We start from the raw sequence: 72089 nt of genomic DNA, 5'->3' as shown, positions 1-72089 counted from the left end.
GCGAGGAACTCGGATGGGCATAAGTCGTTCGCGCTGATGCATTGCTATACCAAGCTCAAAGGGAACGAGAAATGGCGGTTGACGCGCCTGTCGATGTCCAAGGGGAAGGACGGCATTGACCTGGACGCGTCGCTGGCAACGTCGGCAGGGCATCCTACTGGCAACAAGGCTGCCAAGGTCGCCTTGGCCGACGCCGCGTCGTGTGAGAAGACGCAGGCGTCGATCACGAAATGCCTCGCGGACGTCTCCTCGACCTTTCTCTCCCGCGACAAAAAGACCGACGAAAGGTGGGCAGAGCTGCTCAAGAGGCAAGAGGAGAAGTTGGAGCTCAAGAAACGCAGGGACGACATGTCCCTGCTGAGAACGTCGACAGAGGGAATGTCTCCCCGGACGCGGGCGGCGCACAACTTCTTCAAAGGCCAGATCCTCGACGACATCGAAGCCAAAATGGCGGCGGCCGACGCTGCGGCCGACGCGACGGCCCAGGAAGCGGCAGCGGCAGTGGCAGCAACCGCGGCGCAAGAGCCGGCTGCCGCGTCTTCGACTGCTACACCATCGTCGGCCTACGCGACGGCGGCGGAGCAGACGGAGCATGCACAGCACCAGGCAGATCGCGACGAGGTCATCGTGATCGACGGGCCTGCGTCGACTCAGGATACATCGCCGTCGACCAACCCCTTCTTCTAATTTAGCATGCACTATGGTCTGTAATATGATCGCGCGCCTAGTACTTTGATCGCCGCTACTCTGATCGCGACGATTCGGCGGGAACGATCTCTTTTGAATGCAAAATTTGAATTCTTGATTGGGGGCGGCGTTTGGGGGACGCGACTGGGGAGCGACGTCCCCCAAAGGCGGCACGAACAAAACACGTCCCCCAAACGCTCAATCCGGCACGGTTTGGGGGACGCTTTGGGGGACGCGGCTGGAGATGCTCTTAGGGCATGTTTTGCAGAGAACCACAACCATGTCTTATTTTTGCACAGAACACTATATTTTGTTGTAATTGTTGCACAAAACACTAAATATGGATATTAGCTCGAGATTTGACATGCAATTAGGCCCATGGGTTGGTTATGTGCTGCCCGCGGACGGCAACGTGTATGCGCGTGTCCTCTCGGAAAATTCTCGAGCCCGCCTATTAGTGGCCGAGGAAGGTGAGGAGACGCGGGCCCATGCGCACGTAAAATGCCGGCTGGTCTTAATAAATGAAGATCGCGGTCGCGCTTCAATCACTTGTCGTCCCCACGCACACGCACTAGCTGATCTTAATAACCAGGCGCGGGTGCCGGTGTCGGCCATCTTGTTGCGCGGCTCCGGGTGCCACCCGGATATCCTCCACGCTGGATCTGCAGCGGGATCCGGTGTACAACTTCGACTCCCCGATGTGGAGCCGGTGGTTTGAGGCCGAGCACGACGCTCGGCGGTAGATGATCGAGGCGCACCAAGAGGGCCTCGACGACGATGATGTCGGCAACGAGGCCTATGAGGCGTATTAACCGCTGCCACCTCTGGCCGTGAAGGAGGAGGACTATGTGCCAATGAAAGACGGGTGTTCAGGGTACACCTTCCCTACGCCGCGCCACGGACACCCCGAGGAGCGTGCCCGATGGATTGGCCTCGAGGTGTCCATCCAGGCGTCGCAGCAGGCGTTGCCACCATCGTCGTCGCTTGCGCCGGAGAACCTACCTCCCCCTCGACCATTTTTCCCCTGGACCAGGGCCGGGCGCTAGTATTGAGAATGAAAAGGTGGATTCATTCCAGAGGAGGGAGGCGACGACGATGGTCGGAGACCGAGATGGTGGCGGCGGGGTCGAACAGTAGGAAGAGTTATGCGGCAGGTGCTGGTCGGGGTCCACGCCGGAGTCCACACATGTATTCTCAGTGGGCTTTATGGGATTAATTATGTATCAAACGAGGTAACGACCCTACTTAGTGTTCTGTGCAATAGTTACAACAAAATATGGTGTTCTGTGCAATAACAAGTCATGGTTGTGGTTCCTTGCAAAACAAAACATAACATATGGTGTTATGTGCAATTTCCTCTGTCCGCAGACACTAAAGAGTCTCGTGTTCTCTTCTGGTTTATTTGGGACCGGTGCGCTGGGCGACACATTTTATATTCTCCCTTCCTTCCATGAACGATGCAGCGAAGGTAATATTGGTGTGTCGTGTACACAACCGCCCCGTCATCATTTTGTGCGTGGCCGGACGGTTTCCGCCTGCGGCCACTTGTTTCCCACCATGGTTGTGAGCTATAAGTAGGATGGCTCCACGGGATGGACGAAAACACCCTAGCTAGCAGCCATGTCTCGCCGAAAGATCACCACTTGGACCAAGATCACCCACCTGGCGGGCGAGCGCTTTCCGCTTCACGCCACGTACTCGGAAGATAAGGACCGCGAGGCGGCGCCGGTGGTGGATGTGGAGGCTGCAGCCGAGGCAACATGGGGCCTCGCTATGTACGCGGATGCCGAGGCATTGGTGCCGGAGGAGCCTGCTGCCGACGTAAAGCATCATTCTTAGATGCAACACCATTAAACTATGTCACCACACTTGAAACAAATGGACGAGGACGATGGCATCTAAGACTTCGACGAGAAGGCAGACAACCCGGGGGGACGAGCCATGAGCAGGCGCCTCTGCTCGCGTCCTTCGAGATCGCCCACTGCAACAAGTCTGCCTGTCGGCTCATGGTTGCCGATCAAAATTCCATGTTGGACATCCTCGATTTGCCGGACGCCCACCGACAAGTGCACGAGGTGGACGCGAAGAGCAGGGAGGTGGAGTTGGAGGCTCAGCCGACAAGGGACCATTGAGACTCGAACATGGAGTCAGCTAGGCGGCCCCCGAGGGATGCGGAGGAGGATATACCCACTGGACGGCGGATAGGCCGGGTGACCTCTCCATGTCATGCTCCATCATCGTTGTAGCTAGGCGGAGCGGCACTGGCACGCGCTCCAGCAACGGTGAGGCGAAGGATGGCAATGACTAGATGTAGTCCTCTTAGTTTAGTTTTCTTAATTTCGTGTATTTTTTTCGATAAAAGAGCATAGCCCCAGCCTCTTAATTTCGTGTGTGATGAAAACCATCTAATCTACCTAGCTATATATATTTTTTATGAAGCAAAACCCTAATAGAGAGTCCTTTAATAATTTGTCTATGGGTTACATGCATGATGCATCCCATCCTTGTCATCTCATCTCATAGGCTCGACAACGCCAATAAGGGCATGAGCAATGGAGGTAGCTGCCCAACTAGGTTTGGATAAAACTTTTGACATATGCATGCCATGTTATGGTTCATTAATATGTCTTTCTCTCAAAAGCTGATTTGGTTTTTCTCTTTCTCTCTCACATTTTCACTCAGTTTTCACTTTATGGCTGAAGAGGCTGCCTCCTGATGAAGAGGCTACCTTCCTATCCAAACCTAATTTGGACCACCCGAACCAAGATAAAGCTGCGAGGCAACACCCCTAGGGCTATGCATTGGCCATGCCCTAATCGCGGCTTCATGCATCAACCATGTTCGTTCTCGCCTGTAAATGTGATGCACAAGATATGTGCTCTGCTGGGCAGCGCATGCCTGAACGGTGACGCGTGTGTTTTCCATGGTTGTATGTTGTGATACACGTTCTGTCAAGATTGTATGGTTTTTCTTTTTTCTTTCTTTCTGCTATGCCTAGTATGCCTGTCAGTTGTATCTGGACTACTCTGTGGGGTTTGTTTAAGTCTAACTCCTTAATACTCTATACAGGATATATGGAGTATGTATTATAAAAAGAAGGGATATTCTAAAAAACGAAGTGGGCACTCGTGGCTATTTAAGGTTGTTTTAGTTGTGTTTGGCATGGTTGATGTTGAGTTAAATATTATAGGAAAAAATAAGGTCCACATTGAATTGTTCCATGGCCATCCATTTTGCCACTTGGTTTGTTGCATCAAGGTTGCTGCAGGACATGGGCAGTGGGCAGCTACAACATAAGAAAATACCATTGTGAATTACTCAACGAATGTCGGGAGATGGAGCTGATGGCGCACATGCACGAGCTGTTGTCCACGTCCACGTTCCCTTCTCCGAGCGTCGTGGACATTTTCAGTGTTTTTGAGAATACGCTCTGGAAGATGTATCAATTTTGTAGAAAAAAGACCAAGATGTTGAGTACAACGCTAACCGATTTGTCTTAGAAGCCGAGCTCGCAGTTGAAGGCAACAACATCGGTGTGACGGGGGCAAACGGTGACGCGGGGTTGCCAAAGAGTGCGGGAGCATGAACGACACAATTTTTTTATGAAGTTCCCTTTGACTCCCCGGTGTTGGAGTGGAGCATGATGACCGGCGGTTGAGCTTCGTCGGTGTAACGGCGGCGGAGCTCTGCCATATACTCATTATCATTGTGTTCCGCCTTGAGGCGCTCGCGGGCCTTCGTATCCTCCCACAGCTCGTGTTTGGAGTCCACTCGGTGGTCGACTGGAGCCAAATCACGTCACTAATGGCTGCCCAAGGGGGAGTTCATCCGCTTTTCTGAGCCGACGCGGCGTCGTACCCATGTGCCTCCTGCACCGCCGAGTAGAATGTCCCGATCCAAATCCTCTTGTGGATGACATGGTCGGTGGTCTTTGCCACCCACGTCCCAGGCCCGTTGACGCTAGCCAAGGTACTTCCCCTGCGGTGGTGGAAGGTCGGGGAACCAGGAGGAGCTGCCTCCTCCTCACGCTTGGGACAACTATACACTACGTCGATCCGCGCTCTATATCGGTGGAGGGGACCTATGACGGGAGTATTCGGCCATCTGGGAGCGCCAGAGTGGGTCTGCGGTGGGGATGTGGTTCGAGGGTGGATTTGGGTAGGGCGGGGGAAAAGTTTTACTCATCGACTCGGTTGACGAGTAAATATAAGGGCTTGAACGATGGAGGGATTAAAAAAAATACTTCTCTAAATAATTCGAGGGTTAGATGCGGTTTAGACACCTAAAACGAAAAAATATACTACTCATCTACTAACAAATTTTAATTTTGAAGGGGTAGAGATACCCTCAAGACGCGGACTTTTCTCTGATCAAACTAGGCGAAACCTGGGCGGCAGCGGTGCCCTGCTCCAACCGCTTCCGGCGGCGGCGCCGCCTCGTGACGCTACAATAACCCTGTCATCGGCACGTCAAGTATAGGCGCACACGGGTATCCATATTATGCACGCTGTATTGTTGCGCGAGTCTGAAACCATGGGCTTCGACAGTTCGACTTCGATAATACAGTACTAGTAAACTGGTTTATTGGAGTGAAATGCGCACCATCCATCCGATTTTGACATGACATGCTAACAAGCTGCACTTCGTACGTCTGTGGTTGGGAGCCTGGCAATCTTCTAGAAAAGCAGTGGCTCTTGTGTGTGTGACGATGACGCGCACCGTGGTGATAAGATTCTCAACTAGGAACAAAGATCAGGCAGCCAATCGCCGATCTGGACGCATGTCCCGTCCTTGGCGATGGCATCGTCGTCCAGGATGTCTGGATCATGGGCTTCGATCGCGCAGCCTGTCTTGCGATTTCGCTGCAGATTATATTCTCAAACTTGCTTGTTACTCGATTCAGTAACTGGTAGCCACTGCTAGCGCTAGACATAACCCGGCGGCGTTGATCTTCTTATCACCGGCGGCGAGTGGAGTCTTTTAATTTTGACCTTTCCGTTGGCGAGGCGTCAGCCAAAGCTCGCAAAGCTCAGCAGCAGCAGCATCAGATCTGAATAATATCTTGCAGGCCCCTGACGAACGCTGATTGCTTTTCTTTGCGTTGTTCCGATCAGGTTTGGCGGCAAAAGATAAGTCTTTACGTCCCTGTCGTTCCAGTTTTCAAAGTGCGCAAGTCAGTACTACACGTTTATCTTCAGTGGCTGCCCACTGCTCAGTGCTCGGCCGGTCGTCCCTTCTCAACCACTCTGCCTCCGGGCGGCTATTTAGCTCGCCGCCTCTAGCTGCACAGCCCAAATTCGAGATCTTTTAGCGGCAGAGTGTCTAGCTACAGTTTGTTGTGGGCTAGCAGCATCGGAATCTGGGAAATGGGCGTGGGCATCCAGGCGCAGGAGCCGAAGCATCGGCGGCAGGGGCAAGAGGAGCGCGAGGCCGACGGCGCCGCGGACTCGTCGGCGCTCGCCGCGCTGTACCTGTACGGGGACGTGCTGGAGTCGGTGGTGGACCGCGTGCCGGCGGCCGACCTGGCCGCCACGGCGGGGGTCTCGCGGGAGTGGCTCCGCGCGGTGCGGTCCGCGCTGCGGCGGCGGCCGCGGCGGCTGCCCTGGCTCGTGGTCCACCTCCACGGCCGCAGCCGCCGCCGCACCGCGGCGTACGACCCGCACTCGGGCGCGTGGCTCACGGTGCACGCCCCGCGCCACGCCACGCCGTCGCACGTCCGCCTCGTGCGCGGCGCGCGCGGGGACCGCGTCTGCGCGCTCTCCCTCTCCGGCCTCGACGTCGCGGGAGACCCGCTCGGGACGTCCGCGTGCGTCGCCATGAGGGCTCCCCGCGTGTGGCGCGTCGACCCGGTGCTCGCCGCGGTGGGCGACCGCGTGGTGGCCCTGGGCGGCGCGTGCCAGCTCGCGCTGGCCGAGGGGGAGGACGCCGCCGCGGTGGAGGTCCACGAGGGCGGCAGCTGGACCACCTGCGACCCGATGCCGGCCGCGCTCCGGGAGTCCGCGGCCGCCACGTGGCTCTCGGCGGCCGCGACGGAACAGAGAGTGTACCTCGTCGACCGGACCACCGGGTGGGCGAGCTGGTTCGATCCGGCGAAGCGGCGGTGGGGTCCCACCCGTCGCCTCGAACCAAACTCCGGCGTGTCCTCGTGGGGCGTCGCGCCTGGCCGCGCCGGCGCCGAGCGGCTGGTCCTCTTCGGGGCGAAGCGCGAAGGCGAGGGGGCGGAGAACAGGGTGGTGATCCAGGCGTGGGAGGTGGACGGCGACGACCTGGATCTGTCGACACACGACGACACGATGCCTAGCGAGATGTCGGGGAGGCTGTTCCCCCGCGACGAGGACGAGGAGGACGAGGAGGAGTTGGCGCCGTCGATCGGGGTGTGCGGCAACGCCACGGGAGGGTACGTGTACAATGCGGCCGAGCTGGGCAACGGCGCCGTGCTCTACGAGCTGCGGAGCGGGGAGAAGGGGAGCGCTGTGGAGCGGTGGGAGTGGGTGCCATGCGCGCCGGCGGTGCGCGCCGAGCCGATGGGCCGCGCCATCCTTGCGTGCTCGCCGGTGGGGCTGGACGAGCTGGCGCGGGGACTGCGACCTGTGTCCTCGCGACGGGCATGCGCGGACAAGCACTGAATCAATCAACCTCAACCACTGCGGTTGGAACAACAACCAACTGTTGCTGTACTCAAAGTTTGCACCTTGGCGAACTCTGGGGCTGGAGCTGGCGTGACCAGTCACGCAATGGATGCACTACATTTCAGCCAAGCTATGGACTTCGATGAACCAATACGTGGGGCATATACCATGTTCAGGTTGAGATGATTTGCATTGCAGATGCTTCGCCTGGCGATCAAGGCGTTCACGGTTTCTCAGCCAATGCCAACTTGTATCGCGTGATTAAGCTCTTCGCTGGTTACAACTTGTTTCTCACGGACCTGTAATAGTGTTGCAAACGCTTCGGAGATGTTCGGAGCGAAGTTAGGTCAGGTGTCCCAAACCGTATGCCTGTTTTCGTTGCCGGTTAAGTGAAGTGTGAGATTGCTGGGCTCACCGGTTAATGGATTATGTTTTCCATCTAAGAATCCTGCTCTAGTTCATCCTTTTGATGAACTAAACCATGTGCTCCTATATACAGTCCCTATGTGCTGTTTGTATCAAGTGTTAACTGAAGTGCTCTTCTCCAGTCTCAACTGTATGTTCTACCTTTAGCTTATTCTGCTAGCTACTGCATTTACTTACCTGTGTATTGACTCCATTTACTCTGGCTGAACTTGTCTGCATCCTTGCTTATGCTCGGTGTTGATTCAGTTATCCCTACATCTCTGCAGTGATGAAGCTGGGCCTTGGATAATTTACCTAGGCTTTCCTTTGCCTGTACCATTACAAATCATTGCCTCTGAATGGCATCGTCTTGGGAAATCCTTATATTTACCCAACTGTGCTATTTATCCTGTGCTGAGCATGGTTTATCCTTGCCTAGCTATTTTGTGTGAGCTACCCGTATATTATTACATAGTTAAATCTTGCATAGCTTTATTATTGAATGTTGAAATGGTCTTGATTGTTTAGTGCCAAGATGATTTTCCATTGTTTTATTTGCCCATTCCTCTTTTATTATTAAGCTTGACATTATTTCATTGACCTTAATTATTACCTAGTTTGTTATTGTCTCAATGTTACACTTATCTGTCCCTTTGGCTAGTGTGCTCTGGTTCCAATGGTTGTGAGGATTTGCTATTAATGATCATCTATAGGCTTGCCTCTTTACTTGCTTACTCTGGTTCACTGTTGGTTGCCTACCATGTGTCATTTGTCCAGTTATGGACTCCATGAATCTTCCTGGAACCTATCTGTCAAACTCAAACATAAATATGACTTACCTTTGGGTGTGGATACATTATAGCCCTAGCCCATCTTCTAGTTTTTTGTGTTTTTGCAGGTAACAAGGATAGATAAAGGACTTAGATTAGGTTTTAGTCTTAGTTCTTTATTTATTTGTTTTTTATTATTATTCTAAATTTGTAAGGACAATGTAATGTTTATATTATCAATAAAGTGTGTGCTTGCTTTATTGTGAATGATCTTTTTTTGTAATGTAGTTCAACTTTGAATGTAAGATTTAAATCCATTTTCGAATTCAAAAGTACTATTGTAATTCCATTTTTTCCATTTTCTGGTAAACTAACAACGAAGATTATTTCAAGATCAAAACAAAATTCTTAATGATACTCCTAAATAATCAAGAAATGCGTAGTGATCTTAATCACTTTGATTTTAAGAAAACCGAAAATTTCCCCCTCAATTTTTGATGTATGCACAATTCCTAAATCTACCCTTTCGTTCCCTATAAACCCGGGGTGTTACACTTATACAAAATAGACTTGTCGATCACATGGATAGCTGGGCACGCATGAGAGAGGAGTGAATGGCTAGATCGTTGGATGTGGTGCCATGTTGTTGAAGTCTTAGGGCATCAACGTCGGCCGGTCTATTTGGGTCGGGCAATGGACACAAAATCAGCCGCACCGTCCTTTTTGTCTATTTGGGTCGAGGGCAGCCTAGCGGCTCGACACAAATGTTTTTTATACTTTTTTATTGATAGAATAATTAATTTGCATAGTTAATTTACCCTAGCCTACTCTACTGCTCGTCGTTGTCCTAGGTGAGGTCCACGATCACGAACACCTCTCACAACGAGTTAGGTGCCAGCGCCGCCAGAGGGTATACCGGCGGTGGAGGAGGAGGGGTTGTGGAAGGCGCGGGATACTGCTCCCATTGCCACTTGGACACCAATGACGACATAGGGTATGTCGTCGGAGGAGGAGTGACCCGGGAAGGCATGTGTCACTGATTCCACTATGACCATGGTGGGGGTGGAGGCGGTGCGCATGAGGCCTCCATGGCGATCCTGAAGGACTCTTCCTCATATAGCTCTTCCGACATGTGGGCGCAGTAGCGAAACAGGGATGCTCGCAGTGAGACGGTTGCCCCAGCGCCTCCTAGGCCTTGATGGCAAGCATTACCTCTTTCTCATCTCCACCATGTACGGCATGACGGGGAGATGGTCCACGGTGTCCTCTTCCTTGTCCTTCTCCGCCAAGTAGGGGAAGTAGCCAATGAAGTTGACGGTGTCGTCCCGTTCCTCCTCACCCGGGACCTCGTTGTCGCCATACATCGTTGATTGCGGCTCCTCCTCGTCCTCCACCTTCATGTCCGGTGCCAGGGGAGGGCCGTAGTCGAACATGTCGTTGCCGAGGAACCCGGATCGGTGTTGAGGACCCCCCCCCCCCCTCGATTTTACTGAATGTGTCCCAAATCGGGGAGTTCATGTCGTAGGCTTGGTCCGCGATGAGATGCAGATGCAGAAGGGCCATCCAGCGAGAAATCTCCCGGCACCTCTTGCGGCCCTGCCGTGGGACCTACATCATAGGCACCCTCTGAAGTTGGGGAACCCGCCGTCGGCAAGGTGGACGTCGTCCCACCCCTCACAGCTGGTGATGTTTTTTCTAGAGTGTCAGCGCCACTTCCAGGCCAACGTGGATGCGGTTACGCGGCTTCTTAGGCTTCCCAACCGACTAGTTAATCTCGTGGTCGTGCTTAGGCTTCCTCCATGGCCATGATCCCTTGCCATGGCCGTCCTAAAGGGGTGTATGCTGTGCTCTAGGAACCACAAGTGGCAATTGTGGGCGTGTTGTGGGAAATGGTAGGGCGATGCCGCTGCCCTTAAAAGGGAGGGGGCGATCACTTGCAATGATGATGCTGGACTCCCGGCCTACGCCATTGTTGGCGGTGCAGAAGACCAGCCGCCTCCCGCCAATCCTGGGGTGGCTGCTGAAGTCGGAACGTGTCATTGATGATGTTGCAGTGACCAGCGTGTGCATGAGCAGAAGCGAAGCGGCTGCCGACCGGCAAACAAGCGGGCACTAGGCGACAAGAGGTGGACACACACACGCATACTGTTGTGTCCACGACGACACGTTAGCTACACAAATTTGGGCGACAAATAAATCGATGTGGACACATTGGTCCGTTTACATCGACCGTTGGGCTAGGATTTTGCTCTTCGTGTGTCCGCTCAAACCAAAACAGACCGCCTCAACCCATTTGCATCGGACCGCTGGAGATTCCCTTATGTTCATGTTCGACACATGTTGATGTACCTCAAGGTTGAAGCAGAGTGGCGGACAAGGGGGGCTCCCATATGCATACCAATGCGGCGCTCGTTGGACACCACACACACACACACACACGGTCGAGGTGGGTTACTGGGCTGCGACCCAACATCATCAGGTACATGATTTTTTTCGTTCCTTTTTTCTTTTATGTTGTTCTTTGAGGAATTTTGAAAATGGAAAAAAAGTGACTATTTTTAAAATTTGAACAATTTTTAAATTTCAACAATTTTCAAAATGTTATTTTATTTGAACAATTTTCAAAATTGAAAATTTTCAAATCTGAGCATTATTTAAGTATGAACATTTTAAAATTAATTTTTTTAAACTTAAACATTACTTTTGTATTTTAATATTTTTGCAAAACTGAAAAATAAAAAGTGAGAAAAAGAAACAAAAACAAAAAAAGATAGGAAAGAGAAAACAAAAACAAAAAAGGGGGAAAATCCTACCTGGGCCACGCGCACACCCGAGGGCGGTGTGCGGTGCCTACCAGGCACCGCCCTGATCGGTGTATAGGTTTAGTCGCAGATAGAGGGCGCTAAACATATTTTTCTTACCTGTTTGCGGGCATGCCTACTTATCGCTCGTTAGTGTGCCGGAGTGGTACACCACCTGAAGCCAATCCTGGATAGGCCGGCCCATTAGTTCGTTCGGTCAACAAAAATAGGTACTATAAAATTTTCTTTAGTTTTGGTACAATAAATGAGGTATATTGTAGTGGTGCCAGCTCCTCCTGATAAGGGGTGGTCCGATCTTCTCAGTAAGCGACGGTGTGAAGATGATCACGGGGTGATAGCAGCGGAGGAATACGACGATGAAGTGGAAGATAACTTGTATGACGCAACGAGATCTCTCGATTGGTCCCTGTCGCCAATGCAACAGCTCTCATCCCTGCAAGATATTCGCAACTCCACACACTTGCGCGCGTAGCCGCCGAACATGAAACGGTAAGTTGCAATCTACTAATTCTCAATAGAACAACATATCACACAAGACTTTCAGGGATTCCACACCAAATCAATGCAATTGGATGTAGAAATTCAATAGAGTTGCAAAGCAAACAACTATGAACTAGGGTTTATCTTAAACGTGGTCTAAAGAAACTTTGGGGGCGTCCTATGGACTTATATAGGCGTCCAGGACGACCTCAGGCCAAAAAAGTACGAAAATAACCGACCCAGAATAGATCTGGTCGAGACAGACTCGGAGTCGGCCGGTCTGGCGGCCGGTCGACCTGGTCTGGGACCGGCCGGTCCGGTTCAAACCGGGCCTGGCGCCGGGTGGTTACCGGACGAGGCTCCCGGTCTTACTGGATAGTGCCCGGATGGCACAAGCGCCGCGGCCGGTTGAAACCGGACGGACCCGGCGCTGGATCCGGTCGGACCGGGCCTGGGACCGGATGGTCCGGCGGCACGGCCGGTCGGACCGGATCTAGCACCGGCCTGAACTTCAGCTTCCCCTCTCGCACATGCCTCCCACTCCTCCCTCGCGCGTCCATGGAATGTCTTCATGTCCAGCTCCATGTCCAGCTTCACGTCCATCTCCTGGTCCAGCTGCTCCTCTCCTCCTCGTGCGATGCTCGCTCCCTCCTCATACCTGATCATACATAAATAATAGCACTTAGGCAGTATAAAGTTCTCATCAATCAAAGTATCGTTTAGGAATAAGTTCACCTGTTGTTTAAATAGCTTCGCACGAGCTCGTGTCATTGGTCCAATCCTGACTTCATTGGACTTGAGCTTCACAGCAGGATCATCTTCCTGTAATGACGGAGGTAGTAGTGAGGTAGGGATGTCCTCATCATCTCCCCCCCCCTTCAAAAGGCGTCGACCCCGACGCTCCAAGGTCTTCTCCGTCATATGGTGTCAAATCAGCAACATTGAAAGAATTACTGGCACCAAACTCATCAACTGGAAGATCTATCGAGTATGCATTATCATTGATCTTGGCAAGCACTTTGTAAGGACCAGCACCACGAGGCTTCAACTTAGACTTCCGTAGCTTCGGGAACCTATCCTTGCAAAAATGTACCCAGACCATATCACCAGGCTTGAACAACATCTCTTTACGCTTCTTATTCATCCTTGCAGCATTGCTCTTGCCTTTCTTCTCGATCAACTCTTTAGTCTTCACATGTATCTTCCGTACAAAATCTGCCCTCTTGGATGCCTCCATATTAACTCTCTCATGTACGGGAAAAGGCAACAAATCAAGCGGAGTAATGGGTTTGAAATCATACACCACCTCAAAGGGACACAACTCTGTGGTAGAATGTACCGCCCTGTTGTAAGCAAACTCCACATGCGGCAAACACTCTTCCCACTTCTTCAGGTTCTTCTTGATCATGGATCTCAACAGTTGTGACAATGTTCTATTCACCACTTCAGTTTGACCATCAGTTTGGGGATGACAAGTAGTACTGAAAAGCAGCTTCGTCCCCAGCTTTCTCCACAGCGTCTTCCAGAAGTAGCTCATAAACTTCACGTCACAATCAGAAACAATAGTCTTCGGGACTCCATGTAGACGTACAATCTCCCTGAAAAACAGGTTAGCAATATGCGACGCATCGTCGCTTTTGTGGCAGGCAATAAAGTGTGACATCTTGGAAAATCTATCAACTACCACAAATATAGAATCATGGCCTCTCTTAGTACGCGGCAAACCCAACACAAAATCCATACTAATATCCTCCCAAGGTGTAGTAGGTGCCGGTAACGGAGTATACAAACCGTGAGGCTTCAGCTTGGACTTGGACTTGTTGCAAGTAATGCACCTCTTCACATACATGTCCACGTCCCGCCTCATCTTTGGCCAATAAAAGTGGTCAGCTATCATGAGTAGCGTCTTCTCACGCCCAAAGTGACCCATCAAACCTCCAGCATGAGATTCCTGCAATAAGAGCAAACGCACAGACGATTCTGGAACACATAGTTTGTTAGCTCTAAACAAGAACCCATCATGTATGTGATATTTTTCCCATGCTTTACCAATAGCACACAAGCGATATGGTTCAGCAAAATCATGATCAGTGGCATACAAATCACATAGTATCTCTAGTCCAGGAATTTTAACATCAAGTTGAGTTAATAGCATATTCTTCCTAGACAAAGCATCAGCAACAATATTATCTTTTCCCTTCTTATGCTTAATAATGTATGGAAAAGACTCAATGAACTCAACCCACTTAGCAAGACGCTTATGCAAAGTAGATTGGGCTTTCAGATATTTTAAGGCTTCATGATCAGAATGTATGATAAATTCTTTTGGCCACAAGTAATGTTGCCAAACCTCAAGAACTCTAATTAAAGCATACAATTCTTTATCATATATAGGATAGTTCAACTTAGCACCAGAAAGTTTCTCAGAAAAATATGCAATTGGGCGACCCTCTTGCATCAACACACCCCCAATTCGAATACCACTAGCATCACATTCAATCTCAAATTGCTTATTGAAATCAGGAAGTGCAAGCAACGGTGCAGAAGTTAACAATCGTTTCAGTTCATCAAATGCATGATCTTGGGATGCGCCCCACTCAAAGATAACACCCTTTTAGTCAATTCATTCAAAGGTGCAGCAATAGTACTAAAGTTGGGCACAAATCTTCTATAAAACCCAGCTAGACCATGAAAACTTCTTACTTGACTCACATTCATGGGAGTAGGCCAATTTTGAATAGCTTCAATTTTAGACACATCTACTTCTACTCCATTCTTAGAGACAACATAACCCAGAAATATGACCTTATCTTTGCAAAATGTGCACTTCTCAAGATTACCATAGAGTTTATTATCACGCAACACTTGCAAAACATGTCTAATATGTATAGTATGATCCGATTCATTGCGGCTGTAGATTAATATGTCATCAAAATACACAACCACAAACTTGCCAATAAATTCACGCAAAACATGGTTCATCAGTCTCATGAAAGTGCTAGGTGCATTAGTTAGTCCAAAAGGCATTACTAACCACTCATATAAACCAAATTTTGTTTTAAAGGCTGTTTTCCATTCATCCCCTTCTTTCATCCTAATTTGATGATAACCACTACGCAAATCAATTTTAGAGAACACAACAACACCACTCAATTCGTCTAGCATATCCTCTAAACGGGGAATAGGATGACGATATCGAATAGTAATGTTGTTTATAGCTCTACAATCTACGCACACACGCCATGTACCATCTTTCTTAGGAACTAAAATTACAGGAACAACACAAGGACTAAGGCTTATGCGGATATAACCTTTGTCGAGTAGCGCTTGTACTTGCTTCTGTATCTCCTTCGTCTCTTCGGGGTTCGTTCTATATGGCACCCTATTGGGCAGCAAAGCTCCGGGAATCAAGTCAATTTGATGCTCAATACCTCGCAATTGTGGTAGTCCCGCGGGTACCTCCTCTGGAAACACGTCGCCAAATTCCTGCAAAACATTAGAAACACCAAGAGGAAGAGGGGTCATGTCGTTAGAAACCAAAACCGTACCCCTGTACAAAAGCATAAGAGGCATGGTCATAGGATCCTCACTAAATTCTCTCATGTCTTCTTTGGTGGCTAATGAAACTAAGGATCCTCACTAAGTTCAAAGGAGAACTTCAGTTTTTGATCGTCTTTCTTACCAAAATAATTCCTCTGTGAATACCACTTCTGTTTTTGACCGTTTGATTTTCCCCACTGATGATTCTCCAAGAGTCAAAAATTCAGGATGGCAGTTTCGATCAGTTAAGGAAAATACAAATTGGCATTATGAGGAATTTAATAGAGAATCAAATGGTGGTCATAGCCGTGTCAATGCCAAAAACCCGCCACCTTTTTCAAATACCCTTCCTTTCCTGCCCCTGATTGTTCGGCTTGGCCTGATGACACTTTCCAATTTTGGTTCAGGGCCCATGGGCCTGCCCCCCAAATCCAGGTAGTTTCCTGTCTGAAGGACCTGGCGGTTTTTTCCGACGTTTCGCCACCTTTTCCTCTCGCCTCCTCGGCTTCGTCGTCTACAGTGCCACTCCAATCCTCCCCTCCCTCTGCTGCTGCGACAGAGGTGGTTCCTCCAGTAATGGCGAACATCCCGATTGATCCCCGCCCCTTTGTGCCGCGAGGATTCCAGATTCTTGAAGTTCCTGGCCGTGTTGGAGTCAAGCGGGTGGTGGTTCCTCGGCGGCAGCGACAGCATGAAGACATCGCCATTTCCACCATCAACCTTGTTCCGCCAGGTCAGATTCCCTTTGAGAATATCAGAGAAGTGATGGAAGACTTCTTGACCAATGATGCTAGGGTTGCTTTTCGAGACCTCCAGCCCTGCCCTTTTGGTTCAGCTTATGTGCAGTTTACTCATGTTAGAGATAGAGACAGATTGGTGCGGGCTAGTCCTATTCAATTCCTAGATGCAAATATTTCATTTGTTAGGCATGACAGAGGCACAAACTGGCGTAGGGCTTTGTTTAACCATGAATGCGGGCTAATGATTGTGTGGCCCCCGCTTGATTTAATTAACACTGATGATTTGGCGGCTGCTTTTGTGGAAATTGGCAAGCTACTGCTTTGGGAGAAAGATCCTGCACATAAAGAAAGAGTCCTAGTCAAGATTCGTGTTACTAATCTTGAAGATATCCCAAAAAGTCTCAGATACACTGTTGGTGATGCTCATGACACTGAGTCATGGACCTGCTCTGTGGAGATTCTTGCAGAAAACCTGTTGGGAGAGTTACCTGCTGATGAAGATCCTCTGCCTGGTGATGGTGTGGGCCCTCACCCATTACCTAATGAAGATGAGCAACTGCAACAGTTTTTGCCACCACCTATAGCAAATGATCAAGCCAATGAAGCAGCAGAGGATGCTATGATGGAGCAAAATGCAGAGAACCAAGGTTGGGGCCACTGGGCCCTACCACCTGCCAATAACAACATGGAAGTTGAGGAGGTACATCACAATGCTGCCATGTTGGAACTGATTGCTGCTGCTGTACCTGATGAGATGGATTTTCACCAAGATCTCCCACCCCACCTGTGGAAAATAGCACTATCTATGGTCTCTCTTCAGCTGCTGTGGAGAATGAAGTCACTAGTGGACTTGTTAGCAATGCTCCTGACTCCCTGGGTGCTGGTCTGCTAAGCATCTTAGAATCCTATGCCTCTGATGATAGTGAGATGGAGGAAGGGCAGTCAAGCAATTCTAGTAATTCTGATAATGATGGGGACTTGGGTATGTTTGAAGGTAATGCCCTTGTTCAGCCAAATGTTGCTCACCTACAGTTGGGGATGGTTCATACCTTTTTCTATCCTGTGGACCATGAGGTTGAGAAGAGCAAGTTCTCTGTTCAAGGAATGGAGCTTTGGGAAAAAAAATTTGCCCCTCACTTTGAGTCTGATCTTCAGAAGAAGGGGAGTCTCTGCAAGATTCCTGTAAGTTGGTTTAATTTTATTACTATGATGCTGCTCACCCCTGAAAAATTTGATTGGACTTCTGCTCTGCTGAGATCTCCTTTATGGGATATTGTTTCTACCACTGATTTAAATGAGCAAGTCTTCCTGTTTGACATACCTGATAAATGTGTCTCCTCTCTGGCTCCTACTTGTAAGATTGTGGAATTAGATAATGTGTCTGACATGGAACCTTTGGAACAGTTACTTCCTCATGCTGCTCCAAAAAGGAAAAGAAGAGGTGATAACCCTCTAGTTGAGTCTGAGGTAAGAAGGAGCCCAAGAATTGTTCAATTAAATAAGGGATTCAAGAAACATTCTTCTTGCAATGATAAAGATTGTTTGCCTTGTAATGCTGCACCTCCTGCGTGTCAAAAAAAAGTTATTAAAAACTTGGCAACTTCTTTCTGCAAGGTGGCAGAGAAAGAATATGATGGAAGAGTGGTCAACCTGGGAAACATGAAGGAAAAGGAGATTAAAGAGGCAGCAGCTGATGGTAGCAAGCTGCGGGACAAGAAGAAGAAGAAGAAATAGTTTATCCCATGTGTACAACCAATAGCTTTTGTGTGTGTGCTGAATGGAATTATTCAGCTGCTTTTGGAGTTCTTCTTCATCCTAGTTACCAAGTGGATGTTCTGTTTATGTTGAAAACAAAGTCTGTAATCCTGATGATCATGTCCAGCTATGTTATTGAACCTGGTTTTTATATTGTGTTGCCTTACTGCTGGGCTTTGATGAGCTGCGATTTTACTCCTTGGGCTTCTTTATCTGCTGGGCCAATTACACATGGGCCTCTTCTTGAAAAAAATAAATGTTTCCCCTGGGGGTTAGTGTACTACAAAAAAACACATAGTTTATCAATGAGTGACAAAAGACTATGGAAAATCCTGAACTGGAACATTAGAGGCATAAATGCAGAGGAAAAATGGTTGGCTTTGGCAAATAAAATTGAAGAAAGTGGTTGTGATATCATCTGTTTGCAGGAAACAAAAAGGCAAACCTTTGATATGAATTACATAAAAAAAATCTGTCCTAGGAAATTCAACATGTTTGAATATTTGCCCTCTGTGGGTGCCTCAGGAGGAATTATTACCATTTGGAATGGCAGCATTTTTGATGGAGAAATCAGTTTCTCCAATGAATTTTCCCTTTCTATAAAATTCACCTGTAAAATCTCCATGGATTCTTGGATACTCACAAACATTTATGGTCCTTGTCAAGCTGAAAGAAAAGCTAGGTTTCTTGATTGGTTTGCAAATATTTATATGCCAGATGATACTGACTGGCTAATTGTGGGTGACTTTAATTTCATCAGAGCCCCATCAGATAGAAACAAGCCAGGAGGGGACACAAACAGTATGTTGTTATTCAATGAAGCCATCAGTAACCTGGGTATTATCGAATTACCCTTGAAAGGAAGAAAATTCACTTGGAGCAATATGCAAAGCTCCCCTCTGTTGGAAAAACTGGACTGGTTCTTTACCTCTTCTCCTTGGACTCTTTCTTATCCCAATTCATTGGTGTATTCTCTTGTCAAACTAATCTCTGATCACATTCCCCGTGTTATTGCTATTGATACAAAAATTCCAAGATCGAATATCTTCAGGTTTGAGAACTACTGGTTACAGCACATCGATTTTATGCAAATTGTGAAAAATGCTTGGGACATTCCTGTTAACCATTCAAACAGTGCCAAAAGGATCAATGCAAAGTTAAGAAATTTGAGAAGGACTATTAAGCTGTGGTCAAAAAATCTTCCTTGTCTGAAGAATTTGATAAAAAAGTGTCAATGAAGTAATTGATTTTCTTGATGTGATGGAGGAGATGAGAAACTTATCAGTAGAGGAAATTTGTTTCAGAGATTTGCTAAAGTCTCATGTGCTCACTCTCTTAAAAAACCAGAAGATTTACTGGAAGCAAAGAGGAAAGATCAAATGGGTAAAATTAGGAGATGAAAACACAAAGTTTTTCCATACTAGGGCAACAATCAATTTTAGGCACAACAAGATTGTTGTTCTGCAAAATGATGACCTTGCTGATATAATTGATCATGATGGGAAAGCAGAAATCCTTTGGAAAGCCTTAAAAGAAAGGATGGGCACATCTGGCAATTCTTCTATGCAATTCAATTTAGAGGATCTTTGTGAACCAATCTCTAGTGATATGAGAAATTCCCTTGAAAGACCTTTTGAGAAGAAGGAAGTTGAGGACATTGTAAAAAAATTGCCAAATGACAAATCTCCAGGACCTGATGGTTTTAATAATGAGTTCATTAAGAGTTGTTGGCCTATCATTGGTGATGATATATTCTCCTTGATTACTGACTTCTACAACGGAGAGGTGGAGCTGGAAAGTATCAATACTTCTTTCATTACTCTTATTGCCAAGAATGATTCTCCTTTAACTGCTGGAGACAATAGACCAATCTCTCTGCTAAACTCAGTCCTCAAAATAATCACCAAGCTCTTGGCAAACAGATTACAAAAAATTATCCTAAAGATTGTGCACAAAAACCAATATGGGTTCCTAAAGAGTAGATCAATCCAGGATTGCCTAGGATGGGCTTTTGAATACTTATACCAATGTCATAAGTCCAAAGAGGAAATTCTCATTCTCAAATTGGATTTTGCCAAGGCTTTTGACACTATTGATCATTCAGCCATTATTGATATTCTAAAAGCAAAAGGTTTTGGAGAGAAATGGTTAAAATGGATACACCTCATCCTGAGCTCTGGTACTTCAGCTGTTTTGTTGAATGGAGTGCCTGGGAAAAAATTCTACTGCAAGAGAGGTGTCAGACAAGGAGACCCATTGTCACCTCTGCTGTTTGTCCTTGCAGCTGACCTTCTGCAATCAATCCTAAATAGAGCCCTGACTTGGTCTTGTCTCTATGCCAATTGCATGTCCTTCCTGCCCTGACTTCCATGTGATTCAATATGCTGATGACACACTGGTAATTTTTAAAGCTGATGCCACACAGTTGATTTTCTTAAAAGCTCTCCTGCAATCCTTTGCCACCTCTACTGGGCTAAAAGTCAATTATAGCAAATCCAATATCATACCCATCAATGTGAATGAACAGAGACTGCATCACTATGCACTCACTTTGAATTGCCATACTGGGAGTCTTCCTTTCACTTACCTTGGTTTGCCTCTGGGACTTACTAAACCTTCCATTGAACAATTCTTACCAATGGTTTAGAGAGTACAAAGAAGACTATGTGGTATTGTGGATTTTCTGAATTATGGTGGAAAACTTCTGATGGTTAAATCAGTTCTTGCTTCTCTACCAATTTTCTTTATGTGTTGCTTGGATGTCCCAGTTACAATTAAGGAGCAAGTACAAAAATACATGAGACATTGCTTCTGGAGGAAAAAGGCTAATGATGTACAAGCTGGAGGTTCTGCCTTGGTTGCTTGGAAAAAGATTTGCAGACCAAAACAGCAAGGAGGGCTTGGAGTTCTAAATCTAGACATACAAAATAAAGCTTTTCTCCTGAAGAATGTTCATAAACTGTTTAACAGAGAAGATACTCCATGGGTGAACTTAATTTGGAATTCATATTATGCATCTGGAGCAGTTCTGGGCAAAGATTAGTAGGCTCCTTTTGGTGGAGATCACACTTGAAATTACTGGACAGCTATAAAGCACTGGCTAGATGTAACATTGGAGATGGAAAGAGTGTATTCTTCTGGGGGGATTTGTGGAATGATCAATGTCTGCACCAAAAATTTCCACACCTAATCACTTTTGCAAAAAAAAACAAATATTTCGGTCAATGAGGCTGTCCTTACTGAATACACAGAAGATCTTTTCAATCTACCACTGTCTCAAGAAGCTTTTGAGGAATTTAATGACTTGGAGGTTATTTTTCAAGAAGCTATGGAAAAGGTGCTCTCAGAAGAAAAAGATTTCTGGTCATACATTTGGGGAAATTCTATTTTTTCTTCACAAAAAGCATACAAAGCTCTTATTGGATTCCAACCAACAGTTCCCCTTTTTTCATGGATATGGAAAACATCTTGCCAAGCAAAGCATAAGTTTTTCTTCTGGCTACTGCTCAATGATAGGCTTGATGACCCACAAGTATAGGGGATCGCAACAGTCTTCGCGGGAAGTAAAACCCAATTTATTGATTCGACACAAGGGGAGACAAAGAATACTTGAAAGCCTTAACAGCGGAGTTGTCAATTCAGCTGCACCTGAAAACAGACTTGCTCGCAAGAGTTTATCAGTAGTAACAGTTTTATAAGCGATGGCGATAGTGAAACAACAGCAGCAGAGTAACAAAGACAGCAGTAGTGATTATAGTAAACAGCAGGATTAAAATACTGTAGGCACAGGGATGGATGACGGGTGTTGCATGGATGAGAGAAACTCATGTAACAATCAAGGTAGGGCATTTGCAGATAATAATAAAACGGTATCCAAGTCACTACAAGAAAAGTTGCCATGGCCGACGAAGTTGAAGTCGCGCCGTGGTTGCTGGTGTACCATGGCCAACGATTTTTGGTCTCTCCGTTGTGCATGTCAAAACGTTTTTTTTCTCGTTTTTCAGGCCACCTAGCCCGACAAAAACGGCCAAAACGTCGCGTATGGTGGCCTGGGACGTGGTGCATCTCAAAATCTCGGGTTCGTCGGCCGAGTCAACGCAAATCCGCACCACCGAGGGATGTAGGGCCCAGATGGCAGCCTCTCTGGCATTGTTTTTTTTCTAGATCGCGCCATCTCGTTCAACGCTCTCCGATCGAGCCGTTTACGATGCAGGATCATGGGTCCCGCATGTCATCCTCTATGAACCAAAATTCTTTCTATTCTTGGATTTTTTTGACCCCCTGATTTCTGGCTACTTCCTTTTTCTTTTGATCCCTTGCCGCCTTGGAAACGTTGAGACCGCTGCTGCTAAATGGGACCCGCATGTCATCCTCTATGTGCAATCAACTTTCTTTTCTTGGATTTTTTTGGCACCTCAAATTTGGTCACTTGCCTTTTTCTTTTGATCCCCTGCCGCCTCTCAAACGGTGATACCGCTGCTGCTAAATGGGACCCGCATGTCATCCTCTATGTACTATAAAACTTTCTTTTCTTGAATTATTTTTGGCTCCTGATATTTGGTCACTTGCCTTTTTCTTTCGATCCCGTGCAGCCTCTCAAACGGTGATACCGCTGCTGCTAAATGGGACCCGCATGTCATCCTCTATGTACTATAAAACTTTCTTTTCTTGAATTATTTTTGGCTCCTCATATTTGGTCACTTGCCTTTTTCTTTCGATCCCGTGCAGCCTCTCAAACGGTGATACCGCTGCTGCTAAATGGGACCCGCATGTCATCCTCTATGTACAATCAAGTTTCTTTTCTTGAATTATTTTTGGATCCTGATATTTGGTCACTTGCCTTTTTCTTTCGATCTCATGCCACGTTTGAAACGTTGAGGAACCTGCAGGCTCATGGGACCCGCATGTCATCCTCTATGTACTATAAAAGTTCATTTTCTTGGTTTTTTTTCACCCTCTGATTTTTGGCAATTTCCTTTTTCTTTTGATCCCCTGCCGCCTTTGAAACGTTGAGGACTCTGCTGGCTCATAGGTCCCACATGTCAGCCTCTATGTACAATCAAGTTTCTTTTCTTAAATTATTTTTGGCTCCTAATATTTGGTCACTTGCCTTTTTCTTTCGATCTCATGCCACGTTTGAAACGCTGCTGGCTCATGGGACCCGCATGTCATCCTCTATGTGCTATAAAAGTTTATTTTCTTGGATTTTTTTTCACCCTCTGATTTTTGGCTATTTCCTTTTTCTTTTGATCCCGTGCCGCCTTGGAAACGTTGAGTAAGCTGCTGACTCATGGGTCCCGCATGTCATCCTCTACGAACAATAAAAGTTTGGTTTCTTGGAGTTATTTTTGACCCCTAATTTCTGGCTATTTGCCTTTTTCTTTTGATCTCCTGCCCCCTCTGAAACGATGAGGACGTTGTTGGCAGGTCGGTCCCACATGTCATCCTCTATGAACAATAAAAGTTTCCTTTGATGGATTTATTTTGAAGCCCTAATTAATTTCTGGATATTTCCCCTGCCGCCTTGGAATCGTTGAGGATGCTGCTGCCTCATGGGTCCCGCATGTCATCCTCTCAGAACGGTAAATGTTTCTTTTCTTGGATTTTGTTGACCAAACGATTTTTGGCTTATTTTTTCTTTCGATCACCTGCAGCCTTTAAAACGTTGAGGACGCTGCTGGCTCACGGGTCCCACATGTCAACCTCTATGAACAATAAACGCTGAGGATGCTGCTGCCTCATGGGTCCCGCATGTCATCCTCTCAGAACGAAAATTTTTTACCAACAGATTTTTGGTTTATTTTTTCTTTCCATCCCCTGCCGCCTTTAAAACGTTGACGACGCTGCTGGCTCATGGGTCCCCGATGTCAGCCTCCTCGTACAAGAAACATGTGATATCTTGATTATTTTGCAGACAATAAACAGCAGTATTTCGCTCACGAGCTATTGCAAACGGATAAATTAAATCTTTATTTTTACATAAACAAACTTATATGTTGAATCTCCTTGTTTTGTGTTTTTGCGAAGCATAGGACTTTCCTGTTTTTTTTAGAAAAATCCGAAGTTTCCTGTTTTGGAGTGGGCTGAAATTGTACGAGTCAAAAGGCCCAGTAGGATAGTTCGAAGGCCCAGATGTCCAGATGCAGCCCAATTGAAATCTTTCTTTCCTTGGATTTTTTTCACCCCCTGATTTCTGGCTACTTCATTTTTCTTTTGGTCCTGTGCCACCTTGAAAACGTTGAGATCGCTGCTGCAAAATGGGACCCGCATGTCATCCTCTATGTACAATAAAATTTCTTTTCTTGGATTATTTTTGGCTCCTGATATTTGGTCACTTTCCTTTTTCTTTCAATCTCATGCTGACTTTGAAACGTTGAGGAAGCTGCTGGCTCATGGGTCCCGCATGTCATCCTCTGTGAACAATAAAAGTTTCCTTTGTTGGATTTATTTTTTACCCCTAATTTCTGGCTATTTGCCTTTTTCTTTTGATCCCCTGCCCCCTTTGAAACGATGACGACGCAGCTGGCAGGTCGGTCCCACATGTCATCCTCTATGAACAATAAAGGTTTCCTTTGATAGATTTATTTTTGACCCTAATTAATTTCTGGCTATTTCCTTTTTTTTATTTTGATCCCCTGCCGCCTTGGAATAGTTGAGGATGCTGCTGCCTCATGGGTCCCGCATGTCATCCTCTCAGAAAGGTAAATGTTTCATTTCTTGGATTTTGTTTACCAACTGATTTTTGGCTTATTTTTTTTGTTTCGATCTCCTGCCGCCTTTAAAACGTTGACAACGCTGCTGCCTCATGGGTCCCCAATGTCAGCCTCCCCGTACTTGTTGCCTACCAAAACCCACCGGCGAGCAGCGACGAGCAACACGAAGAGCCGGGAGGCTCCCAGGACTGCTGGTGGGCCCTGGTCCCTCGGTCAACGGCCCGCAATGCTCTGGCACACGTCCTGACGGTCGTAAGGGCGTGCCACCTGACCTATACCTGGTCAGGAAGGTGTTTGATCGCTTCGATTAGTTTCCTGCATGGTAGACACGTAAACATTAAATGAGCCTCGATCGGCTCTCAGGTTACCCTGCTCATCGGCTCAAAGAGCCGATTGGCCCATGGTTCATATTAGATCTTGCAATAACATGGGTATCCTGCTTCATTAATATTAAGCTAAATCGATCTACGACAGTTTAGGGTTTTCACCGTATAACCGGAACATCCTACACGTAGTTGAGCCTAGCAGATACGAAAGATGATGGAAAACTAGCCCTAAAAGAGGCCTAAAAACCAACACGGAGTCGATTCCCGGAACATCCCTTCTAGGATCGGCAAACCATACCTTACGCACTACCGGATCGTTCAACCCGTTTGCAAGGCCTAACCATACGGATATCAAACTAATCCTTGAAGAACAAGGAGCAACTATAACAGATCAAATCTACTAAATAAAGATGAAGCAAGATGCCGCCCTTACACCTAAGATAGGTGTAAGGGCGGCTAGATATCGAGGGGCGGCATAGCTAAGCAAGCATATCAGAAGAACAACGATGCAAGCCCCAAAACATCTACGATAAGTAGTGTTACTCGCCATCAACAAGGCTTCGCATTTACGAGCAACACCAGATAACGAATAAACCTATACTGCCTAGATCGCAAGATGCGATCTAGGCAGCATGATGCTTACCCGGAAGAAACCCTCGAAACAAGGGGTGGCGATGCGCCTAGATTGTGTTTGTTGTGAACGTGGTCGTCCTCCTTTCTCAATAACCCTAGATACATATTTATAGTCCGTGGACTTTCTAATTCGGGAATAAACCTAACCGTGTACGGGCTAAACTCTATCTCTTGATTCTAAACTAAGATGCAATCTACTATAATATACAGATACACGGGCAATCTAGCCCAAATTCCCGTACAAGGCCGCTTCAGAGACACTTTACGTGTATATCCTCCAAGCCCATCTCAATTACGTCCCATATCCTGATTTGGCCAAAATCTGGTGATAACACATGCCCCCCTGGTTTTGGTAATGATAATTTCAAAACCACTCTGTCTTTTCTTCGTAGGGTCACGTCGTGGCAGAGCAGAACCATCACAGTATCCTTTCATCATGATGCCTTGCCTTCTCAACTTCTCCGCACTGCACGATTTGACAGTTTTGGCACCGCATCCTCGAAACTGCCACAGCATTGAATCGTCTTTCACTAGACCCCCTTTATTTAAACTCATCTGAGCAGTTCGCCTCTTCATCCCCCTTTTCCGCACTAGCCATCGGCAAAAAACCCCCCCTTACACCATGGATTCCTCCTCCTCCTCTGCCTCCTCAGGCCTATCCTTCCAATCCTCCTCCTCCAGCGAGCCAGAGCCGGATTTCGACCTGATGGCAGCATACGAAGCCCTCGCCCCAGAATGGTGGGACGAGAGGGATTGGGTCTTCACCGACGGGTCAGAGGACGACGCCTCCCTGACCGACAGGGAGGACAACCTCCAATTCCTCGTGAATGGGGGGTTGGAGGAGGAGACTGACGACGACCTCTTCTCCTGGGACGGCTTCTCCTCATCCGACGAGGAGGAGGAAGAGGAGGATGACACCTCCTCCGACGAGCCGCCGGCGAAGCACTTCCGCGCTGGGTCGGATGCCGACGACGACGACGACAACGACGACAACGACGAGGAGGAAGAGGCCCCTGCCGAGGGCTACGACAGCAGTGACGAGGAGGTCGCCGGCAGCAGCGCCGACAGCGGCGCAGACGGCGACGACGAGGGCAGCGACGGCCCGTAGATTAGGGACTAGTAGTAGTGCACTAGGCAGTAGCTCATCCTTTTGAGAGCAATCGGCTCTTTCTTGTAAAATCCCTCCTTTAATCAATGAAGAATACTTCTCCGATTTGACTTTCCAATTGTTCGATTCGATTCTTCCGATTGTCAAAGTAATTCTTCCGATTGTCAAAGTAGGTCAACGCTCCAAGGACCGATAGCAACGCATCGGTCTTTCATCGTCAAACGCCAATAAGGCCAAACTCAATGACCTAATTAGACAGGTTCAAGCAAACATTCCTCAAATTCAGACTGTAACTTGATACCTGATCATAATATTCTGTACCTCTAAAGTCGATGGCTGCGCATCGGCTGTTTTATTCTCAAGTCGATGTCTGTGCATCGGCTGTACCTAGCATCCTGTTGCTTTGCACATATATTTCTTTTTATCGGCCGATTTCATACATCGGCCCCCATATTCCATTGTTCATCATCCCCATACTTGGGAAGAGAATTGTTTTTTTTTACTGGCCGATTTCGTGCATCGGCCTCCATATCTTACTGCCCATCATCCCACATACTTGGGAAATACTTCTTGAGATGCTGGCCATTGACGGCCACTGGGAACTTCACCCCATCCAACTGCTCAAGCATGTATGCATTCCCCTTTAAAACTTGGTCGACTTTATACGGCCCGTGCCAATTTGGAGACCATTTACCATACGCTGCATCCTTAGTCCCTAATGGCAATACAGCTTCCCATACCAGATCACCAACTTGGAACTCCTTTGGTCTCACCTTCTTATTATATGCGCGAGCCACCTTGGCTTTATTCTCCTTGATTTTCTCAAGCGACCATAGTCTGAGTTCCGTTACATCCTCAATGCTGTCACTCATCAGGGCTGCATATTCTTCCCTAGTTAAATCATTCTGAAACGCAACCAGTCTCGAGCCAGCCGTGATTTCCCAGGGTAGCACGGCTTCTTGTCCATAGACCAAATGGTATGGCGAGGTTTTTATCGCTCCATGACATGACATGCGATACGCCCACAAAGCTTCTGACAATACCTCGTGCCAACGTCTAGGATACTCGTCGATTTTCCTCTTAATCAGCTTGATAAGACTCTTGTTGGATGCTTCAGCCTGCCCATTTGCTTGAGCATAGTATGGAGATGATCGGATCAGCTTGATTCCCATATCCTCGCAGAACTTTCTAAACTCCTTAGAAACAAAGACCGAACCTCCATCGGTCGTGATAGTCTGGGGAATCCCGAATCTATGAATGACATGTTCTTTCACGAAGTTGATAACATCTGTCGATGCCACTGATTTCATAGGGACTGCCTCCACCCATTTAGTGAAATAATATGTAATGGCCAGCACCCACACATGGCCCTTGCTCGATGGAGGATTGATTTTGCCGATCATATCCATACCCCAACCTCTAAATGGCCAAGGCTTGATGATGGGATTCATTGCTGATGCGGGTACCATCTGAATGCTCCCAAACTTCTGACATGCTTGACACCCTTTATAGTACTTAAAACAATCTTCAAGCATGGTGGGCCAATAAAATCCCGATCGCCTGATTAGCCATTTCATCTTATGAGCCGATTGGTGAGTTCCACAGGCGCCTTCGTGTACCTCGTGTAGGAGCCGATTGGACTCGGCTGGTCCCAAACATTTGAGAAGTAACCCTTCCAAAGTCCTGTAGAACATGTCATCCCCAATCAGGACGTACTTCATGGCCTTGTATCTTATCCGTTTAGGTGCCCCCGAGCTGAATCTTTCAAGTAATTGAAAATATCGGCTCTCCAGTCATCTGGTTCCATGAACTGCACCTGGACATCGGTTCCATCTGCTATGTCCTTGTATCCTGATGCCATCTGTGCGAGATCGTTCGCCTTGGTATTCTGCGACCTTGGGATCCAATTGAAATTTATATACCTGAACTGTGCCATCAGCTCATGGCATTGCATCCATAATGGGAAGAGCGACTCGCTCTCACACTTGTATTCCTCCGTGAGTTGGGAAATCACCAATTTGGAGTCTCCAAAAATTTCCACTGCTTCTGCCCCGGCTTCAAATAGCAACTCCATTCCCTTGCATATTGCTTCATACTCAGCGACATTGTTGGTGCAAGGGGTAGGTAACCTGATGGAGAAGGAATATGTTTCCCCCCGAGGCTACACGAGTAGAATGTCGATGCCGCAACCATCATCACAAACCGATCCGTCGAAAAACATGGCCCATGCGCGCACAGACAATGCTGCTATATCAGTGTTGATTCGTTCAGCAATAAGATCGGCCAACGCCTGTCCCTTGACTGCTTTCGCAGGCTGATACCGGATATCAAATTCCGATAATGCAAACATCCATTTACCGAGTCAGCCTTTCAACACAGGAGCCGACAACATATGCTTGATGACATCTGATTTGCATATGACGATAATTACTGCTGACAGCAAGATATGCTGAATCTTGGTGCAGGTGAAAAACAAACAGAGGCACAACTTCTCGATCTCAGGGTACCTCGTTTCTGCATTCAACATCCTTCTGCTGAGGTAGAAAACCACTCTCTCCAGACCATCATAAACTTGCACCACCACTGAGGCGATGGAGGTGTCAGCTACTGACAAGTAAATGTAGAATGGCCTGTCTTGCTGTGGCGGAACCAACACAGGTGGCTTCATTAGATACTCCTTAATCTCGTCAAATGCTTGCTGTTGCTCTGCCCCCCAGCGAAACTCCTCATCAGATTTAATTTTCACCAAGCCCATGAATGGCTCGATTCGCCCTGACAGATTGGAGATGAATCGTCTGACGAAGTTGATTTTGCCGATGAGACACTGGAGTTCTTTCTTCGTGGTAGGTGGCTTCATCGTTCGCACTGCCTCTTCGCTTTTCAGGCCGATCTCAATTCCGCGTTCATGAACCAAGAAACCCAAGAATTGACCGGCCGTTACACCAAAGGCACACTTCTTTGGATTCATTCTTAGTCCGAACTTTCTAGTTCGGTCCAGGATGTGTCGCAAATCCTCCAAGTGTCCTTCCACTGCAACAGACTTGACCACCACGTCATCAATGTAAATCTCCACCAACTTGCCGATCAGATCATGAAAGATGTAATTCATGGCTCTTTGGTACGTTGCGCCGGCATTTTTCAGCCCAAATGTCATGACTACATACTCAAACAAGCCCACTGAGCCTGGTACTCTGAATGCAGTCTTGTGTATATCTTCTGGAGCCATGAAAATTTGGTTGTAGCCGGCATTGCCATCCATGAAACTTAGAACCTTATGACCAGCAGCCGCATTGATCAATGTCTCTGCTACCAGCATTGAGTACTCATCCTTTGGAGTGGCTCTATTGAGATCCCGAAAATCTATGGCGACGCGCCATCGGCCGTCCTTTTTCTCTACAGGTACGACGTTAGAAATCCACTCAGCATACCTGCATGGCCTGATGAATCCGGCGTTCAGCATTTTCTCGATCTCTTTCTTGACTTCTACCAGAATTTCGGCCTTCATCTGTCGTGCTCGCTGCTGGAACGGCCGAAATCCTTTCTTCAGAGGGAGCCGATGCTCAATGATGCTCCTGTCTAACCCTGGCATCTCTGTGTAATCCCAGGCAAAGCAATCTGGGTACTCTTTCAACAAAGCTATCATCAGGCCCCTCAGACGCGGATCTAACTTTTTGCTGATAAATGTTGGTCGTGGCTTATCCCCAGGACCAATGTCAATCTCCTAGCTCATCAGCTCATGTAAACCCATATCCTAGCTTTCCGTCGCCTGCTAGATCGATGCTGAACACAGGCAAAACATCTGGTGAGGATAATATGGACCGATTGCCTGAATCGGCCTCCTTTTCCATTGCATTACTCAATGAGGGTTTACAACTTATTTGTGCTTTACGACAACTACGTGACATGCTTGAGGTGAGATTATTGCTTTTTATTTTTTGGGGCCGATCGCAGGGATCGGCCTTGCCACGTACGTCTACTGACTTTGGTCTTGCTACTCCGTCAGGCCGGTGGATAAGACCAGCCTCACCCCGTTTTTTGAAGCTTCGATGCGCTCACAGCCGTCCAAACTGATTCCAGAGATCGGCTCTTGGTCATCTGCATCCCAAATATTCATGCCAGCTAATGAGATCTCGATCGAGTCATCTGCATGAACGACCTCCACTTCATCTCCATCCCACTGTATCAGGCATTGGTGCATCGTGGATGGAATGCAGCAGTTGGCGTGAATCCAATCCCTCCCTAGCAGGACAGCGTAGGTGCTTTTGCTGTCGACGATGAAGAACGACGTAGGGATGGTTTTCCGGCCTATGGTTAGATCCACGTTCAGAACGCCTTGCGCTTCTGATGCTTGGCCGTTGAAATCGCTTAGTGTGACGTTGGTCTTGATCAGATCTTCGTTAGAGCGTCCCAAACGCCGTAGCATGGAGTATGGCATTATATTGGCTGCCGCTCCCGTGTCGACCAACATCTTGTTGACAGGCTGCCCATTGATATAACCTCTTAGGTACAGGGCCTTCAAGTGCCTGTAGCTCCTCTCTCGTGGCTTCTCAAAGACAACTGGCCGTGGACCGCAGTCGAACTGTGCTACTGGCACTTCTTCAGTTCTTGGAGCATAAAGCTCCGACGGCAGTATGAACACCATATTTGTGTCAGCCGATGCCTCTGCATCGACTTTTGTCTGCTTGGGGCGCCATTCTTTCTTCTGTGGCCGCACCTCTGTCTCCAATGTCTGCTGAATTTTCACGGCCAGATCGGGCCGTGCTTTCCTCAACGTGTATAGGTACTGCGCCTCGGCTTCCTCCAAGTTCCGTAGCCGCTGAACCCTACGCTTCTGGGAATGACTGAGTCCATCAGGGCACCACCTTGGCCGGTGGTACCTATCTTCTTCCTCATCTTCTGACTCCTCGAAGTCTTCATCTCGAGATGACTTAGCTCGTCTGCTCTGAGGTGTGAGAGGCCCTAGACGCTTGAACACTGAAACCTCACTTGTGCCCTTCCTCTGCTGTCTACATTCTGGGCAGTTGTCAATTGTGGGCAATCGGCTCATTCCTGAGTCCCAGCAGTGCTTAAAGAAAGGACAATCCCGTGTCTGTCCATGTCTTCCTGCTCTCTTGATCTCCCTTTAGCGCGGTGTTCATATCCTTCATCGTCTCTGTCATATCGACGATGTTTTCTGTTGTCTGCATCTGACCGACGATATGTGTCGTCATCTACGTCGTACCGCTGGCGTCGGTCGTACTGGTACTCATATTTGTTAAGGAGATGTGCGGAGAGTGGTCGTTGGTACCGCACGCTTCTCACTTCTTCCTCGGTGAGGTACCGTCTGTTATCATATTGGGGCCGGTCGCGTGGATCGGCCTCCTTCTTATCCTTGCCACGGGAGTGACTGCTTTCTTCTTTATCTTTGCCATGGTGGTCTACAGGACCTGCCATGTTGATATCGAAAGAGAAACCCGGCCGACGCTTCGTGGAAGGGTTGAGCTCCACCATGTTGACGCCAGGAAACGGTTGCATGTCCACTTTCATGGCAAACTGACCGAAGATCAATCGGCCTTGTTCTATTGCCATTTGAATATGTCGACGCAACTCTTTGCAGTCGTTGGTGACGTGGGTGAACGTGTGATGCCATTTGCAGTACGGTCTCCCGTTCAACTCTTGCACCGTAGGGATTTTATGGCCTTCGGGTAACTTCAGCTGTTTCTCCTTCAGCAGCAAATCGAAAATCTGCTCAGTTTTGCTCAAATCAAAGTCAAACCCTTTTGCATGCCCTGGTTGTTTCACCCATTTGCAGGACACGGGTACTGCCCCCCGAGCCCATTCAGCCACGGCGACTTCCTGATCTTCTGCAGAGTCTTCAACTTCTTCTGCCTCGACCAGGCCTATCGGGCGCTTGAACTTGTCTTGGTACAATTCTGGGTGGCGCTGCTCATACAATGTCAGTTTCTGGACCATATGCGCCAGTGAATTGTAGTCCACTTGGAAAGTCAGATCCTTGAGCGGCGCTGCGAGGCCTGCCACTGCCAGCTCGACTGCTTCTTTCTCAGTTAAACGAACCGAATAACATCGGTTCTTGACAGTCCTGAAACGCTGAATGTAATCAGACACCGTCTCTCCCCGCCTTTGCCGTACCTGCGTCAGATCGGCAATGCCAGCTTCAGTAGCTTCTGAGTGATATTGTACATGAAACTGCTCTTCCAGTTGCTTCCATGTCCGAACTGAATCTGGTGGCAACGAGGTGTACCACCCAAAAGCTGGACCCGTGAGCGATTGCGCAAAGAACCTTACACGTAGCGGGTCTGATGCTGAAACCATGCCCAACTGTGCCAAATATCGGCTCACATGCTCAATTGAGCTAGACCCTTCTGATCCACTGAACTTTGTGAAGTCAGGGAGCCGATACTTGGGCGGCAGCGGGATCAGGTCATATTCGTTGGGATACGGCTTGGAATAGCCGATTGTTCTCCTCTTTGGCAGGATACCGAACTGGTCTCTCAAGATTGCACTGATTTGATCCACGGTATGAGCTGCAGGGGTTGAGCTTTCATGACTCGTTCCGGTGGCATATTTAGCTAGCCACGCCTGTTTCTCAGCGTCTGCTCCAGAACTCCCTCCTGCTCCAGCAATCCCTCCTGCTGTAATCTGGTTCGTGTGCGCCCAGTTGTTGCAGTCCGGCACGTATGTGCACATGTATCCATGTGGGATCTCTTTGGGCGGCTCATACAGGAATTGGTAATCGCCAGGATCACCTCCAACCTTGTAGACGACGTATGCCGGTGAACCTTGTTGCTATGGAGCTGCAAGCGTGAATGGCAGTTGTGGTCTGGTGTGGAACGGTATTTCTCCTTGGTGAGTTCCTAGGGCAGGTCCTGACGGAGAATACTGATGCTTCATGATTTACTGAACCACGCGAAGCGCAACACGCTCGAAAGCGTTCACCAGGCTCTCAGAATGACGATGTAGAGAATGAGCCACCATATAATTGGTTTCCTGGCGCAGGGCTCTGGTGCGCTCCTCCGAAGGAAGAGACAGATCTACTCCATCGAGCACGCCTTCGGGTGTGAATCCTTTGAACCTAATGCCATGTGAACGGGTTTTTTCGAAAGAGCCGATGAGATCGGCTTCGAAGAGAGCCTTAAGTTCATCATACTTCTTCTTGTGCTCTTCAGGAAGATCTTCGTACTTGACTGGTTCGTCCGACATCTCAGCTGCAGATATTGACGTGGTTGCTGCAGATCGTCCCACTGGGCGTGCCAGAATGTGTTGCCTGCCAAAACCCACCGGCGAGCAGCGACGAGCAACACGAAGAGCCGGGAGGCTCCCAGGACTGCTGGTGGGCCCTGGTCCCTCGGTCAACGGCCTGCAATGCTCTGGCACACGTCCTGATGGTCGCAAGGGCGTGCCACCTGACCTACACCTGGTCAGGAAGGTGTTTGATCGCTTCGATTAGTTTCCTGCATGGTAGACACGTAAACATTAAATGAGCCTCGATCGGCTCTCAGGTTACCCTGCTCATCGGCTCAAAGAGCCGATTGACCCATGGTTCATATTAGATCTTGCAATAACATGGGTATCCTGCTTCATTAATATTAAGCTAAATCGATCTACGACAGTTTAGGGTTTTCACCGTATAACCGGAACATCCTACACGTAGTTGAGCCTAGCAGATACGAAAGATGATGGAAAACTAGCCCTAAAAGAGGCCTAAAAACCAACACGGAGTCGATTCCCGGAACATCCCTTCTAGGATTGGCAAACCATACCTTACGCACTACCGGATCATTCAACCCGTTTGCAATGCCTAACCATACGGATATCAAACTAATCCTTGAAGAACAAGGAGCAACTATAACAGATCAAATCTACTAAATAAAGATGAAGCAAGATGCCGCCCTTACACCTAAGATAGGTGTAAGGGCGGCTAGATATCGAGGGGCGGCATAGCTAAGCAAGCATATCAGAAGAACAACGATGCAAGCCCCAAAACATCTACGATAAGTAGTGTTACTCGCCATCAACAAGGCTTCAGTACGAGCAACACCAGATAACGAATAAACCTATACTGCCTAGATCGCAAGATGCGATCTAGGCAGCATGATGCTTACCCGGAAGAAACCCTCGAAACAAGGGGTGGCGATGCGCCTAGATTGTGTTTGTTGTGAACGTGGTCGTCCTCCTTTCTCAATAACCCTAGATACATATTTATAGTCTGTGGACTTTCTAATTCGGGAATAAACCTAACCGTGTACGGGCTAAACTCTATCTATTGATTCTAAACTAAGATGCAATCTACTATAATATACAGATACACGGGCAATCTAGCCCAAATTCCCGTACAAGGCCGCTTCAGAGACACTTTACGTGTATATCCTCCAAGCCCATCTCAATTACGGCCCATATCCTGATTTGGCCAAAATCTGGTGATAACAGTACTGCAAATCCTATTTTTGCAAAGGTTGTATTTCTAGCTAGATAGCTAAGGTGGATTCGAATCTGCCGTGGTTCAGGCAGCTCAGGTAAGCCTTCTTGCACTGATTAATGGAACTAGTGTACAGCAAGATCAAGACATGTGGCTCGGTGTAATGAATCTATTTGAATCATGTTGTGGATTCAATCTAATAGTTCTCTAACAGGTCAGCCAAAATAGAAATTAAGTTTTTTTCTAAAACGGAAATGCAAATTAAGATGAACACAAACATTAGTTATCATAATAGCTGATCATACATACATACTTGCTAAGAGCAAAAGCTTGCCAGAGTTTTACCACCCATACAATTAATTAGCAGTTCAGATAAGATAACCTTATATAAGTATAACTACAAATGCATTTGCTAAGGGCTCATGGGACAACAGAACTAGACAACCGCAAACTTTATGACCAGCATGTCACAGTGGCATCGAAAGATCTTGACCTTCAACTTTCATCCAATGCGAAGTTTGGCACCGTCAATGAACTTTTTCCACCTGGAAGTAACAGCCAAGCGGCCATCTGTGGGACTGATGGAGTACCGTCCCTCCACGGTGAGACCTTCACTCTCCATGACGAGGGAAATCTTTCCCCTTCGGCCAGCATTGAGATCCTTGGAGATACTTTTAGGCAATTTCTGATTCAAAGCAAGAGATACCACCAAAAATTAGTCAATGGCACCAATGCACTGAAGGCTGAACCATGTGAGACTTTGAGTAGAGAAGACATCAAGATAAGAGCAGTTATGTTGTCATATACTCACGAACATAGCCTTCAGATGCGTCCTGGTCACCACACGGGTGGCCACAGCAATGAGCTGAGACCTCGGTGATCTGGCTGGGGCAGGTGCAGGAGCCTGGGCTGGTACACGAGCTGGTGCTGATGCAGGAGACTGTTGGGCAGGTGCAATAAACGGTGCCTCTAGAGGAACCGGTGCTGATGCAGGAGACTGGGCAGGTGCAGAACGGTGCAGCTAGAGGAACCAAAGGCTGATGCAGGAGCCTGCTGGGTAGATGCAGTAAACGGAGCTGGTACAGGAACCGGTGCTGATGCAGGAGAGTGGGAAGCCGGTGCCGGTGCTGGTGTGGGTGCCCTTTGTGACATCCGCTCCTGTTCCATCAGGGGATCTGTAACTTTGATCATGTTAAACCCAGCAAGCTAGAACAGAGGGAATGGTTTAGAACAACTGCTCAGAATGCAGTAATCAAAGGATATGAGTACAAAAAAGTTACATAATATATATTTCGAAGTGTCTCCAACTCTGTAAGCAGTTACGTATATCTGCCCGTTTGAGTTTCTGATCCTCAGCTCGTCGCCCTTCTTCAGACCGTAGTCAAAAGCAAACTTTCTCCAATCATGTCCATACAAATATGTGATGGCCTGCTTCTTGTAGACATACACCTCATAGACCGTGTAGGTGTTCATCAATTTGCCATTGCCATGCATAGTGAAAGACCCTTCATGCGGAACCCCAAGAGGAAGGTGTGATGCAGACAGTAGCAAGTTTTCCCTCAGAAAGAAACCAAGGTTTATCGAACCAGGAGGAGCCAAGAAGCACGTTGAAGGTTGATGGCGGCGAAATGTAGTGCGGCGCAACACCAGGGATTCCGGCGCCAACGTGGAACCTGCACAACACAACCAAAGTACTTTGCCCCAACGTAACAGTGAGGTTGTCAATCTCACCGGCTTGCTGTGAACAAAGGATTAACCGTATTGTGTGGAAGATGATTGCTTGCGAAGAACAGTAAAGAACAAGTATTGCAGTAGATTGTATTTCAGATGTAAAGAATAGACCGGGGTCCACAGTTCACTAGCGGTGTCTCTCCCATAAGATAAATAACATGTTGGGTGAACAAATTACAGTTGGGCAATTGACAAATAAAGAAGGCATAACAATGCACATACATATATCATGATGAGTACTATGAGATTTAATCAGGGCATTACGACAAAGTACATAGACCGCCATCCAGCATGCATCTATGCCTAAAAAGTCCACTTTCAGGTTATCATCCGAACCCCTTCCGGTATTAAGTTGCAAGCAACAAACAATTGCATTAAGTATGGTGCATAATGTAATCAACACAAATATCCTTAGACAAAGCATCGATGTTTTATCCCTAGTGGCAACAGCACATCCACAACCTTAGAACTTTCTATCACTGTCCCAGATTTAATGGAGGCATGAACCCACTATCGAGCATAAATACTCCCTCTTGGAGTCACAAGTATCAACTTGGCCAGAGCCTCTACTAGCAACGGAGAGCATGCAAGAACATAAACAACACATATGATAGATTGATAATCAACTTGACATAGTATTCAATATCCATCGGATCCCAACAAACACAACATGTAGGATTACAAAGAAACGATCTTGATCATGATAGGCAGCTCACAAGATCGAGCATGATAGCACAATTAGGAGAAGACAACCATCTAGCTACTGCTATGGACCCATGGTCCAGGGGTGAACTACTCACACATCAATCCGGAGGCGATCATGGCGATGAAGAGTCCTCCGGGACATGATTCCCCTCTCCGGCAGGGTGCCGGAGGCGATCTCCTGAATCCCCCGAGATGGCATTGGCGGCGGCTGCGTCTCTGGAAGGTTTTCCGTATCGTGGTTCTCGGTACTGGGGGTTTCGCGACGAAGACTTTAAGTAGGCGGAAGGGCAGGTCAGGGGGCCACACGAGGGCCCCACACGCTAGGGCCGCGCGGCCAGGGGCTGGGCCGCGCCGCCCTGTTGTGTGGTCGCCTCGTGGCCCCACTTCTTATCTCCTCCGGTCTTCTGGAAGCTTCGTGGAAAAATAGGCCCCTGGGCGTTGATTTCGTCCAATTCCGAGAATATTTCCTTACTAGGATTTCTGAAACCAAAAACAGCAGAAAACAGCAACTGGCTCTTCGGCATCTCGTCAATAGGTTAGTGCCGGAAGATGCATAATAATGACATATAATGTGTATAAAACATGTGAGTATCATCATAAAAGTAGCATGGAACATAAGAAATTATAGATACGTTTGGGACGTATCAAGCATCCCCAAGCTTAGTTCCTACTCGCCCTCGAGTAGGTAAACGATAACAAAGATAATTTCTGAAGTGACATGCTATCATAATCTTGATCATACTATTGTAAAGCACATGAGATGAATGCAGCGATTCGAAGCAATGATGAAGATAATGAGTAAACAAATGAATCATATAGCAAAGACTTTTCATGAATAATACTTTCAAGACAAGCATCAATAAGACTTGCATAACAGTTAACTCATAAAGCAATAAATTCTAAGTAAAGGCATTGAAGCAACACAAAGGAAGATATAAGTTTCAGCGGTTGCTTTCAACTTCAACATATTTATCTCATGGATAATTGTCAACACAAAGTAATATAACAAGTGCAATAGGTAAACATGTAAGAATCAATGCACACAGTTGATACAAGTGTTTGCTTCTAAGATAGAAAGAATAGGTAAACTGACTCAACAATAAAGTAAAAGATAGGCCCTTCGCAGAGGGAAGCATGGATTACTATTTTTGTGCTAGAGCTTTTCATTTTGAAAACAAGAAACAATTTTGTCAACGGTAGTAATAAAGCATATGAGTTATGTATAAGACATCTTATAAGTTGCAAGCCTCGTGCATAGTATACTAATAGTGCTCGCACCTTGTCCTAATTAGCTTGGGTTAACACGGATTATCATTGCATAACATATGTTTCGACCAAGTGTCACAAAGGGGTACCTCTATGCCGCATGTACAAAGGTCTAAGGAGAAAGCCCGCATTGGATTTCTCGCTTTTGATTATTCTCAACTTAGACATCCATACCGGGACAACATAGACAACAGATAATGGACTCCTCTTTTAATGCTTAAGCATTCAACAACAGATAATATTCTCATAAGAGATTGAGGTTTTATGTCCAAACTGAAACTTCCACCATGAATCATGGCTTTAGTTAGCGGCCCAATGTTCTTCTCTAACAGTATGCATACTCAAACTATTTGATTGTGAAAACCGCCCTTACTTCAGACAAGACGAACATGCATAGCAACTCACATGATATTCAACAAAGGTAAAAGAGTTGGTGGCGTCCCCAGAAAACATGGTTACCGCACAACAAGCAACTTATTAAGAAATAAGACACATAAGTACATATTCTTCACCACGATAGTTTTTAAGCTATTTTGTCTCATGAGCTATATATTGTAAAGGTAAAGAATGGAATTTTAAAGGTAGCACTCAAGTAATGAACTTTGGAATGGCGGAGAAATACCATGTGGAAGGAAGGTATGGTGGACACAAATGGCATGGTTATTGGCTCAAGGATTTGGATGCACGAGAAGAATTCCTCTCAATACAAGGCTAGGCTAGCAAGGTTGTTTGAAGCAAACTCAAGTATAAAACGGTGCAGCAAGACTCACATATAAACATATTGTAACTATTATAAGACTTTACATCGTCTCCTTGTTGTTCAAACACCTCAACCAGAAAATATCTAGACTTAGAGAGAACAATCATGCAAACCAAATTTTAACATGCTCTATGTAGTTATTCATTAATGGGTACAAGGTACATGATGCAAGAGCTTAAACAAGATCTATATGAGTACAACAATTGCCAAGTATCACATTATTCAAGACATTATACCAATTACCACATGCGGCATTTTCCGTTTCCAACCATATATCAATGAATGAGGTAGTTCAACTTTCGCAATGAACATTAAAGATAAAGCTAAGAACACATGTGTTTATACGAAACAGCGGAGCGTAATATCTCCAATATAAAGGATTGTGGGATCCGACTTTATTCAAACAAAACAAAAACTAAAGCAAACAGACGCTCCAAGCAAAGCACATAAGATGTGACTGAATAAAAATATAGTTTCATTAGAGGAACCTGATAATGTTGTCGATGAAGAAGGATGCCTTGGGCATCCCCAAGCTTAGACGCTTGGGTCTTCTTAAAATATGCAGGGATGAACCACGGGGGCATCCCCAAGCTTAGACTTTTCACTCTTCTTGATCATATTGTATCATCCTCCTCTCTTGACCCTTGAAAACTTCCTCCACACCAAACTCGAAACAAACTCATTAGAGGGTCAGTGCATAATTCATATATTCAGAGGTGACATAATCATTCTTAATACTTTTGGACATTGTACAAAGCTACTAAAAGTTAATGGAACAAAGAAATCCATCAAACATAGCAAAACATGATATGCAAAATAAAAGGCAGAATCTGTCAAAACAGAACAGTCTGTAAAGACAAATTTTAAAATGGCACCAGACTTGCTCAGATGAAAATGCCCAAATTGAATGAAAGTTGCGTACATATCTGAGGATCACGCACGTAAATTGGCAGATTTTTCTGAGTTACCTACAGAGAATTTTAGCCAGATTCGTGACAGCAAGAAATCTGTTCCTGCGCAGTAATCCAAATCTAGTATTGACTTTACTATCAAAGACTTTACTTGGCACAACAATGCAATAAAATAAAGATAAGGAGAGGTTGCTACAGTAGTAACAACTTCCAAGACTCAAATATAAAACAAAGTACTGTAGTAAAAACATGGGTTGTCTCCCATAAGCGCTTTTCTTTAACGCCTTTCAGCTAGGTGCAGAAAGTGTGTATCAAGTGTTATCAAGAGAAGAAGCATTGACATCAAAAAATTTCTCACAAACAAGACTTGTTGCAGAGGGTACCTTAGATGCTCCATTATCTAAATTTCCCATAGTGGTACTAAGGGTTTTATCAATTTTAGGTTTATAATTCTTTGGCTTAGGCACCTTAGAGACATACATGAATTTTTGCTCCTTGCCCACATAAGCTTTCTCCTTAAATTTAAGAGAAGAAAAAGTTGAACCCAATTTTCCCATAGCTTCTTCAAGTTTACCAATTCTATGGGTTTGATTATCATGGATAGCACAAGTTTCTAAAGTAGCAATTCTTTCATTAATTCCTCCTAGGGATTTATCAAGTTTATCAGTATTATCAAGTAATACCTCCAGTTTAGTCTCAACACTTGGAAGATTTTTCTCTATGGCTTCCAACTTTTTCATGACGTCCTCAAGAGAGATTTCAATTTTAGTTTCATTAACAGGTGGTATTCCAACTAGACTCTTAATGATGCAACTAGCTTCTAAAGCAGGAGTACCTAGGAAATTACCCCCCGAAAGAGTATCAAGAACATACCTATTCCAACTAGATATTCCAACATAAAAGTTCCTAAGTAGGATAATAGTGGAGTGTTTCTTAGTGCACCTATGATGAGCATCACTAATTCTATACCAAGCATCTTTAAAACTTTCTCCACCTTGTTGTTTAAACGAACGAACTTCAACTTCAGGATTACTCATTTTAGCAGTAGTAAATAAAGCAAACTAGATAAAGTAAATGCAAGTAACTAATTTTTTTGTGTTTTCGATATAGAGAACAAGATAGTAAATAAAGTAAAACTAGCAACTAATTTTTTGTGTTTTGTTTTAGTGCAGCAAACACAGTAGTAAATAAAATAAAGCAAGACAAAAAAAAGTAAAGAGATTGGAAGTGGAGACTCCCCTTGCAGCGTGTCTTGATCTCCCCGGCAACGGTGCCAGAAAAAGAGCTTGATGCGTGCAATTAACACACGTCCGTTGGGAACCCCAAGAGGAAGGTGTGATGCAGACAGTAGCAAGTTTTCCTCGTAAAGAAACCAAGGTTTATCGAACCAGGAGGAGCCAAGAAGCACGTTGAAGGTTGATGGCGGCGAAATGTAGTGCGGCGCAACACCAGGGATTCCGGCGCCAACGTGGAACCTGCACAACACAACCAAAGTACTTTGCCCCAACGTAACAGTGAGGTTGTCAATCTCACCGGCTTGCTGTGAACAAAGGATTAACCGTATTGTGTGGAAGATGATTGTTTGCGAAGAACAGTAAAGAACAAGTATTGCAGTAGATTGTATTTCAGATGTAAAGAATAGACCGGGGTCCACAGTTCACTAGCGGTGTCTCTCCCATAAGATAAATAACATGTTGGGTGAACAAATTACAGTTGGGCAATTGACAAATAAAGAAGGCATAACAATGCACATACATATATCATGATGAGTACTATGAGATTTAATCAGGGCATTACGACAAAGTACATAGACCGCCATCCAGCATGCATCTATGCCTAAAAAGTCCACTTTCATGTTATCATCCGAACCCCTTCAGGTATTTAGTTGCATTAAACTGACTATTGCATTAAGTATTGTGCGTATTGTATTCAAGACAATTATTCTTAGTCAAAGCATCGATGTTTTATCCCTAGTGGCAACAGCACATCCACAACCTTAGAACTTTCTGTCACTGTCCCAGATTTAATGGAGGCATGAACCCACTATCGAGCATAAATACTCCCTCTTGGAGTCACAAGTATCAACTTGGCCAGAGCCTCTACTAGCAACGGAGAGCATGCAAGAACATAAACAACACATATGATAGATTGATAATCAACTTGACATAGTATTCAATATCCATCGGATCCCAACAAACACAACATGTAGGATTACAAAGAAACGATCTTGATCATGATAGGCAGCTCACAAGATCGAGCATGATAGCACAATTAGGAGAAGATGACCATCTAGCTACTGCTATGGACCCATGGTCCAGGGGTGAACTACTCACACATCAATCCGGAGGCGATCATGGCGATGAAGAGTCCTCCGGGAGATGATTCCCCTCTCCGGCAGGGTGCCGGAGGCGATCTCCTGAATCCCCCGAGATGGGATTCGCGGCAGCTGCGTCTCTGGAAGGTTTTCCGTATCGTGGTTCTCGGTACTGGGGGTTTCGCGACGAAGACTTTAAGTAGGCGGAAGGGCAGGTCAGGGGGCCACACGAGGGCCCCACACGCTAGGGCCGCGCGGCCAGGGGATGGGCCGCGCCGCCCTGTTGTGTGGTCGCCTCGTGGCCCCACTTCTTATCTCCTCCGGTCTTCTGGAAGCTTCGTGGAAAAATAGGCCCCTGGGCGTTGATTTCGTCCAATTCCGAGAATATTTCCTTGCTAGGATTTCTGAAACCAAAAACAGTAGAAAACAGCAACTGGCTCTTCGGCATCTCGTCAATAGGTTAGCGCCGGAAGATGCATAATAATGACATATAATGTGTATAAAACATGTGAGTATCATCATAAAAGTAGCATGGAACATAAGAAATTATAGATACGTTTGGGACGTATCACTCGGCATCTGGATGGTGAAGGAAACATGGGAGGTACTACTGGTGCGTAGCGCTGAATGTAAGTGGAAGAATTAGGTTGTGTAAAGTGCATAGTTCAGAGCAATGCAAATGTTGACAAGCGAGTGCATAACACTATGTTACAAACTGAACAGTCAAAATTTAGTGTATGATGAATATAAGCATGCTAATTTGGCGTTTCCGAATTCCGAAAAGCATTAGACAGAGTCGGTGATAATATCAGGCATAAATCATGGCATGTATATGTGGCTTAAGAAAATATACCCGAACCCTTGGATGGTTACGGCCCGGCTGGTCCTTGGACTTGAGCTTATATAAGCATCCAGAAGGTGGGGCTGACAATAACTTGGTGGCAGCCTCTGCAGATGCCTCATCAGCCGCAGTTGCAATCCTTTTGACCAATGAAGGCTTAGCAGTTTCAGTCTGCATATGAAAATTGAAGAGCAACAGACATCAGCAGTTATATATAAAATGAATCTATGAGACACTAATGCATATAGTGCTGGATGTAAGTGGAAGAATAGGGTTGTGTGTGTTTCTGAACTATTGGTAAGCATTAGACAAAGCCGGCAATAAACAGACAAATCAAATCATGTATGAGGATTAAGAAAATATACCTGCTTACTGAAAAGGATACCACCCAGCTGGCCTGTGGCCTTGTGCTTGAGAAGGTTTTCAGAAGATGGTGGCGGCACCATCGTCTTCACAGCAGCCTCATCAGGATCATTTTTTTCCATTTGAGTAGAGGCACAGAAGCTTCATCCTGCATATGAATAGAAACAGAACTCATCATTGATATTTAATAAATCTATGAGATAGACTGATGCAAATAGTGCGGGATGTAAGTGGAAGAATAGGGTTGTGCATAGACAATAGTTGACAACAATGCAGATGATTACAAAAGAAGCCAACGGAACTCAACAGTTTATATACTGGATGAGACAGACTGAAAAGTGAAAAATTAGTGCATGATGATTGTAAGCAAACGCAGTGTTTCTGAACTTTTAGTAAGCATTAGGCAAAGCCAACAGTAATTAAACAGATAATAATAAAATCATGTATGTGGATTAAGAAAATATACCAGATTCATTAAAAGGTCACCACCCAGCTGGCCCATGGCCTCGTGCTTGTAGAGGTTTTCGGATGATGGTGCCGGCACCATCGTCCTCACAGCAGCCTCATCAGCCTCATTTTGCATCCACTTGAGTAAAGGCGCAGCAGTTTGAGCCTGCATAAGAATGGGAACAGATCTCAGCAGTGATATTGTCGTGGATGTAACCACGGCAGATGCTACAGGGGGTAGCACTTCATTGATGCGAGGGGAAGGGAACATTGCCATCTACGGGTCGAGGTGCAAGAGACGCAAGGGTTTTACCCAGGTTCAGCCCCTCCGGAGAGTAAAAGGCCTACGTCCTGCTAGATCTTTATTGCTCAGTGGAGAATTACAATGGGGGTTTCAGTCGGCGGCTACGCCGAGAGCTTACAGGGGGAGATTGGATCTCGAGTAAGGTGTCCTCTAGGGTTTAAGCTCGGGGGTTTATATAAGCACCCCCGGCCTAGGGTTACATGGAGATAACTCCGAATCATATCAGTTGCTACTAATCCGGGATCCGCTATCCCTCTCGCAAGTAATCTTCTTGTCCAGCCGTGTGGACCTCCTCCTTGGGATCACGGCCCAGTCGCCTTAGGGCCCAGTCGCTTAGGCGACTGGCGATCCACCCAAGCTTCTATCTTCATGGCGACTGGGACTGGCGACCCACCCCCTATGGGCATATCCCCATCAGTAGTCCCCAAGCGCGGTGGTGAAGAAGCGCGGATCTGGAACAAGTCTTGGAGAGGCGCGGTGATGGATCAAGATGAGTCGCCGCCGGGCTTCCAAAGATAAAGTCGCGGGTGCGGTGGCAGTCTCAGTCGCCATAATTTGATCAGTCAGTCGGCGTGTGACAGTCGGCTCTAGCCAGTCGCCGTTTGCCAGTCGACGCGTAGTCACCATAGAGACACGTGGAGAGGCCAACGGCTAGATTTCACGTTGACCGAGGCGCACACCGTCTGCATGTTGTTGACCGTTGGGCTCGACGTGACCGCTAACGGCTAGTTTAACGGCTATTCAGCCGGTGACGGCGCAGATCTCGACCGTTGATTGCGGGGCGGCGATTCCGGGACAATTCAACGAACAGATCTCATCCTCAATCTGAGCGAGTGCGGGCGGTATAAAGGGTCGCCCCTAGGATTAGGGTTCAACACTCCTCCGCATTCATCCCCCATCTTCTCTTCATCTCATCTTCATTCCACACTCCACACGCATCCATGGCGGCGAAGGGTTGGGGCAAGTCGAAGGTCACGCGGGAGTCTCTCCTCCCGTACGTCGCCTCCGGAGTCATCCCGGAGTTCAACCAGGAGCGATGGCGGGTTCCGCCGGCGAACGAGACGGAGCCTCCCACGGCCCGGGGAGTTCGTGATCTTCATGAGCTTCCTCGATCGCGGGTTCGCTCTCCCCACCTCCGATTTCCTCCGGCGGTTGCTGGCCTTCTACAGCATCAAGGTTTCCGACCACGGGCCGCACAGCGTCCAGCAGATTACTCTGGTCGTGGCGCTGTGCGCATGCTACTGGGGCTGTCCGCCCGACTTCCCGCGGGGGGTGTCCATCTGCCAGGGGCGGGCGACTCGGGCCAGCAAGAACAGCGAAGCACTCATCCCGAGCAGGGGGATCACCTTCCAGGTGAAGTCCGGGAAAGCTTCATCGACATGGCGCTCCCCAAGAAGGCGCAGCCGCTGTGGCGTCGTTTCTGGTTCTACGCCAAGGAGTACACTCCCCGGGCGAGGTATGCATTCCCCAATACAGTCCCGAGCCGAGCGTCCCGCGGCGCCTCAATGTCCGGCTGCCGCCGCGCGAGCAGGAGAAGGTGGTGAAGGATATGCGCCAAGCGATCCAGGCGCTAAAGATGACGGCCTGACGGCGGTCGACATGTACAACTGTTGGCTTGGCCGGCGGCTGATCCCTGCGGTGCCGAGCTCACCCCATGTGGGAGTACCGGGGACAGAACGACCGCACCCGGTCGACGGCGACCGAGTGGGACGAGGGCGAGTACCGGAAGGCGCTCGCTAAGATCACCACTGCCACCTTTACTTCCTTCGAGGACGGCTTGCAGCCCTACACCGAAGACACCCCAGCGCCTCAGGTAATGCTTCGCATGGCGACTTCGCACGGCTTAGCCGCGCTTCTTCCTTTCGACTTGTTCCTTTGATTCGATTGCAGCGTTGGCGGAAGATCGCGGACCACCTCCCTCCTCTCGCCGGAAAGGAACCACCGGAGATGACCGAAGGCGAGGAGGAAGAGGTCGACGAGGAGGAGGAGCGCACCGAGTCGGACTCGGAGGCGCGGGACTTCATCGACTCCCGCGCGGGTCGAAGAGGGGTGCCGAGTCCTCGTCCCAGGGCGCGGCTGAAGAGGAGGCGACCTCCCGTCCGGAGGACAAGGCGGAGCCCTCCAAGGAAGGGGCCGAGCCGCTATCGGCGATCGCGCCCCACTCTCTGGAAGGGTCCATGAGGCTTCAGCGTCCCTTGAAGGACGCGATCGATGCGGGAGCTCGGGCCGGTCCGGGCGTAAAGCGATTCCCACGGTGAAGTAAGTATTTCTTGTCGAATTTATCCTTCTGCGATCGGACTGAGTGTCGACTCACCTCGCCTCTCTGTAGGTCCAAGAAGAAGACCTTGGCGAAGCCGCCCGCGGCCGGGGTGGCGGCCACGAGGGCGGCCGAGGCAAAGAAGAAAGCCGCGGAGAGGAAGGCGGCGCCGTCCGACCTTGGGGGTGCGGGGTCGGCTCCAGAAGAGCCCGCCGCCGGGAGTCAAGCGGAGAAGGAGAGCACTAGCCACGTCGAGCCCACCGCCAACGTTTTTCCTCTACCCAGCATGGCTCGCGGGGGCATGGCGAGTGCGGCGACGGGTCCGGACGTTGCTCCGCCTGTGGTGGAGGAGGAGTCGACTGACATTGGATCGACCGAGGGCGTAAGGCACCCGAAGTTGAAGAGGACATCGTCGAGGAGGGCGGCCTGTCGGAGCCACCGAAAGAGCGCCGGTCCAAGGCCGCCAGGGACCGCGCCCGCCCAGTGACACCGACACGCGGACGGGCGAGGTTCCGTCGATCGAGGCGGTGATGCGAGCGGACGGGCGACCGAGTCGCGTCATCCGCCGCCGTCTTCATTGACCTTCACTGAGCTCCACACGGCGCTTGGCGAGGCGCATGTGGTAAGTGTCGCTGAACACGTGGCCTAGTCACCCCCAGTCCCCGAGGGTCGACTTGGTCTGAAAGGGCGAGTCGAGTCGAGTCTCTATTGCTTTTTGTTTGTTGACCTTGGCATTTTTGTTTGGTTTCCGTAGGCGGAGATTAAGCGGCTGACCGCGCTTGTGGAGGAGGCGGCGCAGAAGAACCGGAAGCTGATTGCCCTGGCGATAAGTCATGCCCACTCGCCGTCCTCATTCGGTCACCGGCCCGGGCGTTCGTTCTCACCGTTTCCTTTTCTTGTAGCAGGCGCAGGCAAAGGCTCTTGCCGAGGCTCGGGAAGGGTTCGTCAAGGAGTCCTTCTACCGTGAAGCCGAGTTCCGGGCGCAGCAGGCCGAAGAGGCCCGGAAAAGGGCGAAAGCGGAGGTGGCGGAATTGACGAAGGTCCTGGAGCAGAAGGGCCGGGAGCTGGAGGACGTCATCACCGAATACAAGGTGAAGCTGGAGGCCGCGACTGATGCGCGGGACTCTGCACGTGGGGCTGCCGCGTCTCTGCGGGAGGAGGTGGCGGCCTTGAAGCAGCAGCACGCCAAAGAACTTGCTGCGGAGAAGGAGGCGTCCGAGGGCATCGTCCTGGCGGTGCAGGCCGAGAAGACCAACTTCGAGGCTTTCGTCAGGGAGATGTCGCGGCAGATTCTTGGTAAGTTCTTGTTGTCGCACTTCTTGTTTTATTTGCCGGGGGTTTGAGCATCTGAACACGGCGAGTCGGCCTCGGGGTCGGTCCCCGAGCGTGGCGAGTTGGCCTCGGGGGCCGCCCCGAGCGTGGCGAGTCGGCCTCGAGGGTCAGTCCCCGAGCGTGGCGAGTCGGTCTCGAGGGCCGGTCCCCGAGCGTGGCGAGTCGGTCTCGGGGCCAGTCCCCGAGCGTGGCGAGTCGGCCTCGGGGGCCAGTCCCCGAGCGTGGCGAGTCGGCCTCGGGGGCCAGTCCCCGAGCGTGGCGAGTCGGCGTTGAAGGGGAAGTTCTCATTTTTCCCTTTTCCTTGTGTTGTTGACTGCAGGTACGTGCGACTTCGTGGAGACGGCGACTCCACGGGAATGCCTGTCGACCGCGACCGCGCGCGTATCATCGCCGCGGGGGAGATACTTGCCGCGCTCCAAGACTCGAGCCCGCGGGAGGTGATTCCGCGGGACACGCCATCCGTCTTCAAGGCCGTGTCCAACATTCCGGCTGTTGTTGACTGGCTTCGTCGCTCTTCCTGCCGCGTTGGCATTACCATGGCTCTGAGCATGGTGCTGGCGCATTACTCTGAAGGGTTCGACGTGGAGGAGGTTACTGCTGGCTTCCCCTCGGAGACTGGCGAGTTCGATGTTGCCGAAGTGCTGCGGCTGATGGATGCGGTGCGCCCCTTCGCCGACCGAGTACTGGCGACCGCGGACTTGGAGACTCATATCCCCAGCCAAGCGGCTCCTGGTGACGCGGAGAAGGAGCCGGGCCCGGTGGACTACCCGCGGAGCGCCTCTTCCATGCTGCTGCCGCCGGCTCGCATCTACATATCCGGTCGTGGTGTACACGCCGAAATTTCGTCACGGCGATGACGGCGTCGAGCCCGTCGTAGAGGGGCTCCGGGGTCGTCCTCGTAGTTTCTGAGTACCCGTGTAAGAAGTAGCTAGATTTCGCGAGCGGGTGTTAGTTGTAAATAGAATGATGACTTTTGCTTAAATGTGATTCGGTGGTTGCTTTTGCATTATTTGAGACGGCGATGCATTGGAGTTGGTTCCGACTATCCATGGCCTTCAGGTCAGTCGCCTTGCGACCCCAATGAAGGCTATCGACTTGACTGTTTTCCTTTTCGAGCTGGGCGTCCCCAGTCGCAGTACGTAGTCATTATAGTACGAATAGCAGCCTCATGGGTGGAGTAGTGGTGTGGTGTAGTTTGCGCTGTTCGGATGTAGCGCGCCACTCGTCGTGGCTCGGTGAGCCAGTCGCTAGGCGACTCCAAAGGGGATCATTGCGGGCGTATTTTCCTTGGCGAGCCGCGGGTCCGTTTTGCGGGGTCCCTAGTCGAAGTACTTAGCCACGCACCCGCCAACCTAAGGTAGAGGAGGGCATTGGTGTGCTTTATAACGTAGCACGAGGCGGTCGCCGAGGCCCGTGGGCTGGCCGAGCGTGCGGCCCTGCTGTGGGTTCCAGTCGCCGTTTTCACCCGATGGCGTGAGAGATGGTGGGTGACCGGGCCTGGTGTTGCGCCTCGGTCACGCCGCCATCCCGTGTTAGCCCGGCTACTTGGCCGATCGTGGACTTCTCTCTTCCAGCAGCGGCGACCGGAGGTCTCTCAGTTCCTAGTCGCTTGTCGCGGCGACTAAGCTTCAGATGTCCCGGGATGAGAGATGACGATATTTGGCGGGTGAAGGAGAGGTAGTCGGAGCTTGAGATCAAAAAATGGTCGGCGATTTTTATTACCCTCTGAATTTTCGGATTACATTTTTCCCTTAGGTATAGAACCGCCGGAGGAGGTTGATGTTCCAGGGCGCTCCACCTCTTTAGTGAGCGGCTCGCCTTTGTCGTCCTTGCGGACGTCGATGAGGTAGTAGGAGTCGTTGCCGAGTACGCGGCTGACGGCGAATGGTCCTTCCTGTGGCGGGGACAGCTTGTGCATCCCTTTCTTGTCCTGGATTAGCCGGAGTACCAGATCGCCGACTTGGAAGGAGCGACTCCGAACGCGGCGATCGTGGTAGCGACGGAGGTCCTGCTGGTAAATGGCGGTTCTGGAGAGTGCGAGGTCTCTGGCCTCGTCGAGGAGATCGATGTCATCTTGGCGAGCTCGCTCGTTGTCTTCTTCGGCGTAATTGGCGACCCGAGGTGAGTCGTAGGCGATGTCCGTGGGCATGACGGCTTCGGCGCCATATACCAGGAAGAAAGGCGTGAAGCCGGTTGACCTGTTAGGCGTTGTGCGGATGCCCCATAGTACTGAAGAGAGCTCCTCTGCCCAGCAGCCGGCTGCGCGTTCTAGGGGCACGACCAGGCGTGGTTTGAGTCCGTGCAGGATGCTCTGGTTTGCCCTTTCGCTTGGCCGTTCGACTCGGGGTGGGCGATCGAGGCGAGATCGAGTCGGATGCCCTTTTCTTCGCAAAAGTCAGCCATCTCCCCTTTGGCGAAGTTGGTGCCGTTGTCGGTTATGATACCGTGAGGGTAGCCGTACCGATAGATGAGCTCGCGTAGGAACTTTGTGGCCGTCTTCCCGTCGCACTTCTTTATGGGCTTTGCTTCTACCCATTTGGTGAACTTGTCCACCGCTACCAGGAGGTGAGTATATCCGCCGGGGGCCGTTTTGAATTTTCCCACCATGTCCATGCCCCATACGGCGAAGGGCCAGGTGAGGTGGATGGTCTTCAATGCCGATCCTGGCATGTGCGATCGGCTTGCATGCTTTTGGCACCCGGCGCATGAACGGACAAGGGCGATTGCGTCTTCGTGGGCTGTTGGCCGCAGAAGCCGTGACGAAAGGCCTTGGCGACGATTGACCGCGCGCCTGCGTGGTGGCCGCAGCCTCGCGTGGATGTCGCGCAGAATGTTGCGCCCTTCCGCCGTGGTGACGCATCGTTGGAACACTCCCGAGACACTGCGCTTGTATAGCTCATTGTTGATGATGGTGAAGGACTTGCATCTGCGCACGATGGCGCGTGCTTTGGTTTCATCCATCGGCAGTGCCTGGCTCTCGAGGTAGCTTATGTATGGCTCGGTCCAATCGGTGCTGTCGACGGCGAGTGCGACTAAGGCGGAGTCGGGAGCAGGTGGCTCGGCAATGTCCAGCTCGCGCGGTGCGCGCACCGAGGGGTGGTCGAGGATGTCCAGGACGACGCCCGGAGGAGGTTGAAGTCGCTTGGACCCGATTCTGGCTAGCGCGTCGGCTTCTTCGTTCTTGCGCCTGTCAACCCACTCGACGACGTGACCGGCGAAGCTAGCGCCGGCTTGGTCGACGGCGCGTTTGTATGCGATCATGTTGGCGTCTGTGGCGTCGCAGGTGCCGGAAGTTTGGCTGGCGACTAGGTCGGAATCGCCGAGGCAGCGCAGCCGTGTTGCGCCCATCTCTTTTGCGACTCGCATGCCGTGCAGGAGCGCCTCGTACTCGGCCATGTTGTTGGTGCATGGCTCGAATCTGAGTTGCAGGACGTACTTCACTGTGTCGCCCTTTGGTGATGTGAGGACGACTCCCGCGCCTGCTCCTTCGAGGTTTTTAGAACCGTCGAAGTGCAACGTCCAATGTTTGAGGTCCGCGGGGAGCTTGGCTGCTGGGCCTCTTCCCGCCGGCGAGGAAGTCGGCGAGTGCTTGAGATTTGATGGCGTGGCGTGACTCGTAGGTGATGTTGTGGACGCCGAGCTCGATCGCCCACTTGGCGATCCGGCCAGTTGCGTCGCGGTTGCGGATGATGTCGGCGAGTGGTGTTGAGGCGACTACCTTGATGGGGTGCTCGTGGAAGTAAGGGGCCGCCGCCGCCGGGGCCCCGAGGACGGCGTACACCAGCTTCTGGTAGTGTGGATACCGTTGCTTGGATTCGATTAAGGCTTCGCTGATGTAGTAGACCGGGCGTTGTACCGCTTGCTCCCTTCCTTCCTCCTTCCGTTCGACGACCATGACCGCACTTATAGCGCGGTTCGACGCGGCGACGTATAGGAGCATGGTTTCTTTGGCAGCGGGGCCGCGAGGATAGGGGCATTCGAGAGGGCGTGCTGGAGTTCCTCTAGGGCCCGCTGCGCCTCGTCTGTCCACCGGAATGATTCCGACTTCTTGAGCAAGCGGTATAGTGGCATGGCCTTGTCTCCGAGCCGGGGTATGAAGCGACTGAGGGCGGCGACTCGACCGGCGAAGTTTTTGCGCGTCGACTAGGCATGCTGGCTGCTTGGTGCGCATGACCGCCGTGTCTTCTCCGGGTTAGGTTCGATGCCTCGCTTGGAGACGACGTAGCCTAGCAGCTGTCCCGATGGAACCCCGAAGGTGCACTTCAAAGGGATGAGCTTGATCTTGTACCGCCGTAAGTGGGCGAATGTTTCGGTGAGGTCGCGGACGAGGTCGGTCTGTCGAGTCGATTTGACCACCACATCGTCGATGTAGACATGCACGTTGCGGCCGATCTGGCTTTCTAAGCAGCTGTTCATGCACCGCTGGTACGGTGCTCCGGCGTGGGTGAGGCCGCTGGTCATGGACGTGTAGCCGGGGGCGCGTAGGGGTGTGATGAATGCAGTCTTCTCTTGGTCTTCCTTGGCCATCTTTATTTGATTGTACCCGGAGTATGCATCAAGGAAGCATAGCGACTCGGACCCGGCGACCGCGTCGATAATCTGGTCGATTCGCGGTAGGACGAATGGGTCCTTGGGGCACGCGCTGTTGAGGCTTGTGTAATCGATACACATTCGCCACGTCTTGTTCTTCTTTAGCACTAGGACTGGGTTTGCCAGCCATTTCGGGTGCTTGATTTCTATGATGAAGCCGGCAGCGAGCAGCCGGTTTACTTCTTCGGCGATTGCGCGTCGCCGTTCTTTCTCCCACAGGCGCATTGCCTGCCTAACGGGTCGCGCGGTGGGATCGACATGTAATTTGTGCTCAGCAAGTTCTCTCGGGACACCTGGCATGTCGGATGGTTTCCATGCAAAGATATCTCGATTCTCACGGAGGAACTTGATGAGCGCGCTTTCCTATTGGGCGGACAGGCCCGTCCCAATGGTAACTTGCCTACTTGGATCGTTTTCTACAAGATCTACTTGGCGGGTGCCTGCTGCGGCCTTGAAGGTTGCTGCGGACGAGTCGAGCTCGGTTGGCTTCTCCAGGATGGCGGGGTCGTTGCGGTCGACTGGGTACTTGGCGAGCTCGGCGGAGTTGTCTTGTTCGTCGGCGATGACGGCGTCGGCGAGCTTGGCGCTGTCGTCCTCACATTCCAATGCCATCTCCGGGTCGCCATGGACGGTGATGACGCCTCGAGGCCCTGGCATCTTCATCATGTTGTACGCGTAGTGTGGGGTCGCCATGAAGCGGGCGAACGCTTGTCGGCCGAGTACGCAATGGTAAGAGCTTTTGAAGTTCACCACCTCGAACGTTATCCGCTCGGTACGGTAGTTCACGGGCGTGCCGAAGGTGACTGGCAGCGTCACCTTGCCGATCGGGAAGGCCTTCCGCCCGGGGACGATGCCGTGGAACGTGACCTTGGTGTTCTCAAGGCGTGAGTCCGGCAGGCCAAGCCGCTGGAAGGTGTCGTAGTACATGATGTTGATGGAGCTTCCCCCGTCCATCAGGGTTTTTGCAGCCGATAGTCGGCGACCTTGGGCCTGACGACTAGCGCCACTCGCCCGGGGTACTCGATGCGGGGGCGTGATCTTCGCGGCTCCGGGTGATGCTTTGCTCGGACCGGTTGAGCCACCGGGGTACGTCGGAAAGTATGACTGCGTGGACCGCCACTGCCCTTGCGAGGACCTGCCTGTCCCGCCCGTCGCCGACCCCGGTGAAGGTGTGGAGCGAGCCGGCGCTGCGACCGAAGCCCTCTCCCTTGTGCTGGTCTTGGTCCTTGGCGCGCTCCTTGTGCTGGTTGCCGCCGTCGAGTTCCTTGGCGCGGCGAGCTCTTTCTTTCTGCTACAGGGAGTTGCAATTTCCCGTCGTGTGGTTGGCGGGCTTGGCCTCTTGGCTGTGATAGATGCATGGTGCGTCTAGGAGGCAGCGGGAGTCGAAGCGCTTGGGCTGAGGCCGATCCTCCCGAGGTGGACGAGTGTCGCGCCGAAACGATTTTGCTCGCGCTGCTCGTAATCGGTGGTAGCAACCAGCTCGTTGTGTCCTCCCTCTCCGCGGCGCTTGCCGTTGTTGGACCGGCCGGCGAAACGGTAGTCGCCACGCCGAGGCTCCGTGTGCGCAGGGCGGCGATTGCGTCGTTGACCGTACTCGTCGTCCGAGTCGATCGTAGGGTCTTCATCGGCGTAGCGGGTGGCGATGTCGAAGAGCTCGGAGATTGAGATATTGTCCCTGCCGACGCGACGGAGCTTGGCGCTTAGTGGTTCGCACCGGCAGCAGCGTCGGAAGCGATGGGTGCCCTGTCCGTGCTGATGCCGCTGGAGGTCGTCCACATGTCCCGCCAGCGCTGCACCCACCGGCGGGTCGACTCGCGCGGGCCTTGGACGCAGCGATCTAGGTCTTCTATGGTTGTGGCACGGGTGTATGCGCTGGCGAAGTGCTGGATGAACGCGGCGCGGGCTTCTTCCCAGGAGTCGATGCTGTTGACGGTGAGGGTGTTGAACCAATGGCGATTGACGCCGTCCATCATGAGGGGCAGGTATCGCGCTGCGAGTAACTCGGAGTGGCCCCGGATCCCCATTGCCATGGCGTACGAGTCGATCCGGCAGTGGGGTCAATGCTTGTATCGTACTTCTCGATGTCGCGGGGTCCTTTGAACCCCACAGGGTACGGCTCGCCTCTAATCATCGGCCCGAAGCAAGCGGGGCCGATTCGGGTGAACGCGCTACGGCGCGGGGCTTCATCGGCGTGGCGGTCGTTCAATCGATTGCGCGCCCGCCATTCTTGGTCGTTGACGATGTGGGTTCGGGCGTCGACTGGCTGCCCGTTAGCGGCGACCATCACCCGCGCGGGCGCGGCTCGACTCGGTTGTTAGACGAGTGGGCCGCGCGCGGTGCCGGCGGCGGGCCGTTGTTGGCGTTGACGATTGCGCGGTTTGCCGCGTCTGACGACGCCGCGCGACCGGCGGATGTGCGCGAATAGAGTCGCCCTGCGAGTCGGCTGCGGCGTGCTGCTGCTCCAATGCCTTGGCTACCAAAGCCTTGGCGTGCTGGACGAGGATCGCGCCGTCTCCCGTTTCGGGATTCTTGCGAGGACGGCCTGCGCAGCTGCCACGTTGTCGGCTGGAGACGAGTGCGATGGTAGGCCGTTGGCGTCGACCTCTGCCCGAGGAACTTCGGGTGGTGGTGGTGGGGGTGGCGGTGGTGCTCCGCGCGCTGCTCTATCTGCAGCAGCCCGACTTCCTTCCGGGATGTCGTGGTTTTGGACTCGGGCGACCCGGATTTCTCCGTCCTGGGTCGTCGAAGTTAAGGCGTGCGCTGGGAAAGTCGCTCGCGCGGGCGCGCTCCATGCGCCGGCGGTTTCGCTGCTGACGATAGTGGGACACGGCCCTTACTTCATCTTGCTCGAGGCGGAATTTCTGCCTTTCGGCGAGCTCCTTTTCCTCTCGCTCCTCGAGGGCCGCCCGGTGCGCCTCGATCTCGGTCGCGGTGGCGGTTGCGGGAGGGGAGTGGTGAAGGCGTCGACTGGGATCTCTCATACACACCCTGCCATGAAGACTGCGGTCGGGTAGCGGTAACGCGGGGCCTCGACGAGTCCGAGTCGTAATCGCTGCCGAAGAGGGAGAGGATGGAGTCGTCCTCGAAGCCACCTTCGAAGTCGCTCGGGTGGGAGACCAGGGAGATAGAGTCCTTGGTCGATGCTGTGGCGATGGAGCGGGCAGTCGGGGACGCAGCGGTGGATCCCGCAACCGACGTTGTAGCGATGATGTCGGTGAAGTCGGCGTCGATCGCAGCGATGATGGAGTTGATGGCCGGGATGGTGTCGGCGGAATCGGCGATCGGAGCGGTGTCGGCGGAGTCGGTGGCTGCCGAGGCAACGGTGGAGTTAGCGGTCGGTGCCACGACCGCCGACTCGGCATCGTCTCCCAGGGCCGCCTCAGCCTCCGCGTATACCTCGCCGGTGACCGGGCGAGTAGCGGTGAGGAGCTGCCCGGGCGCGAAGGGGTCGTGTGAGCGGCGGGGCGAGGCTCGGAGGGATCGCTGACGCCGGCGAGCCCAACGAAGAGGTTGATGGAGCCGATCGGCACCATCCAGGCGTGTGTGAGAGGTGACGAGGCGGGCCGGTAGGTGCTTGGCTGGATGTGGAAGAAATTGCCGGTGGCGATCATCCTGCCGGAAGCAACCGGCCGCCGAACTGGCGAGTAGGGCCTCGCCGTAGCTCGAAGGCTTGATGTCCCATGCCCCACGGTGGGCGCCACTGTCGTGGATGTAACCACGGCAGATGCTACAGGGGGTAGCACTTCATTGATGCGAGGGGAAGGGAACATTGCCATCTACGGGTCGAGGTGCAAGAGACGCAAGGGTTTTACCCAGGTTCAGCCCCTCCGGAGAGTAAAAGGCCTACGTCCTGCTAGATCTTTATTGCTCAGTGGAGAATTACAATGGGGGGGCTCAGTCGGCGGCTACGCCGAGAGCTTACAGGGGGAGATTGGATCTCGAGTAAGGTGTCCTCTAGGGTTTAAGCTCGGGGGTTTATATAAGCACCCCCGGCCTAGGGTTACATGGAGATAACTCCGAATCATATCAGTTGCTACTAATCCGGGATCCGCTATCCCTCTCGCAAGTAATCTTCTTGTCCAGCCGTGTGGACCTCCTCCTTGGGATCACGGCCCAGTCGCCTTAGGGCCCAGTCGCTTAGGCGACTGGCGATCCACCCAAGCTTCTATCTTCATGGCGACTGGGACTGGCGACCCACCCCCTATGGGCATATCCCCATCAGATATTGAATGACTCTGAGACAGACTGATGCATATAGTGCTGGATGTAAGTGGAAGGGTATGGTTGTGTATGGACAACCGTTCACAACAATGCAAGGGTGTGTTCGGTTCTGAAACCGCGTGGAATGGAATGGAATGGTTCCATTTCAGAGGAATGGAATGGTTACGTTTTTGTTCGGTTGGGAAAAATGGAGAGCAGAACAGGTCGAGGTTAAACTAATCATTTGTCTCAAAATTGTAATTAGCAATTGTAAATGACATTTTAATCTCAAAGTCGTAATTAACAGCGCCTAATGGTGCTCTTTTAATCTAAAAATCGTAATTAACATCGTTTTTTGTTGGGTTAGGGGAACTGGAGAGTAGATGAACATTACTGTATGATGATTGTAAGCAAACGAATTTGGTGTTTCTAAACTTTTGGCTTCGAGATCTTATGGGCTTCAACTCTAGCCTACCCCAACTTGTTTGGGACTGAAAGGCTTGGTTGTTGTTGTTGTTGTAAACTTTTGGCAAGCATTAGAAAAAACCAACAATAAACAGACAAAAATCAAGGCATGTTTTGTGGATTAAGAAAATATACCATATTCATTAAAAGATCACCACCCAGCTGGCGCGTGGCCTTGTGCTTGTAGAGGCATTTAGAAGATGGGGGCGGCATCAACATACTGGCAGCCTGATCAGCTGCAGTTTTGATCTTCCTTTTGAGTAAAGGCCCTAAAGTTTCAGTCTGCATATGAATAGCAAAACAAAAGGCAGACCTCAGCAGTGATATTGAATTACTGTATGAGATAGACTGATGCATATAGTGGATGCTCTTAGCCTTTTGCACCATGAACACTAGCTATATGGACAGACAAAAAAAACTAGTTGACTCAGCTTTGTCTAGATACCTCCATCCCAAAGCTTAAGGCTTATTTATTTTTGAGAAATCAAAACAAGTAAAGTTTGACCAAAATTTTAGAACATTCTATCAACAAATATAATATTGTGTAGATACCGTAGGAAAATATATTTCACAACCTATTTAATGATATTAATTTTGTATTTTGCATGTTAATGATTTTTGGTAAAAGCTTAGTCAAACATGGTATAGTTTGACTTTCTAAAAATAATATAAGCCCTAAGCTTTGGGATGGAGGTAGTAGTATCTAGAGCTAAAACACATCTAGATACATCCGTATCTACAGATAGTTGAGTCAATTATTTTGGATCTGAGGGAGTATCAGATTCAGACTACATCATGGTAAGTTGGTTAAAAAAATTACCCCTGGGCGGTCCCCAGCCTCGGCGATGGCATTTCGCTTCTTGTGCTGCAGATCTGGCCATGCTCCTGCAGCAGTGGGGCGCTATCGTTCCCCATAGCCTCAAAGACGGAACCTGGAGGTACCAACCTGATACAGAGAATATAGAGCATGGTGTCACAGAGGCTTTACGCACAAACAGCTGAAGACATGTGCTACTTTAAGCATTTTCCAGAACAGGAACAGATTGAGGATGCAGACAGACAGAGTGGATAAGCAAACGGAGTACCTGCTTTGCGGGGCTGAGGACGCAGCTCAGGCTCAGCCAACTGCCCACATGCGTGGTGGCCTTATTACGCTCCATTGCCCCCCTACCACCACCGAGGTCTTCCCTTTCCTGTACAAGCTGACAAAAGATACATTGAGGATCAGCAGAGACTACAAGGGTTGCAAATGTCGACAAATAAAGGAAGAACACCCCAATCCAAGCAAAGGTAGCCCCCGCCCCCACCCCCATCCCCATCAATCACTCCCAGCGCGAGGGTGACCAGAAAGACACCCCTTCGCCCAGAATAGGAAGTAGATGCGCAAGATATCGAGGTGAGGAAAAAAGAACCGATATCGAGAAAGGGTAGAACATTACTAGTAGAGTACTACCTAATCCGCTTGGTCTAGATGCAGCTTGCCCCTCCAAGCTGGATGCCTGGACGGTGGAGGTGAAAGGAGGGGATCGAGCTAGCGGCTTGCATCCGTCGGCTGTCGGCACTCGATCGGGGGAGACAAGGGGGCTACATAAAGGGGAGGGGTAACATATTTTATTACACAGTGAACTTACTGATGTGACTAGTCATTACATGTCTCACTGAAACTGGGGCCCATAGTGTGGCACCCCAAATTCACTTGAACCTGCCCGGCGGGACGCATTGGCGCGTCAAGAAAACCCCCGAATTGTAGCGGGGAAATGAAACATTTCACAAAAATTCGAAATTCAAGCACACTGCCATGCGCCAAGCACGCGGGCTGTTCCTTCCTCTTCCTCGGTTCCTCCTCCCCTATCCGAAAAAACCCCAAATCCCAAGCTCAAACAACAACAAAAAACCTCAAATCCCCTGGCCGCCATGCATGTCCTCGTTAACCCGCTGGAGATCGTTCCGGGATGAGGCGGACCCCCCGCCCTGAGATCCCGAGTTCGTCCGTTCCGTCCACCTCGAGGCACTGCGTGCTGTCTCGCAGCGGCGGCTTGAGGGCGCTGCAGAGAACGTTCCGCCGAAAAGTGCTCATGGCAACCGTGCAAGCTCACCGGCGTGCTGTATCCCGAGAGGAACTGGTCAAAGCTTTGCTATTCGCAAAAAAAAAAGCGGGCCAAGATCTGGTCAAAGCTTCGTCGATGGCTTGCCGCGAGAGGCTTGGAGTCTGATACGTCTCCGACGTATCGATAATTTCTTATGTTCCATGCCACATTATTGATGATACCTACATGTTTTATGCATACTTTATGTCATTTTTATGCATTTTCTGGAACTAACCTATTGACGAGATGCCGAAGTGCCAGTTCCTGTTTTCTGCTGTTTTTGGTTTCAGAAATCCTAGTAAGGAAATATTCTCGGAATCGGACGAAATCAAAGCCCAGCATCCTATTTTCACACGAAGCTTCCAGAACACCCGAGAGAGGTCAGAGGGGGGCCACAGGGCCACCAGACGTGTGCCCGGCGCGGCCAGAGGGGGGGCCGCGCCGCCCTGGTGTGTGGGCCCCCCAGAAGTCCACCGACCTTGCCCTTCCGCCTATTTAAAGCCTCTGTCGCGAAAACCCTGATACGTTCGACGAAACCAGAGAAAACCTTCCAGAGCCGCCGCCATCGCGAAGCCAAGATCTGGGGGACAGGAGTCTCTGTTCCGGCACGCCGCCGGGACGGGGAAGTGCCCCCGGAAGGCTTCTCCATCGACACCACCGCCATCTTCATCACCGCTGCTGTCTCCCATGAGGAGGGAGTAGTTCTCCATCGAGGCTCGGGGCTGTACCAGTAGCTATGTGGTTCATCTCTCTCCTATGTACTTCAATACAATAATCTCATGAGCTGCCTTACATGATTGAGATTCATATGATGATGCTTGTAATCTAGATGTCGTTATGCTAGTCAAGTGAATTTTACTTATGTGATCTCCGGAGACTCCTTGTCCCACGTGTGTAAAGGTGACAGTGTGTGCACCGTGTGGGTCTCTTAGGCTATATTTCACAGAATACTTATTCACTGTTATGAATGGCATAGTGAAGTGCTTATTTATATCTCTTTATGATTGCAATGTGTTTTGTATCACAATTCAACTATGTGCTACTCTAGTGATGTTATTAAAGTAGTTTTACTCCTCCTGCACGGTGTAATGGTGACAGTGTGTGCATCCGTGTTAGTACTTGGCGTAGGCTATGATTATGATCTCTTGTAGATTATGAAGTTAACTATTGCTATGATGGTATTGATGTGATCTATGCCTCCTACATAGTGTGAAGGTGATAGTGTGCATGCTATGTTAGTACTTGGTTTAGTCGTGTTGATCTTTCATGCACTCTAAGGTTATTTAAATATGAACATTGAATTGTGGAGCTTGTTAACTCCGGCATTGAGGGTTCGTGTAATCCTACGCAATGGTGTTCATCATCCAACAAGAGTATAGAGTATGCATTTATCTATTCTGTTATGTGATCAATGTTGAGAGTGTCCACTAGTGAAAGTCTAATCCCTAGGCCTTGTTCCTAAATACTGCTATCGCTGCTTGTTTACTGTTTTACTGCATTGCTACTGCTGCATTACTACTGCTTGTTTACTGTCCTGGGCAAAGCACTTTTCTGGTGCCGTTGCTACTACTTATTTATACCACCTATATTTCACTATCTCTTCGCCGAACTAGTGCACCTATTGTATTAGGTGTGTTGGGGACACAAGAGACTTCTTGCTTTGTGGTTGCAGGGTTGCATGAGAGGGATATCTTTGACCTCTTCCTCCCTGAGATCGATAAACCTTGGGTGATCCACTTAAGGGAAAACTTGCTGCTGTTCTACAAACCTCTGCTCTTGGAGGCCCAACACTGTCTACAGGAAAAGGAGGGGGCGTAGACATCAAGCTATTTTCTGGCGCCGTTGCCGGGGAGGAAAGGTAAAAGGCACTCATACTCCGGTCCCAGGTAAAGTACTTTTCTGTTGCCGTTGTGTGTTTGCTCGAAGCTATTTCCTTTAGATCCTGCAATTGCATCTTTTTGTTTCTTGTTTACACTAGTTTGGCATAATGGACAACAATGAGCTTCTTATTCTATTTCCTGATTTAAGACATGGATGGTTTGAAGAGAAAATTAAAAAACCTATGGAACATATTAGTATGAACGCTTTGAACACCATTGTTGCTAATGATATGGAAAATTCTAAGCTTGGGGAAGCTGGCTTTGATGAGCATGATATTTTTAGTCCCCCAAGCATTGAGGAGAAAATTTACTTTGATGATACTTTGCCTCCTATTTATGATGATTATAATGATATTGGTCTTTTAGTACCGCCTGTTATGGAGGATAAATTTGATTATGATTACAATATGCCTCCTATATTTGATAATGAGAATAATAATGATAGCTACTTTGTTGAATTTGCTCCCACTACAACTAATAAAATTTATTATGCTTATGTGGAGAGTAATGATACTTTTATGCATGTGAATAAGAATGCTTTATGTGATACTTATATTGTTGAGTTTGTTCATGATGCCTCTGAAAATTATTATGAGAGAGGAAAATATGGTTGTAGAAATTTTCATGTTACTAAAACACCTCTCTATATGCTGAAATTTTTGAAGCTACACTTGTTTTATCTTCCTATGCTTGTTACTTTGCTCTTCATGAACTTGTTTATTTACAAGATTCCTATGCATAGGAAGCATGTTAGACTTAAATGTGTTTTGAATTTGCCTCTTGATGCTCTCTTTTGCTTCAAATATTATTTCTTGGGAGTGCATCATTAAAACTGCTGAGCCCATCTTAATGGCTATAAAGAAAGCACTTCTTGGGAGATAACCCATGTGTTTATTTTGCTACAGTACCTCTATTTTATATTTGAGTCTTGGAAGCTGTTACTACTGTAGCAACCTCTCCTTATCTTATTTTATTGCATTGTTGTGCCAAGTAAAGTCTTTGATAGCAAGGTTGATACTAGATTTGGATTACTGCGCAGTTACAGATTTCTTTGCTGTCACGAATTTCAACCTGCCTCTCTGTAGGTAGCTCAGAAAAATATGCCAATTTACATGCGTGATCCTCAGATATGTACGCAACTTTCATTCAATTTGAGCATTTTCATCTGAGCAAGTCTGGTGCCACTTTAAAATTCGTCTTTACGGACTGTTCTGTTTTGACAGATTCTGCCTTTTATTTCGCATTGCTTCTTTCGCTGTGTTGGGTGGATTTCTTTGTTCCATTACCTTCCAGTAGCTTTGGGCAATGTCCAGAAGTGTTAAGAATGATTGTGTCACCTCTGAACATGTGAAATTTTGATTATGCACTAACCCTCTAATGAGTTTGTTTCGAGTTTGGTGTGGAGGAAGTTTTCAAGGGTCAAGAGAGGAGGATGATATACTATGATCAAGAAGAGTGAAGAGTCTAAGCTTGGGGATGCCCCGGTGGTTCATCCCTGCATATTTCAAGAAGACTCAAGCATCTAAGCTTGGGGATGCCCAAGGCATCCCCTTCTTCATCGACAACTTATCAGGTTTCTTTTCTTGAAACTATATTTTTATTCAGTCACATCTTATGTACTTTACTTGGAGCGTCTGTGTGCTTTTGTTTGTGTTTTTGTTTGAATAAATGCTTGTGTGGGAGAGAGACACGCTCCGCTGGTTCGTATGAACACATGTGTTCTTAGCTTTTAATGTTCATGGCGAAGGTTGAAACTGCTTCGTTCATTGTTATATGGTTGGAAACGGAAAATGCTACATGTAGTAATTGGTAAAATGTCTTGGATAATGTGATACTTGGCAATTGTTGTGCTCATGTTTAAGCTCTTGCATCATATACTTTGCACCTATTAATGAAGAAATACATAGAGCTTGCTAAAATTTGGTTTGCATAATTGGTCTCTCTAAAGTCTAGATAATTTCCAGTAAAAAGTTTGAACAACAAGGAAGACGGTGTAGAGTCTTATAATGTTTACAATATGTCTTTTATGTGAGTTTTGCTGCACCGGTTCATCCTTGTGTTTGTTTCAAATAAACCTTGCTGGCCTAAACCTTGTATCGAGAGGGAATACTTCTCATGCATCCAAAATCCTTGAGCCAACCACTATGCCATTTGTGTCCACCAAACCTACCCACTACATGGTATTTCTCCGCCATTCCAAAGTAAATTGCTTGAGTGCTACCTTTAAATTTCCATCATTCGCCTTTGCAATATATAGCTCATGGGACAAAACAGCCTTAAAAACTATTGTGGTATTGAATATGTACTTATGCACTTTATCTCTTATTAAGTTGCTTGTTGTGCGGTAACCATGTTTTCTGGGGACGCCATCAACTTTTTACCTTTGTTGAATATCATATGAGTTGCTATGCATGTTCGTCTTGTCTGAAGTAAGGGCGGTTTTCACAATCAAATGGTTTGAGTATGCATACTGTTAGAGAAGAACATTGGGCCGCTAACTAAAGCCATGAATCATGGTGGAAGTTTCAGTTTGGACATAAAACCTCAATCTCTTATGAGAATATTATCTGTTGTTGAATGCTTAAGCATTAAAAGAGGAGTCCATTATCTGTTGTCTATGTTGTCCCGGTATGGGTGTCTAAGTTGAAGAATGATCAAAAGCGAGAAATCCAATGCGAACTTTCTCCTTAGACCCTTGTACAGGCGGCATAGAGGTACCCCTTTGTGACACTTGGTTGAAACATATGTTATGCAATGATAATCCGTGTTAATCCGAGCTAATTAGGACAAGGTGCGAGCACTACTAGTATACTATGCATGAGGCTTGCAACTTGTAAGATATAATTTACATAACACATATGCTTTATTACTACCGTTGACAAAATTGTTCCATGTTTTCAAAATAAAAGCTCTAGCACAAATATAGCAATCGATGCTTTCCTCTTTGAAGGACCTTTCTTTTACTTTTATGTTGAGTCAGTTCACCTATTTCTCTCCACCTCAAGAAGCAAACACTTGTGTGAACTGTGCATTGATTCCTACATACTTGCATATTGCATTTGTTATATTACTCTATGTTGACAATTATCCATGAGATATACATGTTATAAGTTGAAAGCAACCGCTGAAACTTAATCTTCCTTCATGTTGCTTCAATACCTTTTACTTTCAATTATTGCTTTATGAGTTAACTCTTATGCAAGACTTATTGATGCTTGTCTTGAAGTACTATTCATGAAAAGTCTTTGCTTTATGATTCAGTTGTTTACTCATGTCATTACCATTGTTTTGATCAATGCATTCATTACATATGCTTACAATAGTATGATCAAGGTTATGATGGCATGTCACTCCAGAAATTATCTTTGTTATCGTTTTCCTGCTCGGGACGAGCAGAACTAAGCTTGGGGATGCTGATACGTCTCCGACGTATCGATAATTTCTTATGTTCCATGCCACATTATTGATGATACCTACATGTTTTATGCATACTTTATGTCATTTTTATGCATTTTCTGGAACTAACCTATTGATGAGATGCCGAAGTGCCAGTTCCTGATTTCTGTTGTTTTTGGTTTCAGAAATCCTAGTAAGGAAATATTCTCGGAATCGGACGAAATCAACGCCCAGCATCCTATTTTCACACGAAGCTTCCAGAACACCCGAGAGAGGTCAGAGGGGGGCCACAGGGCCACCAGACGTGTGCCCGGCGCGGCCAGAGGGGGGGCCGCGCCGCCCTGGTGTGTGGGCCCCCCAGAAGTCCACCGACCTTGCCCTTCCGCCTATTTAAAGCCTCCGTCGCGAAAACCCTGATACGTTCGACGAAACCAGAGAAAACCTTCCAGAGCCGCCGCCATCGCGAAGCCAAGATCTAGGGGACAGGAGTCTCTGTTCCGGCACGCCGCCGGGACGGGGAAGTGCCCCCGGAAGGCTTCTCCATCGACACCACCGCCATCTTCATCACCGCTGCTGTCTCCCATGAGGAGGGAGTAGTTCTCCATCGAGGCTCGGGGCTGTACCGGTAGCTATGTGGTTCATCTCTCTCCTATGTACTTCAATACAATAATCTCATGAGCTGCCTTACATGATTGAGATTCATATGATGATGCTTGTAATCTAGATGTCGTTATGCTAGTCAAGTGAATTTTACTTATGTGATCTCCGGAGACTCCTTGTCCCACGTGGGTTAATGTGAGAGTGTGTGCACCGTGTGGGTCTCTTAGGCTATATTTCACAGAATACTTATTCACTGTTATGAATGGCATAGTGAAGTGCTTATTTATATCTCTTTATGATTGCAATGTGTTTTGTATCACAATTCAACTATGTGCTACTCTAGTGATGTTATTAAAGTAGTTTTACTCCTCCTGCACGGTGTAATGGTGACAGTGTGTGCATCCGTGTTAGTACTTGGCGTAGGCTATGATTATGATCTCTTGTAGATTATGAAGTTAACTATTGCTATGATGGTATTGATGTGATCTATGCCTCCTACATAGTGTGAAGGTGACAGTGTGCATGCTATGTTAGTACTTGGTTTAGTCGTGTTGATCTTTCATGCACTCTAAGGTTATTTAAATATGAACATTGAATTGTGGAGCTTGTTAACTCCGGCATTGAGGGTTCGTGTAATCCTACGCAATGGTGTTCATCATCCAACAAGAGTGTAGAGTATGCATTTATCTATTCTGTTATGTGATCAATGTTGAGAGTGTCCACTAGTGAAAGTCTAATCCCTAGGCCTTGTTCCTAAATACTGCTATCGCTGCTTGTTTACCTTGTTTCTTTGCGTTACTCTTTGCTGCGTTACTACTGCTTGTTTACTGTCCTGGGCAAAGCACTTTTCTGGTGCCGTTGCTACTACTTATTTATACCACCTGTATTTCACTATCTCTTCGCCGAACTAGTGCACCTATTGTATTAGGTGTGTTGGGGACACAAGAGACTTCTTGCTTTGTGGTTGCAGGGTTGCATGAGAGGGATATCTTTGACCTCTTCCTCCCTGAGATCGATAAACCTTGGGTGATCCACTTAAGGGAAAACTTGCTGCTGTTCTACAAACCTCTGCTCTTGGAGGCCCAACACTGTCTACAGGAAAAGGAGGGGGCGTAGACATCAGAGTCCAGAGTCAATAAACTAGCTGCTCGACGACTTGGGCGGTTTACACCGATTCATATTAACTGACTCAAGTTTGTTAGTCTAGTTAACAAATGCATCTAGATACATCCATATCTAGACAAAATTGAGTCAATTAATATGAATCAGAGGGGAGTGCCTGAAAGTGTTTCATGCTACCAATTAATGCGCCGGCAGGATCGGTGTAGAAGTAATTGTGCTACTACTCATACGATGAACTGATTGTGTGGGTGTCAAATTTTGCAACGCGATCATCCACTGAATGCTTAATTATAGTTCTAGCGCCAAAGGCGTACAAATCATAACAAAGATAGTACATACTACAGCACCAGAACATAAGAGTACGAATCATAAAGTAGCTCAACATTTTGCATCAGGGCTGGGTGGTCCTGAGACTACCGGGACGCCCCTGATGATCTCCGGGCGTGCATCCACTTCAACGCAAAACTGTGTACTCGGTCCACGGCCTCCTTCTGTAGGCTGGATAATCTCAGGTGCAGGACCTTCGTCTATGAAAGGCTCGTCATCAGTACCATCCACAGGTGCATCAGGGCTGGGTGGTCTTGAGACTACCCGGACGCCCCTGATGATCTCTGGGCGTGCATCCACTTCAACGCAAAGTTGTGTACTCGGTCCACGGCCTCCTTCTGTAGGCTGGATAATCTCAGGTGCAGGACCTTCGTCTATGAAAGACTCGTCATCAGTACCATCCACAGGTGCATCAAACTGAGATTCATCTTCAAATCTCCCATCAAACTGAGAGACCTCTTCAACTCTATGCTTCTGCAATTAGTACATCAACAGATTAGACAAACATCTAAGGGATGCAACCTGAACAAATGTCGTTTTACATATTTACCTTCTCATCTGGCACAGCACATGTCCCAGAGCTGAAACCCGTTTCTTGAAGCAAGCGCTTTTTCTCTCCTTCCCGTCCATCCATCTGCAACAAGTTAAATTTGAGTACAGAACCTTGCACAGCAATGCAAACTATTGATCGAAACAGCGGCAGCATCAATATAAATAATTAACTACATATGCTAGCACACATACAGTGTGAGCAAGATCTACTTCTCCCGCTGAAGGATCATTATATGGTTCACCATGATAAACCCACCTAACATATGTGCGGTCCATCCCAAAAATGTGTAAATGATCTTCCACTACATGGTGAGGCCTCTTCTCACCATTCATACATGTGCAGCGCGGGCAATACACGTCCAGGTTGTGACCTTCATGAGCTCTAATAAACCCCATAAAGGGTTGAACACCATTTATATATGAAGGGGAACATAAGTGTCCATGCAGTATCCAAGTTATGTCCATCTGTTTAATTATGAGATACAATGGTTGGTGATTAATTTTTAAGGCGAAGTAGGAAATGTATATCCATCGAGTACAAAACTATACTACATGATTATGCATTTCAGCAATCATGTCGAGTACAAAACAAAAAATGCCCATCGACATTTTAGCAAACAGATCGTGTACAAAACTCTGCCATGGCATTTCAGCAAATTAACGGATCGAGTGCAGAACTGACTCTATATGCCCACGCAAATGAACAAATTGATCGAGGACAAATCGAGTGGAAAACTATAAAGTGCCAATTAGTTCGAGCATACTGACGATTTTTTTAGTAGCATCAAGAAAATATAAATCATTAGGCCGTCTTGCCTGATGCATGATTGAGCTAGAGATAGCAGCCCTACCGTGGATCAACTTGACCGCCGGTGCGTCTCGAGAAGAACGACGGGGAGGGGAAGCTTCTTCTTCTGCGCCCGGACAGGAGGGGGTGGGGAAGCTCTTCGCAGGGAGGGGTATATGTTGTGTTGGGGTGGGTGGGGGGTCATGCGGCCGGGCCGCCCGGTAGGTGGTGTTTAATGGAGTTGCGTGTGTAATTTGCCGTGCACAAGGTTGAGGAATAGGCGGTTCCCTTTGCCGCGCGCACAATTCAAACTATCCCGCCCATGTAGTTTAAATTCGCCCTATTTTCGTTAAATCGACATAAAGTCATGTGAGTGGGTGGAAATTAGCAAAGTTGCTTGAAAAATAGTAAAACTCTGGAATTATCCTTTAAATATGCTCTACTTCGTGTGAAAATCGGGGTGTGGAGGCATGTTGAGCTGTTTTATTTGTACTTTCTTCATTAAAACTCCCATTTTATGCACTTTGGATGGAAAGAAATCATTTGTACATAAATTTTGACAACGCCATTTGCAAACATTAATTGTTTTACATGCCAAGATGCACCCATCCACCAAATATGGGGCAAAAGTTTATCACAATCTAGATATATATGTATAATTAGTGAGGGACCCCTTTTGATTTTATGCAATTTCCACTAATTAGCTAGAGAGAAGGGGTCAATTAATTAGGCCATGTTAGGGGCTATGTGTTTTAGATTAGGGTTGTGTGGATTCAAATACAACTTCTTTATTTGTGTGCTATGATTAATCAAAACTAGATCGATCGATCACAAGACACATTATTAAAGGCACATGCCTTTGCGCACAAAGTGCAGGTTAGGGTTTAGGGTTTAGGGTTTAGTGTTTAGGGTGTTTAGGGTGTACGTTTAGGGTATAATTAGGAATTAGGGATTAGGGTGTTAGGGTTTAAGGTTTAGGGATCATTGATCGAGTGCACACACACATTATTAGAGGCACCCGCTCCTTTGCGCATAAAGTGCATGCGTATATAAGTGTGTTTTTTGGCCACCAACGATATATAGATCGAGAGAGGGATTGAAATGTATATATATCCCCAAGAATATGTTCATATATATATTGAAATATATGCATGAATGATATGTGCAAGGTATGACATGCGCGCATGCACACTAATTGTATATATATATTATGAGGCAACTTAATCAAATGTGTTTTCATTCGAGAGAACTTGTCAAAATTCAAGTTAATTAATTTATCAGCGCTAATTAGTTGGTCGCCTGCTTGATGCGCAATGAAGTGTCGTTGGCCTATATATATGTAGGGTTTAATTAGGGTTTAGGGTTTAGGGTTATCTAGCTAGGGTTTTAGGGTTAGGGTTAGGGTTAATTAGGGTTTAGGGTCTAGGGTTTAGGGTTTAGGGTTTGGGGTTTATGGTTTAGGGTCTAGGGTTAGGGTTTAGGGTTTAGTGTTTAGTGTTTAGTGTTTAGAGTTTAGGGTTTAGGGTGTAGTGTTTAGGGTTTAGGGTCTAGGGTTTAGGGTTTAGTGTTTACGGTATTTAGGGTGTACGTTTAGGGTATAATTAGGGATTAGGGATTAGGGTTTTAGGGTTTAAGGTTTAGGGATCATCGATCGAGTGCACACGCACATTATTAGAGGCACCCGCGCCTTTGCGCATAAAGCGTATATAAGTGTGTTTTTTGGCCACCAACGATATATAGATCGAGAGAGAGATTGAAATATATATATCCCCAAGAATATATATGTTCAGATATATATTGAAATATATGCACGAATGATATGTGCAAGGTATGACATGCGCGCATGCACACTAATTGTATATATATATTATGAGGCAACTTAATCAAATGTGTTTTCATTCGAGAGAACTTGTCAAAATTCAAGTTAATTAATTTATCAGCGCTAATTAGTTGGTCGCCTGCTTGATGCGCAATGAAGTGTCGTTGGCCTATATATATGTAGGGTTTAATCAGGGTTTTGGGTTTAGGGTTATCTAGCTAGGGTTTTAGGGTGTTAGGGTTAGGGTTAATTAGGGTTTAGGGTCTAGGGTTTAGGGTATAGGGTTTGGGGTTTAGGGTTTAGGGTCTAGGGTTAGGGTTAATTAGGGTTTAGCTAGGGTCTAGGGTTTAGGGTTTAGGGTTTAGGGTGTAGTGTTTAGGATCTAGGGTTAGGGTTTAATTAGGGTTTAGTGTTTAGTGTTGTTTAGGGTTTAGGGTTTAGGGTGTAGTGTTTAGGGTTTAGGGTCTAGGGTTTAGGGTTTAGTGTTTAGGGTGTTTAGGGTGTATGTTTAGGGTATAATTAGCGATTAGGGATTAGGGTTTTAGGGTTTAACGTTTAGGGATCATCGATCGAGTGCACACACACATTATTAGAGGCACCCGCGCCTTTGCGCATAAAGTGCATGCGTATATAAGTGTGTTTTTTGGCCACCAACGATATATAGATCGAGAGAGATTGAAATGTATATATATCCCCAAGAATATGTTCAGATATATATTGAAATATATGCACGAATGATATGTGCAAGGTATGACATGCGCGCATGCACACTAATTGTGTATATATATATTATGAGGCAACTAATTAATCAAATGTGTTTTCATTCGAGAGAACTTGTCAAAATTCAAGTTAATTAATTTATCAGCGCTAATTAGTTGGTCGCCTGCTTGATGCGCAATGAAGTGTCGTTGGCCTATATATATGTAGGGTTTAATTAGGGTTTAGGGTTTAGGGTTATCTAGCTAGGGTTTTAGGGTGTTAGGGTTAGGGTTAATTAGGGTTTAGGGTCTAGGGTTTAGGGTTTAGGGTTTGGGGTTTAGGGTTTAGGGTTTAGGGTTTAGTGTTTACTGTTTAGGGTTTAGGGTGTAGTGTTTAGGGTTTAGGGTTTAGTGTTTAGGGTGTTTAGGGTGTACGTTTAGGGTATAATTAGGGATTAGGGATTAGGGTAAGGTTTAGGGACCATCGATCGAGTGCACACACACATTATTAGAGGCACTCGCGCCTTTGCGCATAAAGTGCATGCGTATATAAGTGTGTTTTTTGGCCACCAACGATATATAGATCGAGAGAGAGATTGAAATGTATATATATCCCCAAGAATATGTTCAGATATATATTGAAATATATGCACGAATGATATGTGCAAGGTATGACATGCGCGCATGCACACTAATTGTATATATATTATATATGAGGCAACTTAATCAAATGTGCTTTTATTCGAGAGAACTTGTCAAAATTCAAGTTAATTAATTTATCAGCGCTAATTAGTTGGTCGCCTGCTTGATGCGCAATGAAGTGTCGTTGGCCTATATATATATGTAGGGTTTAATTAGGGTTTAGGGTTTATGGTTATCTAGCTAGGGTTTTAGGGTTAGGGTTAGGGTTAATTAGGGTTTAAGGTTTAGGGTTTAGGGTTTGGGGTTTAGTTTTAGGGTTTAGGGTGTAGGGTTTAGGGTATAGGGTTTAGGGTTTAGGGTTTAGGGTTTAGGGTGTAGTGTTTAGGGTTTAGGGTCTAGGGTTTAGGGTTTAGTGTTTAGGGTGTTTAGGGTTTAGGGTTTAGGGTGTAGTGTTTAGGGTTTAGGGTTTAGGGTGTAGTGTTTATGGTTTAGGGTCTAGGATTTAGGGTTTAGTGTTTAGGGTGTTTAGGGTGTACGTTTAGGGTATAATTAGGGATTAGGGACTAGGGTTTTAGGGTTTAACGTTTAGGGATCATCGATCGAGTGCACACACACATCATTAGAGGCACCCGCGCCTTTGCGCATAAAATGCATGCGTATATAAGTGTG

The 72089-nt window shown here is 48.2% G+C and overlaps 2 protein-coding genes across 2 annotated transcripts; both read left to right on the top strand.

Annotated features, from left to right (window-relative positions):
* Window positions 1-5665: 5665 nt before the first annotated feature.
* Window positions 5666-7838, top strand: LOC127343522 (F-box/kelch-repeat protein At1g23390-like). Its single transcript, XM_051369647.2, has one exon. The coding sequence runs from the start codon at window positions 6054-6056 to the stop codon at window positions 7311-7313; it is 1260 nt and encodes a 419-aa protein (XP_051225607.1). The 5' UTR covers window positions 5666-6053; the 3' UTR covers window positions 7314-7838.
* An 18368-nt stretch (window positions 7839-26206) lies between these two features.
* Window positions 26207-48696, top strand: LOC139838100 (uncharacterized). The gene is made up of 3 exons (XM_071827452.1): window positions 26207-26323; window positions 47829-48219; window positions 48575-48696. The coding sequence occupies exons 1-3, from the start codon at window positions 26207-26209 to the stop codon at window positions 48694-48696; spliced, it is 630 nt and encodes a 209-aa protein (XP_071683553.1).
* The last annotated feature ends 23393 nt before the right edge of the window (window positions 48697-72089 follow it).

The sequence above is a fragment of the Lolium perenne genome, chromosome 3 (assembly GCF_019359855.2).
Source record: "Lolium perenne isolate Kyuss_39 chromosome 3, Kyuss_2.0, whole genome shotgun sequence".
Classification (NCBI taxonomy): domain Eukaryota; kingdom Viridiplantae; phylum Streptophyta; class Magnoliopsida; order Poales; family Poaceae; genus Lolium; species Lolium perenne.
The sequence above is the reverse complement of the archived record's forward strand: the minus strand, read 5'-3'. Positions and strand labels throughout refer to the sequence as shown.

What these genes read in the sequence shown, in the direction of transcription:
- LOC139838100 (XM_071827452.1), top strand. Translation starts at nt 26,207, where the DNA reads ATGGCAGCATACGAAGCCCTCGCCCCAGAATGGTGGGACGAGAGGGAT. An exon ending in AGGACAACCTCCAATTCCTC is followed by an intron (nt 26,324 to 47,828) that starts GTGAATGGGGGG and finishes TTCTTGTAGCAG; the next exon opens with GCGCAGGCAAAGGCTCTTGC. An exon ending in GATGTCGCGGCAGATTCTTG is followed by an intron (nt 48,220 to 48,574) that starts GTAAGTTCTTGT and finishes TGTTGACTGCAG; the next exon opens with GTACGTGCGACTTCGTGGAG.
- LOC127343522 (XM_051369647.2), top strand. Translation starts at nt 6,054, where the DNA reads ATGGGCGTGGGCATCCAGGCGCAGGAGCCGAAGCATCGGCGGCAGGGG.